The following is a 72089-nucleotide window of genomic DNA, read 5'->3' as shown; positions in this document are numbered from 1 at the left end:
TCAATGTGATATAAAACCGTTAGCCAGAAATATGTATGTACAAGGATATTTCTGGCGAACGGTTTTATATCACATTGAAGACTAAATACCAAATTTCAGCCATTTTGGTGGAATATTGAAGACACAACTTTCAAAATACGAAAAATCGGGAGGTACGTTTCCATGGGGGCTATATGAAGGCGTAGACCTATACCGACAAATTTAAAGGGGAAGTTTGAGTACCCCCAACGAAGTCTAAATCGAAAATCGGGAGGTACCGTTCTATGGGGGGTATATGAAGGTGTGGACCGATACCGACAAAATTCTGGCGGAAAGTTTTATACCCCTAAAGAAGACTACGTACCAAATTTCATCCATTTTGGTAGGATAATGAAGCTAAAACCTTAAAAATACCGAAAATCGGGAGGTACCGTTCTATGGGGGCTATATCAAAACGTGGACCGATTTATCCCATTTTCAATACCAACCATCCTGCAAGTAATAAAAATTTCTGTACCAAATTGTGACTCTCTATATATAAAATTGCGAGCTGTATCTTGATTTCAACAGACAGACAGACGGACAGATGGACATGGTCAAATCGACATAGAATTTTATGCTGATTATAGGGTCTCCGACGAATATTTCGATGTGTTACAAACGGAATGACAAATTTAATTATACCCACCATATGGTGGAGTGTATAAAAAAGTAGTTTGGCGAAGGTGGTACAACCCAAATTTTGATTTAATTATAATGACGAATATCACTGTTTTGGCTCGTGGCCTTGCAAATGCTAAGTCTGACTATGAAAGAAAAAAAGCTCATATTTACAATGATGCAAAGTGGGTTGATAATACTTCCCTTTTTTAATTTTTGTAATCACGCTAAAGGTCGCAATTTTGATCCGATCGTCACGAAATTTTGGGGGTTGATTAGTATTCTGGAGGGCAAACACCTATTTAGTCATGGTCGGATCATATTCAGGCGTCGGAATAGGCAAAAACGAATGTAGAGAAAAATTCAAAGTTTTGTTCTTATACAAATATCTCCGCTTCTAGTACGGGTATTCCAAAAACAAAGCTTGTCAATGGAAGAAAAAAAATTCACCTTTACAAAGATGCAAAGCGTAGGTGATAAAACAATGGATACATATATCGCAGTTGTCCGTAAAGTAGTAATAATCAGCTTTAGGGCCATACAGCAAATTTCTCATTTTGTTTAATTTGTTGGATGGGCTTATTGAACTGTTTATCGATACAGAGTCGGCGGACGTAGGGGATGAATGATACCAAGCAACGGTCTTGACCGGCTTTAACATGGCAAAGCCCAGGATTTATCTTGGTCCCTCTTTCATCTCAAGTGGACACTGACCTCCCCGTGGTGTCACCTGGGGAACTGCCTTTAACACCTGTTAAAGGTAGTGAGCTAACATGTGCCGCGCGTTCACCCATAAGAACGTTAAAAACTTGGGTTTGGCCCGACGCCCAAAAAAAACCCTCCCCTAGAAAAAACATCCTACTATGAAAAAACGAAAGAAAAGAAAAACAAACCCCTCTAAAGTTGACGAACCCCGCAAACGTTTTAAGGACCATGATCTGCGAATCTGCACCTGGAATGTTCGCACTCTTTATAGAGAAGGTGCAGTCTTCGCATTGGCAGACGTACTTGAAAAGTACAAGGCCGATATTACTGCCATACAGGAAATACGATGGATGGGGAAAGGCGTCACAACAACACCTAAAGGTGACGCACTGTGTTATAGCTGCCATGACGTAAAGCATGAGTTTTGTTGCGGATTCGTAGTTAGTCGGAGACTAAAACATCTGGTATCCAGCTTCACCCCAGTGAATGAAAGACTTGCTGCAATTCAAATAAAAGCTAAATTCTTCAACATCAGCTTTATTTGTGCTCATGCTCCCACTGAAGAAAAGGACGAACAGACCAAAGATATATTTTACGAGCGCTTAGAAAAAACATATTACCGTTGCCCTGCCCATGACATTAAAATCATTCTAGGCGATTTTAATGCCAAAATTGGAAAGGAGAATATCTTTGGCCCAACAGTCGGGAAATTCAGTCTCCACAGTGAAACATCTGACAATGGTATGAGGCTGATAGACTTTGCAGCTGCAAAAACATGGTAGTTAGCAGTACCAGATTTAATCATCTCGATATTCATAAGGGCACCTGGCTGTCTCCAGATCAAAGAACAAGTAATCAAATTGATCATGTTGTAATAGATGGAAGACATTCATCCAGCGTGTTGGATGTACGATCGTTCCGAGGCGCAAACATTGATTCGGACCACTACCTTGTTGCAGCAAAGGTACGTACCCGTCTAAACGTTGCAAATAACGCACGAACAGACTCAACGCGGAAGTTGGACATCGATAGGCTGCAAACACAACAGATAGCCACAGCATATTCCACTCAACTAGCCCAATTGCTTAACGCGAGCACTCCTTGTCCCGATAACATAACAACACAATGGCAACATATTGCCCACTCCATGCAAACAGCCGCAAAATCCATACTTGGATTCCAGAGACCTCTACAAAGGAATTCATGGTATGACCAGGAGTGTCGTGCTGCTACCGAAGAGAAAAATGCGGCATATAGAGCTACTTTACAATCAGTAGCAACGCGTACCGCGCGAGAGAGATATCGGGAGAAAAGGAGAGAAGAGAAACGGCATTTCCGCAAGAAAAAGAGAAAAATGGAAAAGCAGGACTGTGAAATAATCGAGATGTACAGGAGACAGAATGAAGTCCGAAAATTCTACCAAAGAGTGAAACATCAAACAGATGGCTTTGGTACAGGCACATCGTCCTGTAGAGACCAGCAAGGTAATCTGGTAACAGATACATATAGCGTGCTCAGGATATGGAAGGAACATTTCTCCAATCTGCTGGTATCCAATAGTAGCGAAGACGATGATACCACAGATCCAATCCCAGAAGATGGTATAGAATGTATACCGCCCGGCCAAGATGAGGTAAAAACAGCAATCAACCGGCTGAAGAATAATAAAGCAGCAGGAGCCGATGGCTTACCAGCCGAGCTGTTTAAAACCGGAGGCGACGCGCTGATAAGGTGTATGCATCAGCTAGTTAGCACCATCTGGCAGGAAGAACGCGTACCCGACGATTGGAACCTGAGCATCCTATGTCCCGTCCACAAGAAAGGAGATAAGACTGTATGCTCAAACTATAGGGGCATAAGTCTTCTCCCTATTGCCTATAAGATAGTGTCAGGGATATTGTGCGAACGACTAAAGCCAATGGTCAACGAAATAGTTGGACCATACCAATGTGGCTTTAGACCTGGCAAGTCCACCATTGACCAGATATTTACCCTGCGGCAAATCCTAGAGAAGACCCAAGAGATGCAGATCGACATATTTCACCTTTTTGTCGATTATAAAGCAGCATTCGACAGTCCCCTCCGATCAAAGGTATTCCACGCAATGTCTGAATTTGGTATACCCGCAAAGCTCATCCGGCTTTGTAAGATGACTTTAACTGATACTAGGTCCTCAGTTAAAATTGGAAACAACATCTCCGAAGAATTTTGTACCAAAAGAGGTTTCAGACAAGGAGACAGGCTTTCGTGTGACCTATTCAACATTTTGCTGGAAAAGGTAATACGAGACGCAAATGTCAAAAGAAATGGCACAAATTACACCAATAGCCACATGTTACTTGCCTATGCTGATGACATAGACATCATGGGACGATCAGGAAAGGAAGTAACTGATACCTTTAGGAAGGTCGAAGCAGAATCTGCGAAAGTGGGTCTGGCGGTAAACGGCGAAAAGACCAAATTGATGGTGTCGACGCGCAAAGCGTCCATAGAGCTCGGACCAACTGTGGAAGTTGGTACCTACAATTTTGAGGTAGTTAAAGACTTCGTCTACCTCGGCACTGCCATAAACACAACAAACAACATCAGTTGTGAAATAAGAAGAAGAATTGTATTGGCCAACAGATGCTACTATGGTCTAAGTAAGCAATTTAAAAACAAAGCCACATCTCGTCAAACAAAAATAACACTATACAAAACGCTGATACTACCCGTGCTAATGTATGGCTCCGAAGCATGGGTACTTGCGCAAGCAGATAAGGCAGTGCTTGGTGTGTTTGAGAGGAAAATTCTTCGTAAGATCTACTGGCCGATTTGCGTTGACGGTGAATATCGACGTCGTATGAACCACGAGCTATATAAGCTATACAAAGACATGAATATATTTAAACGTATCGAGATGCAACGATTGCGTTGGCTAGGCCATATCATGAGAATGAGCGATGATGAACCCGCTAAAAAGGCGTATGAATACATGCCACATGGCGGTGTGGCAGAATCGGCAGGCCTAAGCTTCGATGGAGCAAACAAGTGGATGAAGAAATGGAAAGGCACGGTATTCCAAAAAGTCAAGCGAAAAACAGAGAGGAATGGAGATCTTTTCTTAGTTCGGTCTATGGAACAAATGTTCTGTAATGGGCCAACTAAGTAAGTAAGTAAGTATTCAAACAATTGAATTACAACAAAATATGGACTCAAGCTGAAATAAACACAAAGATGTAAAATTCTGCAGTCCAACAATAAAAAACGCCAACAACAATAATAGGCATCAGCACGGCCTTGTTGACCAATGCGTAATGCAAAAACAACTTTCTTGTTGTTTTTACCCCCGCTTATTGAAGCAACATTCCTATGTTCGTATTCTTTGCGAAGCAAAGACGACATAAAAACAGTGGTGGATATGAAATTCTTTAGTTCGACTCAAATTGTAGGGTAAACAGCTTTAGGGCCATACAGCAAATTTCTCATTTTATTTATTTGATGGCTTTATTTGCTAGATGGCTTTATTGACCTGTTTATCGATACAGAGTCGGCGAAAAAGGGAACTGATGAAGTTGTTTGGTGACAACTGAAACTATAGTATTCCCTACCCTTCGCCCGCAACTAATCAATTTCATATCCACTTTAAAATATTTTGTTGTTATTCAAACAATTGAATTACAACAAAATATGGACTCAAGCTGAAATAAACACAAAGATGTAAAATTCTGCAGTCCAACAATAAAAAACGCCAACAATAAATTATTTTATTTATCTATCTCGTTTTTGCGTATTTCATTTAACTGTACTAAGGATATTATGTAACTCCCCCACCTAACAATCACCTTCTTGTTTTTTATTTTTTGCATAAAACTTAAGCTTAATCCAAGTGTAGTATTTATACTTAATTAAAATAATTTTTTATTTAACTAATTTTCTTTCGAGCTGAGCTGTTATTATCTAAGAGGTACATTGCAAAATTGGGAGTCTAACGACGTCCCACATATCCAACCATTATGTCCGATCATCAGGCATATTGGGATGTTGTTTTTGTGGCAGGCGAAGGCTAAGCTTGGTAACTAATATATGTATATATACACAATTCATTCGATAAATGCAAATGCTATATTATAAATAGGTAACAATTTGTAGAAATTGATGAAATAAAAGGAGTCGTTAGGTCAGTATAGAATAGTATAAATCAAGGGATCTTTCTGGGTCCTTTATTGTTTACGGAAAATTGATAATGTACGCGGATGCTATTGCTCTGCTCTACCCATATAACCATGAAATTGTTCTAAAGTCTCAAATAAAACATGACGCTGAACTCATTTTGGAATATTGCGGACTAAAATAGCTTGTAATAATCTCTAGTAAAAACAAAATAATTAGATTAGAAAAAATGATATGCCATTCAGTATTATAATTGGAAATACACGAAAAGGTCCATCGGAAAAGGTCGTAAGTCCATCTCAATAAATTTTTCAGATGGATGAAAAAACATTCCAACGCATTAAAGATACATTTTTAGTAATTCGCCCCATTAAAGCAACGTTTTTAATATTGTAAAGAAATAGTTTTGAATAAAATTTAAATGACAAAAAAACTTTTCCTATAGTCCAATATGATAATCCCACTTTCAAATATTCACAAATGCTATGGTAAGTTTTATTCATACGTCATTTGTGTTTGCACTTCTGTATCGGAAGATTTTTGATCATCAATTCATGTCTACGAAGGTTTTGAAAAGTTGATTGTGGCTTAGAACCCTAAGACGCCGGCAATCTTGACACTCTGATGTCCGGGACCCAGGTTCGAATCCCAGCCTTGATCATAATGAAATTATTTTTGGGATTCGAACCTAGGTCCCCGACAATTACGTATTTATAGTAAAATTTGACGGAGAATATTCTTGTCTTTAACGCCATCCACCTAGAATGATGATTTCTGGGACAACTTGGCATAAACATAGATGAAGTACAGCATTAACTCTAAAATGTGTTTTTGATTTTTACAGATAATTCTAGGGTCTATAGTGAAACTTTTTGGCGAACATTTTGTAGAATGTTCGGATCCGATTCGATCACATTTTAAAGGGGATTTAAAACGTCTTTGGAAAAAGTAACCAGATGACGTAGGAATAAAACTTACCATAGTATTTGTGAGCATTGGAAAATGGTATTACCAGTTAGACTATAGGAAAAGTTTGCTCAACTCGAAAGAGAATTAATTAAATTAAATCACTATAAACGACCTTCGCCCTAATAAGGCAAAAATAAAAACAACTTTTATTTATTAGTGAGAAAAATTGACGTCTTTCAAGGTGTAAGACAGATAAAAATATTAAATCTATATTTCTCCACATCGAGATTTAAAGCAGTGGAAAATTACAATATTCCCACCCAAGGTTACTTTTCTCTTTAACAAATAAAATTGTAATTTGTATGAAAATATTAATTATACATTTTTTGGATCTCACAAGTTATTTCATGCCTTGATAGAACAGCATTTAATTTGTCGATCTTTACTCATCAAACTCTTTTTGGTAAACATTTTACACTGTGCCTCAAATAAACTTTTTATAGATAAATAAACCACAAATGTGTTTTTGTACCGAACACATGTCCTTTGAACGACGCACGTACCGTACACGTATCTGTACAGGAAGACATGAGACCACAAACCAGGGTCTGGCCATTAAAAATATGTATACGCCATAAATAAGACGAAGAAACAAAATTGTCTTCAAGAAGCACTGTAAGTGAAATGGACGAGCATCTGGAAAATCCTCAAACAATAATCCGGTTACGCATAACACATGGTGGCGTAATTGTTCGACCTTGATTAAAAACGTTTTTATGACAAAGGGTTGTATGTGTCTCAGTACGTGAAAAGACTTTCATAACATGTGAAACGATACGTTTGCGATATACCTTTGACAAATAAATGGAAACAAATAGAAAACATTACAATATTGCATTTTACATATTCATTTGTTTCGTCGTTGATTTGTTTAATAAATGTTGGGTTTAATACAATATATTCAGGTGAAAAATGTTTAGTCAACACAAATAACAAATAACAAAATATTCTCATTAAAGTTTAGGAAGGCAGGGTAGTGTGGTTAGAACCTGTTAGCGCTCTAAACTGTTTATAATTACGTCTTCTCAGTACGTTACGTAGAAGGTGGACGATAACAATCAACGATCTGAAGGACTTTAACGTGCCATATTTCCAGACTTACCCTGTTTCTTTACGCTTGAGATGACAATCCATCGGGAAGTAATATATGGAAAATAACATTTCCCTTGATGCAAACTAAAATAACATAGGCGTTAGATAACGGAACTACATCCTAAATGGGTGATTTTATTTTGTACTTTCTGAACATAGAACCACATTTTCTTTTATTATTTGAAAACTAGCAGACCCCGGTCCACGTTGCTGGCCCGTCGCACAGTGGTTCAGAAACGTTTTTTCCTGGTCAAAATTCTGTAAGTTTTTAACGGATAGAGATATTTTCATAATTCTTTTTTTTTAGATAGATAAGACAATCAGCTATCAGACGAATTATAAGCGGTAAAATTCGGTCTGGTAGATGCAGAGAAATTCAAGGTCAAAGTTAAACTTTTGAGTTTTCCAACTATTTTTCATCAAAATATGAGTGTTTTTGTGGTTGTTATATCTTCCTATGTATTAAAGATGGTCAAACACCAACAAATAAACAATAAAATTACCAAAAATTAAAAAAAATATTCGAAAAAAAAAATGTTGAAAAATTTTTTTTCAAAAATTTGTATAAAAAATTTTTACAAAAAATTTAATTTTTTTCAAAAATTAAAAAAAATATTGCTTGGGTTTTCATAAAACTTATACAACTCGTATATAAACTCATATACTCAAAAAAATGTTAATTTGTGTCAAAAAGCTGTAATTCATATGGAAACAGTATAGAAAAACACACATTTTTACCCATGTAATTTCAATAAATTGAAAAAAGTGTTAAACGGACTGAACGAAACGGGTACAAAAGTATATATGTGCTGAAAGAGGAGACTCTTGGGCATCTTTCTGTGAAAGCGGAACTTTGTTCCATGTTGTTCCACAAAAGTTCTAGTCCATTAAATTTGGAATTTCATAAAATTTAGTACCTGAGGAAAAATAAAATAGCTCATGTTGTGTAAATGCTACGGTAATTTACTAAAACGATTTTTAACGGCCACAATTTTACCTATCTTATAAAAAAAAACAATGAACGCAATGACTGTTATAGTTTCCGAGAAATAGCTACGTCTTTCTCGAGAAATTTGCAAAACTTACGTATTTCCCAAAAATGGGGAAAATGTTCGTCTTTAGGGGCACACCACGCCCACACCTTCCAATATTTTGAACTAATTTTTTGGTTTCCTTAGTTTCAATATTTTTACTTTCAAATCCCATATAGAAATTAAATATCTTTGATAAAACAAAATTTTGATTTTTGGCCAGGAAAATCGATACTTGAACCATTGTGCGTCGTAATGAGTTTTAATGACAACTTTTTATCGACTTTATGCTTGGCAATTCATAAACAGGTATTTTCTACCCCACATCTTCGGTCCATTGTCAATCCGAAGAGGATTCATTATCGTCCATGTCTCTGTCTTTATCCTAAAGTTATCTAATTATAAAAGCTAAAAAAATGGTTAAGTCGAATTCTCCCGCTTATTGAGACTTATATGTTTTAGTTCTTCATGGCTGAAGTACCGCTGAACCTCACCATTTAAGGAAATTTGTGCATATATAGTTTTTCTTGATCGGGGCACAGTGCGAAATTTGGGAAGTTTAGTGGAACTTTAAGGGATTTTCAAAGTACATGAAATTAATTTTACTTTTATTGAATTAGTTAGCTAAGTACTTCACTGCAAATGTTCCATACTCAGTTTGCCGATTTACTCCACGAAACGACTAAAAATGCACTTAAAGTTGCACTTTTGTTTAATATTTTTTTTTGATAAGAAATGTATTTTTGATTCATTAAAAAGATGGAGTGGCGCGGACAAATGGTAAGTCAGTGTGCCATGATTTATTTTTCTTAATATTTTACAAAACAATTTTGATCTTTTACACTTTAAAAATGCAAAAAACCCTTATTGTTTTCGCGCAATTTTAGTCGGAAAGAAGTGATTTTTTGAAGTTTTCAAAATTATAATTTTTTATTTTCCGTGGACATTTCAAAAGTCAGTTCCATACAATCACGTGTTAAGATACATATAATCTGAAAGATTGGATTCTCCTCTGTTCGCAAAGCTATAAAACTGCTGCGGTATCGCGCGGTCTTTGGAGATATTCAAGATTTTCTAAAAAGACTTCGGGAATTTCATTCAGTTGCATTTTCCAAAAGTGGAAGGTAAACGCGACAATGAACGCCATTGTTGACTGTATTTTGAATAAATGGACTCACTAATTCTAACAATGATAATCTCTGTAAAATTAAGAAACCTCTCGCAATTTTTCATAGTTTTGACCTCTAAATGTTGATGATTTACATATAGTGCAACATTTTTAGATGCTGCGTAGTCCGGTCAAAATATACATGCGTATAAGGGGGAAATAGCAAAAATTCCCACAAAGCTGAATTTTGGTGGAGAGCTAGGGTTAGCCATTAGAAGCAACGTCCTAAAAGTCCCCATCGATCCCATGTGTGCAAAACAAGTTATTCGGGGTCAAAGGTCATTTTTGGAGGCATTATTCAGATTTTTAATTTTTCTCAAAAACGGTAAGACTTAGCAAAAGCCGGCTAAAGTAAAAGTTGTAGATTCAATAATTGTCTACAAAAGTGGTCTTTATGATTCTTAAAAAAGACTTACCATTTTCGAGATATCGCGATCTAAAGTCAAATAAAGAATTAGCCGCGTAAGTACATTATGAGGCGAACCGGTTAAAGTAACGACACTATGTGTTAGATACTTCCGTAAGCTTTCAAACGATATCCACTTTGCAGTTATCGGTTCAGTAGAACCGGGTCTAACCCGGTTTTTAAATTTGGCCTTTCGGGTCGAATAACCGGCGAACCGGATCCGCAACCGTTGAAAATAATACATTTCCGTAATCAGCGCAACAAACCCTACCTTCGGACAAAACTTGAAAAAAAATCTAAGAGTTTTCGTTGGGGTCGTTCCCGTTGGGCTTTCGATTATACATGTGGGTTAAATGTGGTTTATGCGAAAAAATGACTCTAACATTGAATAACTCTACTAAACACGCTCCGATTTTTTTTGGATCTTTTTTTAGAAGATAACTATAATTTCGCTCTTCAAGAAAATATATATTTTTTGGGGGACAGAACCCGATTACTTCGCTTATTTTAGCTGGTTCGTCTGAATATGTGCATATTTCCCTTATAAGTGCATAAAAATCATGTGTTTTTTAGAACAGCTATATCTCAAGAATGGTACCTTCTAAGAAAAAAATTGTAATTGTATTATAAAAGTCAAGATAATTTTTCTGTCTACAATATTTACTTTAGTCACTTTTTGATTAGATCAACCGTTTTCAAAAAATAAATCCGAAAACCTAAAAAACCCTTAAAATTTGATCTTTGACCCCGAATAATTTTTTTTGCACACATGGGATCGATGGGGACTTTTAGGACGTTGCTTCCAATGGCAAACCCTAGCTCTCCACCAAAATTCAGCTCTGTGGGAATTTTTGCTATTTCAATGTCTATTTTGACCGGACTAGCGGTGCAAATACCAAAATATGTTAAACATTTTAATGCAGTGCAGACCTGCACTGTGGGGCTTCACCCAGAAGTGGACCTATGTTGACAGCTTTTGTGTGAGGAGGTTTTTTATTCGCTAACATCTTAAAATTTACATTTGCATCAAAATCGGTTGCAATTTTTGTCTTTAACCTTTAAAATACCCAATATGAGGGAACCCGGCATGTCGGCTATTCCAAAACGCGAACCTATATTGAAAATATTTTGTACATAAGTTTTCTATCCGCTGAAAACTCAATATACCAATTCGCATCAAAATCGATTGAAAAATGAATGTAAAACGTAAAAACGGCAGCCACCGTTACAAGAGCGCTACAGGAAACCGCGGGTCTATGTGGCCCAATTTGAGCCCAACACTGTCCATTAATATAAGAAACATTTGTGCAAAATTTTAGGAAAATACACCTTTTCCTTTAAAAGTTTTGCACTGTGCGGGGGCGCAACCACCGTTGTCTCGAAAATTAATTTGCAACCCGATGCACTCATAAGTTTAGCAAATATAGCGAATACAAAACAATAGGCCCCGAAATTCGTTTACAAATATATATCATTTTGGACCACGGCACATTCGTGAACATTTTCTGAAAATTGCATGAAATAAGGTTCAGCAGTTTTGGGAAAATAATGTTTTGAAAAGAGTGGGCGCGGTCATCAGTTTTCAAGATATAACATATTAAGAGAAGTGGGCGTGTCCGGTATTTTGGCTCCAAATATGTACCTAGCTGAACCCTGCTGAAACCGATAAAAGAAAGGCATGGGGAAGGTACCCCACCTCTTCCGAAATTCATAAAATATACATAACAACGGCAAACATTGAGCTTTTGCTGCAAATTTGGAAATCGGTTTAGTAGTATTGGAGTTATGACATATTAAAAAAACGGGTGTGGTCAGGTCTTTAGGCCCTAAAGAAGTACCTAGATTGTAGATTTATCCGTAAATTTTTAAACCGATACATGCACAATTTTTGCAAATATAACGTTTTTTTAAAAATATCGCATAGGGGAGGTAACTCGCCCCCTCTGGAATTCAATAAAATATGTAGCCTGTTTTCGGGGGCAATCTCTGTACATTCCCTGACAATTTCAGTAGTGTTTGCAGAAATGATTTAATTGGATAAGTGGGCGTGGTAAACTATTTTCCATAAAAAAGTTGGGTTATGACAGCATTTTTTTTATTCATAAAGGTAATGCGTTTTTAAATATGCCCCTTCAAAATTCAAGAAAATATGCACACTATTTTCACCGGGGGCCATCCATGTACATTCCTTGAAATATTCAGGAAAATCGGTTCAATAGTTTTGTAGATATAGCACATTTTGTAAAGTGGGTGTGGTCAAGTCTTTGGGTCCTAAAAAGTGGTTAAGGTCGGAGACACAAACACAATTGTCTCGCAAATTAACTTCCAAGTAGATACATTCGTAATTATTGTAAATAGAAAATTTTTAAAAAATGGGGTATTGGGGAAGTACCCCGCCCCTTCCGAAATTCAACTGAATTTTTAGCCTATTTTAACGGGGGCCGTCCCTGTACATTCCCCGGCAATTTCAGGAAAATCGAATCAGTAGTTTTTTTAGAAAATATTAAAATTGGAAATTGAAAAAGTGGGCGTAAAAGTGGGTGTGGTAAAATGTTCTTTACATAAAAACCCAAGTCGGGTTATGGCGCACATTTTACAGAAAAAATTATCGAAATCGGTAAAGACGTTCTCAACTGATGCCATTACCAATATAGCGTTCTTAAAGAAATAGGGTATAGGGGAAGTACCCCGCCCCTTCCGAAATTCAACTAAAATTGTAGCCTATTTTAACCGGGGGCCTTCCATGTACATTCCCTGGCAATTTCAGGAAAATCGGTTCAGTAGTTTTTGTAGAGATGATAAAAATTGAAAAAAGTGGGCGCAAAGAGTGCGTGGTCAAATTTTCTTTGCATAAAAACCCAAGTCGGGTTATGACGCACATTTTACAGAAAGAATTATCGAAATGGGTGCAGCCGTTCTTAACTAATGCCATTACCAACGAACGAAATTTGATTTTTATTTATATAGATTTTCAAGGGATGCAAAATCGCTTTCCTATTTTTCCCTAAATTCCCACTATTTGCTCTATTTTCTCATAATATTTGCTCATTATTCCTCTCTTGTTTCGTAAATGCTCTCAACTTTGTTTTTTTAATGGTCTCATCGTCTCACCATCGCATTGACACTGTTTCAACAAACCACATCACAATAACCTGCCTGAAATACAGCTAATCGTAGGTTTTCCTCCCCACCATCATCTCACCAGCACATTAAGTCTATATCAACAAACCACACCAAACACAACGGGACTGAAGTACATCTAAACGGTTTACGCTAAACTACCACCGTCGTAACAACTAACAAACCAAACAAGTACAGTGCGTTTGTTGTCGAAAAAAAAACAAAGTGATTGGTTATACGATGTAGTTCGCATCTACAATTTTTTAAAATCTTTAATATAATTTCTAAAATCTCAACCTAGTGCTGATATCCTCAACATGTATGTACATATCGCTCATTTACTCAAAGAGTGGCATAACTCAAAAAATGCATTTTCGGAATTAGCAATTTCTATTTTTTCTACGACTTCTACTTTATCTTGTGTCAAATTTTCATGCTGATATTTCTAAAACTCGACGAGTTACAGCTGATTTACTACGAGTATCGCATAATTCAACACAAAAGTTTTTGGAGTTTATGAAGCAATACGTAAAACACTTTAAATCATGCTTGATCTTGCAGAAAAATTTAATACTGATATCTGGCTAGGTGTTTGCAAAATATGGTCCACGAAGTTATTTTGTTTTTTGTGTAATAATCTTTTTAAGTTGGGAAGTCAAATTTCAATCGCCAACTTAAACGAAACTCGATTTTTTGAAATGTGTCACTCTTTGAGTTAATGAGCGATATGGTTCATATTGCTCTGCTATGCTCACAAGACGACAACAACTACAGTGAACATAATTAGAAGAAACGTTAAATTACAATAATACAAAAAATTGTATCTGGTTTGGTGGTCGCAAAAAAAAAATTTCAGCCTCTCAGAAGAAACCAGTATTTTTTGCTTCATGAGAGGCGTTCATTAAATGCAGAAATTTGAACCTTGGGAAGACTTTATGAACACTATTCCCAAATGCAGTAGTTTTTTTCTGTGTAACTTTTCCTCTTTTAAATGCAATGTGTTTTTACTATGATGGATATTTGTCCATTCATTGTATCGCTTCCATGACAAACGCTTAGCATAGTCTGTGGAAGTTATGAGTTTGGGTCTAAACCCTAACACGCCGTGGCAACACTTTTTTCATATGTTTCTCAAGGACGTTTCAGAGTCTGAACCCACGTCCTACGTGCAAGAGTGCAGGGTTAGTGGTGTAGAGTATCGCATGGTTGGCCTCGTCCAATTCTTGCCCTTTCTTGCGTGTTTATAATGTCGATAATAACAATGATTTTTTAGTAAGATATCGATTAAAATAAATTAGTCTTCATGAGTAGCCGATAGAAAGAGGTTTTTAAAACCATTTAATTGTCAAAACTCCAATACAGATGCCTGTTAAACAATTAACAAATAGTTTATAATTAATAATAATCTTTTGATGTAGACAAATATTACGCTTAAATTACTAGACAAGCTGTCATTTTTTTGCAATACAATTCTATCAATGTGTACCAAACGTATTTATCATAAGAAGTTGTAAACTTCATTTAATCGTCGTTTGTTACGACACAAAATAGGGTTATGTTTTGTCATCTAAAGACAACTGAAAATGTTTGTTCAACATCAAAACGATGTTTATGCTTAACTGTAAGAAATAATCTCATAATAGAAATACACACTCACTTTTCTCCTTTCAAAAATTCATTAATTTGATAAAGTGTTGAATATTAGTATCACAGCAACAGAAATGTTCTTAAATGAAGACAAAATTAAGCGGTGTATAAATTAAGCCAACACACATAACATAATAAATAGAGCCTAGAGTGTTATTATCATAATAGCAAGTGCGTGTGTGTATGTTACTTGGCTATATTTCTCTGTGTAAGTGAGACATAAACAAACAAAGTTAAATGCCTAACCTCAATCTGTGCAGGCAAGTGTGTATTCTCCTAAGCTTTGCCAAGGCCATCAGCTCTCCCTTGGTGGTATCCTATCGCACATGAACGTATAGGATACGTATATGCCTGTATGCACATAAATACGAACACTTTGCGTAAAGAACCTGGAGATTGAGTTAACAATTCAAGGCAATGTTCACACACTTGGAGGTCAACAATGGAGTTTTTCAGACTCTTCTTTCTGCAGTTGTCAACTAAACACGAACATCTGGTTTTGTAAAGAATACAATTTTCCCTGAATTTAGCTATCAACAATGGTATTGTCCTTTGTGAGAGAGAATGAATTTATCCATGTAAAAGATATTTGCAATAAAAATAATTAGACCACCCCCAACTAATTAGATATTACAACAACAGTTATTACAGTACTGGCATATATTTTAATACATATGAAATATGACATATTCACCTACACTGAAGCACTGTGAAAGCCATCAATTGCAGACACATTCACGTAAAACGTTCAAGTGTGTTAATCATTATTTAAATGTTCAAATAAGAGGCAAACATCGCATTTTACTCCTTTGGCACGTGACGTGACGCGACTTGTACTACCTCCCACAGATACATTATAACCTATGTATATCAGTTTGTGAGTTTTGTTCTTTTTCTTGAGCTTCCTCTCAAATGTACATGACAGTTTTAATGCAAACACACCACCTCAAAACGATAAGGTTTTCTAATCGCAATACTGAAGATGCGAGTCGTAGCCTTTTTGGGAACATTTATTTTAGGTTGATATGGCCTTTTGTTACCATGTCTTGAAAACTGAGAATAATAAGTCTCTTCACATATTGCTTAAGTGGAAACATAAATCTTGGAAATTGTACAAGGAACAATTTTGCACATGTTACAAACGTCGCTCTTTAAAGAGTTTTCATTGTCTCTTGTGCATGGCTTAACTTTTTCACTTTTTAGGCATAATCATTGTAAAGACCATGACATTTTGACAAGTACTTTGAAGCCGAAACCGCGGCAACGCTCTAAGTCAAGGTAACCGTCAAATGTTTTGTTATTTCATTGGAATGTCGAGGAACGTCACTGAATTGAGCATGTCTTAACTCGTTCATCAAAGGACAGAGCCAAAAATATTAAAAATTTGTACGGTTTTTTACATGATTTTTTTTTTACAAATTATGAAGATTAACGTAACCTCTACTGGATACAGTTGGTAATGTTACGATTAATGTACATTAATATAATTATTATTCTACAAACATCCCAGGAGGGTCATATCTCACGGTGTGCCTTAACCAAATTTAAATGGTAGGTGCTTACACCTGGGAAGTTTTTGCGGATTCTGAAACTACAATGCTCATAGATGAGAAATATCAAGAAACAAAAAAATCGCCGGAGGGAATTTCAAATAAATCGCGGTTTAATTTCACATTTTTAGAGGTTCTTTAGGTTTTTCACGATTTTGCTTGGAAACCGCGTGTCCTATGTAAATGGGCCTAAAGAAAATATTGTAGCTGTGAAAATTCTCCACAAGATTGTCCTTTCTGACATTTTCGTAGGTTTTACCGTTTTGGAGATATAGAAGTTCAAATTGAGACAATGCACTGACTGTATCGCCCCTTTATAAAACAATATCATGAAGAGTGCGCCTTAACTAACTTTTAATGAAAAACGCTTACACAGGGGACGTTTTTGTGAATTCTGACACAGCAATGTTCATAGATGAGAATAATCCCAAAACTAGAAAAAAAATGCTGTAGGTATTTTTAAATAAATCGCGATCAAAATTCACGTTTTTACGTGTTTTTTATGTTTTCACGATTTTGCTTGGAAACCGCAAGTCCTATCGGAATGGGACTAAAGAAAATTTTGTAGCTGTGAAAATTCTCTACAATATTGGCTAATTTTTTTCTTAGTTTGTACCATTTTTGAGATATATACGTTTATGTTGGGAAATTGTAGTCATAACATTGTTTTATAAGGAGACTTGTCTCAATTTGAATTGCCCCAAGTTGAACTTCTATATCTCAAAAACTGTAAAACATACGAAAATATCATAAAGGTCAATCTTGTTGAGAATTCTCACAGCTACAATATTTTCTTTAGGCCCATTTACATAGGACACGCGGTTTCCAAGCAAAATCGTGAAAATCTAAAGAACCCCTAAAAATGTGAACTTAAATCGCGATTTATTTCAAAATCCTCCGACGATTTTTTTGTTTCTTGATATTTCTCATCTATGAGCATTGTAGTTTCAGAATCTGCAAAAACTTCCCAGGTGTAAGCACCTTCCATTTAAAATTAGTTAAGGCGCACTGTGATCTATGAGTGTACACCGATTCATATTTGTTTCAGATTCCGAACTTGTAAAGCAGTTTTACATGGCTAAGATAATCTGGAAATGTCGGAAACATTAATTACGCTGAGGGATACAATAATATAAAATATTATAAAAAAATAATTTTAAAAAATTAAGTTTTAGTGTTTTATTTAGAAATGCACTTAAAACTAGAAAATAATTTGTCGCTTATCCCCAATAAGTATATTCTTCCACATGATGGAATCTCTCAAATAAAACGCTTGCATTTAAATTGAAAATGGTGGCAAAATGAAACGGCAAGCGTTTTATTTGAGAGATTCCATCATGTGGAAGAATACACTTATTGAGGCTAACCGACAAATAATTTTCTAGTTTTAAGTACATTTCTAAAAAAACACTGAAACTTATTTTTTTAATTATTTGTTTATTTTTAACCTTTTAGTAAATACGCTTTTTTTGACCACTGAGAACAAAATTATAGTCAATTTATCCCGAAAATTTAGATAAAAACTTTAAAATGTCTGAAATCGTGTGGTACCGTTATATAAAGTCTATACCAAAACCTGAACTTGTGTCCATAATTTTTGGTGGGGAAGTTTCTGTACCATTGAGAACTCCAAATGCCAAGTCACAGCCAATTCTGCCTCAAATGAAGATACAATCCTTAAAACACTTGAAATCGGGCCGTACCGCTATATGCGGGCTATACCAAAACTTGGACCAATGTCCACAATTTTTGGACAAATGCCAAAGTACAGCCTATTCGGGTTAAAAATTAAGATAAAATCCTTAAAACACTTGAAATCAGGTGGTACCCCGATATGGGGGCTATACCAAAACCTGCACCTATGTCCATCATTTTTAGTAAGGAAGTTTTTGTACCAAGGGGGGGTCCCATTGCCAAGTTACAACCAATTTGGGCCAAAAATTAAGATAAAATCGTCATAATACTTGAAATCAGGTGGTACCGCTATGAGGGGGGCTATACCAAAACCTGGACCTATCTTCACAATTTTTGGTGGGGAAATGTCTGCATCATTGGGAATCCCAAATGCCGAATGATAGTTAATTCAGGCAAAAATGAAGATAAAATCCTCAAAATACCTGAAATCGGGTGGCACCGCTATATGGGGGCTATAGGAAAAATTGGCCCATATTCATGTATTGTCATCCAAATCTAAAAAGTAAGAAAAGTTTCAGTTCGATTGGTCAGCTGCAACTGTGTAAAAATGAGTTACCAGATTTGAAAAGCAAGTTAAATAAAACACTGTAAAAATGGATCAATATTGGTTTTGATTTCATATTCATGTATTGTCATCCAAAATTAAAAAAAAAATGTGCAAAGTTTGAGTTCGATTGGTCAACTACAACTGTGTCAAAAATGCAAGTTAAATAAAACACCGTTAAACACTGTAAAATGGACCAATATTGGTTTTAATTTCATATTCATGTATTGTCATCCAAATCTGAAAAGTGTGCAAAGTTTCAGTTAGATTGGTCAACTGCAACTGTGTCAAAAATGAGTTACCAGATGTGAAAAGCAAGATAAAAGAAACAATGTAACACGTTAAATAAAAAAGTGTAAAAACACTGTAAGAATGGACCAATATAGGTTTTGATTTGATATTCATGTATTGTCATCCAAATCTGAAAAGTGTGCAAAGTTTTAGTTCGATTGATCAACTGTATCAAAAGTGAGTTACCAGATTTGAACTAAACGGACACCAAAGCAAGTTAAATAAAACACTGTAAAACTAAAAAACTTTTTCATAGTGTTGTTAATATGATTTTTTTGTATAAAATCAGACATGTGCATGTGTATTGTAATCTTATAGACCTTGCTTCGACCATTATCCTTGTAACGGTGCTTCTCTAATTCGCGTATTCTGGAATTTTTATTCCGATCTCGTGTCGAGAGGTATGATTCCTGAGCTTAACCGCCTATTTTTAAATTGCACTATGTTCACTAATTCAAACGGAATTTATTGTCATTGCTGCCGTGAATGGTTCCAGAAATATCGAACCTAAAATGTTGGTATTGTTGGTATTTCATTACTCCTTATATTACTGTAAGGGCTTTTCCCACCAAGTTGTACCACATGATAATTATTACTATTATATATTAGCATTTCTATTATTAAATAAGAAATAGAAAATAATTCGGACTCAGTATATGTGCCAGTAATATTCCAAATTTTAATAATTTCGGAGTTAACATTACCTGAGCCATAAGTTCATAACCACGCGTAATTTTAAAAATTTGTATAATCTATGTCCCTTTGAAATCATCGCGTAATATACAGTGGGAACTGCTGAAAGCCCTGCTCACCTGTTTTAATTCAAAAGGGCATCGAAAACAATTTTATCCCTTGCTCTCAATGGGTTAAGTGTAAAAAATAAACCGACATCAAAAACATTCTTTGTTATTTAACAAAAGGTATTTTTTCCCCTCAAAAACCCTCCATCGAAATAATATGTACAAAGGTATGTGTAAGTGGCCTTGAACATTACACAACTTACAAACTGGCAGAACAATGAAAGATTGTCGAAAAAGAATTTTAAATAACATCCGCACAATATAAATTTAAAGTGGCTGCAAGGAAGTACAGGAAAATGAAAATTTTATTACAATTCAATATAAATAAAAGTAAATTATGCATGAATTTAAAAAAAAAAATTATCAACAATAATTTGTAAAAATAACTTTGACAAATTCTTGTCAAAGTGATCATAATAAGATTGTATTACCAAAAGATAGCAACATACATACATTGATAACTCTGACCTATTAACCATGTGCATTACGTGATATTCCAATTAGAAAATCAATATCATTGCCAAATTTCAATGCTTAAATATTGAGGAAAAAAGTGTAGTCTATTCCAAATGTTAAAGTAAACAAATCGTATGATATATTTCATTTCGATAGACTTATAGTTATTCAAGGACACCCCAAGTACACCTACCTCGTATAATTCAATACCATTAATTTGTGCATGATGATGAAAATGATTTTTTATCACATGAAATTGGAATGATTTATTAATTGGCACTCATTTCATTGAGTTTCAGATTTAGAACAGCTTAATACTTAATATTCGAAATATGCTAATCTGTTATTGAAATGATTTATTCAATTGGAACTGTTAATGTCATTGAAATATAAGTGTATTTGGTTAATTAATTAATGAACCTGTTTATTTATACTTTTAGTAATAGTAATTGCATTTCATTGCCAACCAATTAGATTGAAATTCCATATGTACATACATACAGTTAGTCAACTTAATTATTGCAAACGATGCATTTTTAAAAATTTAGATGTTAAATTTGGAATTACTATAAGAAATTCGTCCAATAACGTTGGTTTTTTTTGTACATATAAATAGAAATCAGTGGGAAATAACGAAAACAACTGGCAAAAAGCACAGATACCTGTTTTTTGTGTCAACTGAATAATGGCAGAATGAATGAACGAACGTACAATAATATCGTTCAATTCCCCACGATTTTTATACCCTCAGCATTTATTCTAACGAGGGTATATACACTTTCATACGGCAAAATGTGCCTCATCGAAATAATGGTGTTAGACCCCAAGTATGTTTGGACGAAACAGTTTCAGACATTTTGGAGTCGATTGAGCAATGTCCGTCCGTCTGTCTGGCTGGCTGGCTGGAGCGCACGATAACTCTCGAACGGATCTGCCGATTCGGTTCAAATTTTGGCCTTCGTAATATTTTGCCCAAACTTAGTTTAAGTTCGAAGATGGGCTATATCGGTCCACTCCTTCAGGTACCACCCCCACAAAAGTTCAAAAATGTTCAGAAAAATTGTTCGTACGGTAACTCTTGAAGGGAGTGGCCGAATTGGTTAATACTTTACACATCCTAGTATATCTACCAGATATAGATCAGGATCAATTATCGACTATATTTGTCCAATCCATCTGGTACCTCCCACACAAAATTTCGGATAAGTTCACTTTAAGACCTAATATCGAATCACTTTGATTTTTGTTGAAGCACCTTGCGTTCGCTGCCTCAATTACGATGGTAAAAGTTTTTTTAAGGGCAAGTCCATACTTCTTCAGCAAACAGCCCGAAGTGTGTAAAAAACCCCTATGCCACCATATGTTGTGGCTGGAGATCCACTTCCATAATGGTCAATATCGATCCATTCCTTTTAGTATCTCCTCCGCAAAACGTTTGATTTTTAATCCTAATCGACATTTTTGTCGGTTCAAACGCCCAACATTTTTAAAACCCCGTAAATACATCTTTTTGGGAAAAAATTGTTTCAATATACACAGGCTGAGGGTATATCTCTGTCGGCGAAGCCGACTGATACTTTTTTACTTGTTACAATTAACATTTTGTATGACTTTTATTGTGTAGGGTGATGTAATCTCTTGATGCGTCATAATGTGTTGTCATTAGTAAAGGGTTTTTTTTTAAGCTAGATAGAACTTTAAATTGTAAAAAGTAACACAAAAAATTAAATTTTGATGAAACTTTTTTTTATTTGTTTCAGTATACTCTGACAAATCATCATGAATAGACTCACGCTTGAACAACGCTACGAAATTATCCAAATTTACTTTGAAAATCAGTCGTCGATTCGCGCAACTTATAGACGACTTCGTCATTTGTATGGCGTACATAATCGTCCATCTGAACAAACCATTCGTCGAACTGTGGATAGATTTCGTACCACAAATTGCCGCATATGAAGTGAGACCAATCCACAAGAGACCCTACAGACTCCATTACATCCAGAAATATGCACCGTATGGTGCGGTTTTCACGCTGGTGGCATCATCGGACCTTATTTCTTCAAAAATGAGGCCGGAGCTCGCCTTACGGTCAATGGAGATCGTTACCGCACCATGATCAAGGATTTTTTGTTTGAAAATATGGATGACATTGATCCGGAGGAGATGTGGTTTCAACAGGATGGCGCTACGTGCCATACGGCGAACGCAACCATCGACTTATTGAAACCAAAATTTGGCGATAAGTTGATTTCGAGAAGTGGACCTGTCAATTGGCCTCCAAGGTCGTGCGATTTGACACCTCTCGATTATTTCCTTTGGGGCTACGTGAAGTCCCTGGTTTATGCTGATAAACCAGCAACAATTGATGCCTTGGAGGCCAGCATTGTTCGTGTTATTCGTGACATATGGCCAGCAGTGCTCGAAAAAGTGGCCAAAAATTGGACGTCCAGAATGCACTTCGTCAAAAACAGCCGCGGTGCCCATATGCCCGAAATCATTTTCAAATGTTAATGTCACGTATTGATCTTTCGAATAAAAAAAATTTTGATTACAATTTAATTATTTGTGTTATTTTTTGCAATTTCAAGTTCTATCGGGCTTAAAAAACACCCTTTAGCAACAAAAACGGTATATTCGGAAAACCCCGATGACCGGTAAACGCTTTTCTTAAAATTGTATGCATTTGGCCCAATTACACTTACTTATTTAGCTGACCCATTACATAACATTTGTTCCCTAAGCCGAACTAAGACAAGTTTATGCCTGCCAATTCTACGTTTACAGCCATGCTGCAAGTTTTTATATGCATTTTTATGCTGGTTCGTCATCGCTCATTCTTATGATATGGCCTAGCCAACGCAATCGTTGCATCTCGATAAGTTTATCATTACCAGGGCTGTTCTTCTTTGCAAAGACAATATACTCGGCGATCCCACTGAGTTGTCTTTGCATTTGCTTTTCTCCCTCACTTACACTCGCATGAACAAAAACAAACAAACAACATCATTTGGTTGTTGCTTTTTTCACACATACATTCTGACCGGCTCTGATCTATACTGATGTCGTTGTATAGCAGATACAGCTCGTGGTTCATACGACGCCGAAATTCAACGTCAACGCAGATTGGTTCATAGACCTTTCAAAGAATTTTTCTCTCAAACACATCAAGCACTGCCTTGTCTGCTTGCGCATGTACCCAGGCTTCGGAACCATACATCAGTACGGGTAGTATTAGTGTTTTGTAAAGCGTTATTTTTGTTTGACGAGATGTAGCTTTGTTCTTAAACTGCTTACTTAAGCCAAGTAGCATCTGTTGGCCAATATAATTCTTCTTTTTATTTCACAACTGATGTTGTTCTGTTGTGTTTACGGCGGTGCCGTGGTAGACGAAGTCTTTTACTACCTCAATATTATAGGAACCAACGTCAACACTTGGTCCGATCTCTTAAGACGCATTGCGCATCGACACCATCAAGTTGGTCTTCTAGCCGTTTACCGTCAGACCCACATTAGCAGATTTTCTTTCGACTTTTGCAAAGGTATCAGTTGCTTTCTTTACCGATCACCCATGATGTCAATGTCATCGGCATAAGCAAGTAACATATGGCTGTTTGTGCAACTTATTTTGACCTTCGCATCCCGTATAACCTTTTCCAGCAAAATGTTGATAAGTCACACTAGATACCGTCTGCTTGTTTGAAACCTCTTTTGCTACTTAACTCTTCGGAGAGGTTCTTTCCTATTTTAAATCAGGACCGAGTACCAGTTAATGTCATTCTACAAAGCCGAATGAGCTTTGCAGAGATATCAAATTCAGACATGGCTTGGAATACTTTTGAACGTAGGGGGCTGTCGAAGGCTGCTTTACAATCGACAAAAAGGTGGTAGGTGTCAATCTGCATCTCTAGGGTCTTCTCCAGAATTTGCCGCAGGGAAAATATCTGGTCAATGGTTGATTTGCCAGGTCTAACGCCGCATTCGTATGGCCCAATTATTTCGTTGACCATAGGCTTTAGTCGTTCGCACAGTATGCCTGACACTATCTTGTAGGCAATATGGAGAAAACGTATGTCCTTATAGTTAGATCATACAGTCTTATCTCCTTTCTTGTGGACAAGGCACAGGATGCTCAGGTTCCAATCGTCAGGTACTCGTTCTCGACAAACGGTCTTTGACACAACCATCGCTTTTGCCTTGGATTTCAGTTAGCATATTGCTTGATTTATTGTCACACTCAAGTTATTAAAGGTTAACAACTGTTTTGTCCCTAACACGATTATAGGGATGCTAATACAGACATTATCTCCGAACAGTATAATTGCATCGCTCTTAATAATGTTGTTTATGACATTTCCAATGAGTATTCCACAAACCATTTATACATATTACAAGCAAAAATTAATTGTCCATGGTAAATTTGGAATCTTATTTTCCGTTTATTGCTGTTGAACTGTTTAAATACATCCGTTAACAATAAGCTTTTGATATTGGCTTCATTGCTTCCATTTTATTCGCATACCTACAAGATGAACATACCCCCAACCGTCATTTGACAACAATGAGGCACATGTGGGAGAATGGTTTGGTAATGCGAATAATTGCCTGTGAACTGGTAGAATAATTTGCAATTCAATGTTGCAATTAATAGCATTTGGGTTTTATATCCGTAACGACTCTTTCCCCAATTTCAACATATTTTAACAGGCGCTATACTGTGAGTAGAGTATTGGTCATAAGTTACGTTATGACGCTTTACAGAGTTTTTGTGGGTAGCTTCAAATTAAAGCTTTTGTTATGTACACAAACTAGGCACACAAATAAGCAATTATTATGTCGTTCCATTTACTCAAGATTACAATGGAGACACATAAAAGCAAATGCATGTTTCATAGCGCAATGTTATTGTGTAAACTCAGGCATATAACCACGTATAAAAGGCCACTTGGCTGTTGCCAGTTTAGTGAATAACAAATCTGTATTCTAATAAGCAAAACGCAGTGGCTACAAACAGAAAAGTGATATTGCAGGAGCAATCATATTCTAAGAACAACATAGTGTATATTAAAAATCTGAAAATATATATTTTTGTTTCAACCATATGATTGCTCCTACAATATCTCTTCTCTGCGTGTACCGATCGCTGCGGCCTAACCCGCACACGGCACGCAACTTCCTGCTATATAAAAGCTCCTCGGGTCCACGTTGTTTAGATTCTACGTGTAAACCTTCGTAATCTATAAATCTAATTTATCAAATATGGGAAACCTCGCTGCGGAACTGCTTCATTATGCAAAAGTCTTATTGAAAAATGCCCTCTAATTAAAACAGATTATAATTTAATTGTTGACATATTAGGACGAAGGTCATTTATTTGTGAGAGTTTTATTTAATTGAATTAATTCAGCTATAATTTTATTTATTTTGAATTTTCAGTAGAATCCCAAATAGAATTGAAACCTCATAATATAAGTTCACCTTTTGACATAACCTTCATGCAACGGGATCTCCAGATTTAAGATAGAAAATCTCAAAAAAATAACCTCATTATTTTATAAAAATACTTTCAAATTGTTATTGGAATTATAGGGACTTTACTGTATTACTCGAGTTATTATTCCAAGCGCTAAAATCAATGTTCATGTCATTTTTGCAAATTTAGAAATTGTCCATGTAATTGGTATTCCAGGTCCAAAATACCCGCTAATGATAGAGGCCACAATTACCATTGTATTGTATACCACTACGTTGGAAAAATCTCTGATATTTCGCGTTATCAAACGAACCTTCACACAAAGTCTAATCAAATTCGGACCAGCCGGTTCACATGTGCTTAATTTCGAACATATATTCTAAGAAATATATATATATATATATATATATATATATATATATATATATATATATATATATATATATATATATATATATATATACTAGCAGACCCTGATCCGCGTTTTTGGCCCGCCGTTTTCTAACCCATTTCTTCGGGTCCATTGTCAAACCGAGTAATTCATTTAGGATTTTAAATTCATCAACCGGTCTTTTCTGTAACCTTTCCATTGGGGCTTCGTGTCCCAATTAAGAACATTTTATAGGGGCCACAACCACTGTTGTCTTGCAACTTAATTTGCAGACTGATACATTCATAAGATTTGCAAATATAGAGATTTTAAATAATAGGGTCCCTCAGCAACAACTAAACATTTCCTGCAAATTTCTTGAAAACCTGTTCAGTAGTTCCCAAAGGAGTGCCTAGATTTTAAGATGCTAGCACCACTTCTTCGCAAATTAATTTTCAATACATTGGGCATTCCCCACCCCCTCCGGAAATCTCAAAATATATTTTCAACATGGGATAACTTTGAACATTTTCAGGAAATTTCATGCAAATCTGTTTTGTAGATATAACATATTTTAAAAGGGCCGTGTTTAATGTCCATACGTAGACATTAAACCATAATATTATTCATTAGTTTGTAAAAATTTAATCAAAACATAATCTTGTATGGTTGTGTTACAAGAACGACATTATGCCTTAACAGTAGGCTGAAACACAGTGGAGAGACCCATATGCAATTATTCTTGAAGTTTGCAAGCATTTCAAGGTTAATGCAAACATACGTTTATTGACCTCTCTTCTTGTTTTCTACTTTTTCTTATTTTGTCGAATTCGTTTTTATAGTAACCAACAACAACATTCATTGCTACTCTCTTACTCCGAATATCTAACGGACCTCATTATTGTTGTTTTGTAAATTTATTCTTACTCTTTTTCTATTCCCAAACAATAACAATAATGCGTCGACATATGTATGCACATACATATTACGATCAGCGTAGGCAGCAGACGTACAGAGTTGTTGTTGCTAGTAATTTCTGCACAGACATCTGATGACATATTCACTGCACTGAAAGTTCAGTCAAAAAATAAACATCAAATCGTTCGCACCCATAGAAAAGAAGAACAACAAATACAAAAGGAAAACGTCGACTTCGAACACAATTAACAAAAATTGGAACAAGACTTTAAGAACATAGAAAAACAATCAACGTGAAATGCACAAAACTAATAATTGAAATTTTAATAAAACAAATTGAATTTAAACAAAAATATAAAATAGTTTGAATTGTAAACATTAAAACTAAAATATCTAAAACAAATATCAGATGTCTTATATTATAAGAAGAATAAATAAACTGAAATGTGAACATATAACAAAACCAAAATCTTTTATTAAACGAAAGGGAAAACAAATGGTAATCTCGGCAAACTAAAAAACCCACCCCAGCCCTAAACATTTGGTCCTCACGAGCCGAATCGTGTTATAAAAAAATTATAAAAAAAGTCATAACAACTAAAAAGTGCAGTATCACAAAAAATCGTTCCAGCGACGTTAAGAAAGACTTTCAACAGAAAGATTTTTTAAAACAACAACATATCCATAAAGAATCTTAGTGCATAACGCGAAAAGGGTTATTTGTGCATAAATTTACCTTCATAAAAGACATAATTTCGTCTTTAAACTGTCTTACTTCTCTTTCTAGACTTTAGAAGTATTGGAAAAAAATCAAAGTACATCGACAACAACAATTACCTAAAGATGCTTCCTACCTCCAATCATATCAACTATGTGACTTTGATCTTTGGCATGTTCTATAACTAGAACTCAAACCGTTTTTATCCGTACTTCTGACACTCTCTCCGTATTGTCTTGTTTGCTTTACCTACGAATTTTAGAAATTGTTGTCATTTGATTGCTAACCCTGTACATCTTTCGATTTTACATCACTTGTATGTCCGTTTAAAGGCATTTACAGCTTGACAAACTTAGAAAACCATCTGTTGTTTTAGTTTCGGGTAAATTCGTAATTTTCTTCAACATGGATGTCACGGAGAAGCGAGGAAATGCACCCAACGACCTCTCAATCCCTACCTGTGAATCACAACAACTACATGTACAGCAAGTTCCGAAAAAAGGAGAATGAAAGACCTACAAAACGAAAGTAAATAAAAACAGGGAAGCAGTAAGTACAGATCACGCAAGCAAAATTTTCCTTGAGTTACTTCACGTTTTATTAGGTGTTGTTACATCAGTTCTAGTGAATCATCTAAGACACAATTATCCAATAAACTTCTACGTTTGGGATTTTAAATTTGACATTTTGATAGTTTTTCTGACATCAATTCTTCAAAATATGGATTTTTTTAAGAAATTTCAAAATTCATATGATGACCTAGTCGACTTTGAAGAATTCGAAAAGAATGGCAAATCAGAAGACAGTTTTCAGGAGCTACGAGTTCTTCAAGCTCATCTTGAGTACGTCTGGTCCCAGGTTAAACTTTACTATGAAGAATGCCAAAATCATGAAGTTGGGAAAAACGAAATCTCATTTGACTCAAAAATGTTAAGAGAAACTTTTAAGACGTCTTTTAAGGTTTACCAATCTTGTTATGTTTCCATTAATACCAAAATTGATGCGACCTTCACTTTTCGAAACAACATCACTATCAAAAGAAATCCAAGGCCTCTAAGCATTCCTATTAAAATACAGTCCACAGCTCATACTGATAATAAACAAAGAATATCAGCAGATACTTTGTTAATTACACCTTCTATAGAATCGAATACTTCGAAGTCATTACATCTCCATAAAACTTCAGATAAAACTTTAATATCGACATCCCCTACAAAACTCAGGCATTTTTCTTCTCCAGCCCATGAAGATAGGCCTCAAAAGATATCGCGAGAAACCTTGACATCCGCAACTTCAAAAGCGAATATACCACAGAAAATATCGGAAGAATCATTAGTATCCAAACCTTTAAAGGCGAATAGACCTCAAAACATATCGACATTGGTCATGCAAACTTCATGTGACTTCAAGTCAAATCATCCAGAATATCTAGCTTCTTTCGATGAGAATAGACCTCAATCTAGATCGGAAGAGACTTTTCCACTAACTTCTCTAGTGCAAGTTAGGTCCAATAGTCGGAAATGCAAGTCCCGAGCAATCTCTAATTCTGGAATGAACGGTTTTTCTGACGATCTTGAAACCCGACTTAAATTTCCAACGAGAAACACTGAAAACCATACCTCAGACCTAAATCCAGCAGTGATGGAAACAACAACCCAAGCTTGCGCTTTCACACGTAGCTCGCGACTGCAGTCTGAACTCAAAATATTCATCAAATTGCTATTACTTATTATTTCGATGACGAACCATAATGCCTACTTCTCAGGATTAAAGTCAGCTGTGAACGAAACCAAAACAAAAGTTTGTGATTTCACACACTCGCGATCCAACCCTGACTTCAAATTAGACTTTTGCGCTCTTTCTACAAATACTTTATTTAATTTGCCTTGCTTTGAAATAGAGACATCTCACTATACAAAATATGTTCAACCAGGAAATACATTTAATTATCTAACCACTTCAAATCAAGACATTTTACAAATTCGGAAGGAAGAACAAATCAAACATGAACTCAACAAACAAAGCACAACTTTTCATTATAGAGAGGTGTTAAAATCAATATCAACCCTTGCAACAACAGATGACATCACAATAAAGATCGAACTCAACAATCCCAAAACTAAACAACTAGCTGTAGGCTCTCCAAGTCATTATGGAAAATCAAATGAAATAACAAATGCCAGTTTGGAACACCCACGAAAACCAGTTTACGTAATTAGATTAGAGGTTTTACGCGTAAAACCCATATTCAGGAACCATAAACCCTATCTTGAAACCCAATTTTGGAAATCGCGACTTCAGTCAATTATCTGTTGTCAGCATCAACAGCATCGTTTGCCCAGAATATATTTCCACCATAATAATATACATTTTAAAACATATTCACTAACATTTTTCGTATATTTCCTAGAAAACAACTGGATTGATACTTTCGCTCAATTTATTCGCCTCCAATCTGAAGAACACTTTCAACAATCATACGTAATTTATCTCTGGCGCAGATTAACATGGTCATTAAAGGTCAAAATCACCATCTGCAGAACATATCACAATCTGCAACAACACATTTTCCAGAGTAATAACTTCAAACAGCGTCCACAACGATGTCCTGACCTAACATAAACCAGCGATTAGCAATGAAAGCAGAATTCAATAAAAATTACGTAGAACTTTCGTCATACGCCAAAATCCATCTACCAATATTATTATTTCAACATTGCGTCGACCTTTTACTAATTTCGATTATTTGCAGATTTGGAATCTTCGTGCTTTTCATCTCTGAATTTTCAATATGATGAACCTCCACAGCAGACCATCCTGAAATAACTTACATAAAACATCGACAGTAAAATATCATCGCCAACATCAACATTTCCATCACCATCAACAGGGTTAAACAGTCAACTCAAACATCACCGGAATTCTTACAAACTATTATCATCAAAAGGTTCATGGGCATCAACGAGGAACAAATCGTAAACCAGACCTTTATAACCGTCATCATTGCGAAGTCAACTTATCATCCGCAAAGTAGTTAAGGGTCACACAACAAATTTCTTGGACAACATGAGACTTATATTCATCTTCATATAATGCATCGACCATGACCATCTCATCAAATTTCCAAAAGGAGTTCACATGCAAAATTAAATATCAGCTCATCACGGAGGGGCCGGTATGTTTAATGTCCATACGTAGACATTAAACCATAATATTATTCATTAGTTTGTAAAAATTTAATCAAAACATAATCTTGTATGGTTGTGTTACAAGAACGACATTATGCCTTAACAGTAGGCTGAAACACAGTGGAGAGACCCATATGCAATTATTCTTGAAGTTTGCAAGCATTTCAAGGTTAATGCAAACATACGTTTATTGACCTCTCTTCTTGTTTTCTACTTTTTCTTATTTTGTCGAATTCGTTTTTATAGTAACCAACAACAACATTCATTGCTACTCTCTTACTCCGAATATCTAACGGACCTCATTATTGTTGTTTTGTAAATTTATTCTTACTCTTTTTCTATTCCCAAACAATAACAATAATGCGTCGACATATGTATGCACATACATATTACGATCAGCGTAGGCAGCAGACGTACAGAGTTGTTGTTGCTAGTAATTTCTGCACAGACATCTGATGACATATTCACTGCACTGAAAGTTCAGTCAAAAAATAAACATCAAATCGTTCGCACCCATAGAAAAGAAGAACAACAAATACAAAAGGAAAACGTCGACTTCGAACACAATTAACAAAAATTGGAACAAGACTTTAAGAACATAGAAAAACAATCAACGTGAAATGCACAAAACTAATAATTGAAATTTTAATAAAACAAATTGAATTTAAACAAAAATATAAAATAGTTTGAATTGTAAACATTAAAACTAAAATATCTAAAACAAATATCAGATGTCTTATATTATAAGAAGAATAAATAAACTGAAATGTGAACATATAACAAAACCAAAATCTTTTATTAAACGAAAGGGAAAACAAATGGTAATCTCGGCAAACTAAAAAACCCACCCCAGCCCTAAACAGGCCGTGTCTCTGGGCCCCAAATAAGTATGTATGGTCGAAGACACAACCGCCATTGTCTCGAAAATTTTCAAACCGATACGTTCGTAATGTTTGCAAATAAAAATAAGGCAAAGGGGAGCTCCCTCGCATCCTCCGAACTTCAACAAAATATGTAGATTATTTTCACCAGGGACCATCATGGTATATTCTCTGAAAATTACGAGAACAGAAAGAAATTTAGCCTTTAAAAGTCTACATTGGAAAAATATAAACATTTAAAAAAAAAACGGAAGAAATCGTTTAAAATTGGTCGACTTTTTGATTCACGTACGAACTTCATTTTGATATGTGTGCGAGGGGAAGTGGAAAGGTTTCTGGACTGGGCAACACGTAGTGTAGCCAGAGGTCATTTGACATTTTTTTTTTGGAAAATTTGACAGTTTTTTGCATAAGCGTACTCAGGGCAGTTTGACATACGATCACTTGTTGTGTTGTTTACAGTGCACAGTGGATCCACTTGTATGGAGAAAGTGGCCAGAAATATTTAGAGTGTAAAAATCTGGTGGGCTAAAACCTTAGGTCAAACTTAATTATGTGATCGAACTGGCATTACAAAATACACTTAGAAAATATGTAGCTAATTAGAATTCCACAACACGCTAAATCACTATTTTTTAGAGTTGTGCCAAAGGAACTATATGGAACTATATAGTTCACTTCGCAGTTCCAATGGCCAAATTATTTCTATGAGCAAACTGCGTATACTTAATAACGCACGTTATATTTAATGATGTTACTTATACGTTTAGAAACTAGTACAAGGAACTAGAAACTAGATTACCCAACTCTACTATTTTTTAATGAAAATAAAGCTATTACCTCATTCTTCAAAATCCACTTTAATATTTTGCTATATGTGTTAGTTTCGCGATATTTTGAATATATTTACTGGAACTTAAAATATAGTTTGTACTCAAAACAAAAAATATTACTCAATTGTTCCGACATTGAAGCTATTCTTGAGAGGAACGCGTTCGAATGAAACAAAAACTAATATATTTTTAAAAAGGTCAATGTCATAGCTTTCAGATTTGCCAGATGTTGTACCAAAATTTTGACATTGTGTCGAAGAAATTAAATCTTTTTATGTCTATAAAGGACCATCTTATAGCATTGGAAGAACTGATTTAATGAGCTCAGTCGTGGGCGACATTCGCTAAAAACGAAAGTCATGAGGGTCGTCCAAAAACGGCCGTTGTGCCGGAAAAAATTAAGCCGTGCTTAAACGGTTAATGCAAGATCGTCATGTTATATATCGTGAAATGTAGGCATCCTTGGGTATTTCTTCCACCAACTAACATTTGATATTGCATGAACACCGGTCGCAAAAATGGGATTTTCTCGTTGAATCCAGAACAATTTGACAATCGCTCAAAAAAAGGATCTTGTCTATTGGTGCAAAGAAATTTTAAATACGATCGCGGTGCTTCAAACGACGATTATAAGTTCGTCACAGACGATGAATCTTGGATCTATGCTTAGGAGCCCGAAACAAAACAGGAATCGACCGTTTCGGTCTTAGACATGCAGCTTGGGAAATGTAGGATGGTTGGTACACTACAATTTATTTGCCAAGAAAAAATTCTTCATATCTGCAAATTTGCAATAATGTTTGTATAAATAGAAGTTATCAAACATAGCCTTTATCTTCTAGTCATTCACATCCGATATGCCTGATGAAACGGTCGTAGCATATTGGTTTGGTGAAACGATCGTAGTAAACCATCGTAGCATATTGGTTTGGTGTGTGGGACTTCACTAGAATTCACTTTTTCAATATAAACTCCGTAGGTCATCTAGTTCGAATAATTCTATAATTTAAAAAACATTCATAAATAATGTTCTTCATCCTAATAAGACAACAATGGACGATGTTTTTAATTCACTGTTTTTCGCAAAATGTTTATGACTTCAGGAAATATTGGTGTTAGAACAACTTTTTAGTATACTGATAAGCATATGTCAACGACATACCGATTTTTGACATAAAGAATTTGACTAGAATCGACTAAGAACCATTATTAATTAATATCCTCTATGTCTACATTTTATTATTTATGCCTTATTAATACAATGTGGTCATAGTCCATTATTGTAATATATCTCCAATAACATATTACAGTTTAATGGAATAAAACTATTATTAAACATTTTCAAAACAATGCGAAACACATGTTGTTACCTCTTTATTAAACGATCCAGGAGCGAATGCTGCTGATATTATTAAAATTATCGTATTAAAAATTTATAGATAAACAAAAGACACAGAAGAAAGTGTTCTCTTAGTGGTGCCAAATTAGAAAAGGATCCTGAAAGTGACGAAGAACAGAAGTAGCTTTTCTAGCTCAGGACTAAGTGGAAATAGTTAATTTTCGTATTTTAAACGTTTCACTTTCACCTAATTAATAAACTTTTATTTATTTCTCATCGGTTCTTTTCTAAAACAACAACAATAATTTCTCTTTCGCATAATTGTCACATTTGGAAGACTTTCCATTCCATATCGTCTTATTCGAAAGATATTTTAAGAATGCATAGAGACTCCAATATTTAAAACATGAACGAATACCCACACAAATAGTTGGAAGCAATCATGTCTGGTGTTATGCACAAGCGAGCTAATTCCCATCGTTCACAGCACTTTATCTGGAATTAAAAAGGGATGTTGCATTTTGCAAGCAGAATGTAATTTGCCTGCACGTGGTGGGTGTGTTAAAGGCTACATAACAAAAAATTGAAACTTTCCTTATTGTCACTCTTAAAAGATTTAATGTTCATGCAAATGTGACAGTAAAATATTATTCCTCCTTATTCCTCCTTTCCTGCATTCGCGACAGTCAAGCAGCCAGAGGCTAACAAATTCATAGCTACATTCTATTATGTGCCAAATGGTATTTTTTTGGTCAGCCCTTAAAACTGTCTTTCGGAAACGACTATTGTTCATTAAAGAACTTTATATTTTTCGAGGCAAGATTTCTATTTGGCAGAGGATGTTGCTACGATGGTTACGGCAATAGGGACAGGAGAATCCAAGGAATGAAAAATATTGTTTTTATACCGTTGGTTCGGCATTTATTCAGTCACAGTTTGTTAAGTGTCCTTTCGCTGGTAGCGAACTGGTGTTTAGCTAAGAGTTCACTTGGTGGGTTAGTTGAGCTTTGTTCTTATTGTTGGCTGCGGTTTTTCATCATTTATTTGTAGTATTTTATGTTTCACATTTCAATTTTAAAGATAATAATTTTATTTGCTCCAACCAAAATATATTTAAATTTGCTATAACATTTGTTATCTACATAAATTGTGTCATAAATGCATTAGGGTCTTAAATATAAATAAACCTCATAGTTATTACATGTTGCGGTTTTAAGAGTATGTCACTTTGTTTCATCCGATTTCATAGCAATGCCTTATCTGTTGTGGGTTCGTGCTCAATGATAAAGAATAATGCAATTAACCTAAAATAAAATCGCTGTGCAAAAGTTCTCTGTAATATGTTCGTGGAATATATGAATCTATGTTTCTAAATAAGTCGAATTAATTTAGACCTTGTAGGTATAAAGTAGCCGCTATTTGCTATGGACTTAATATATAACAATGTTTATCGAATGAAATGCATACTTCATTTTTCTCTGTTCAACCTAACTTAAATTTTAACATTTGTTGTCTTTATAAAATCGATTCACATGCCGGAAATTAAAACTCAACAACAAATGTGAGACAAGAAAGAAAACAACAATTTTCAGTTATCAGTGACGTTTGAATTGTACAAAATATACTTGAAGTAAATTATTGCTAGAGAAGTCTGAGGTTTCCGGAAACTGCAAAATTCAATCAAATCGTTCGAGTTGACAGGAAACTAACAGTGGCCTTCGTGTCCAAGATCCTGTTCTGTCTAGGTTAGGTTCAATGACCTTTTATAAAATTTTCATTGCGTTTTTCTTATGAAGTCTGTATCGCTTTTCTTGTTTGTGACAAAAACATGTCGCCGTGTTTAATCCCCGCATTTGAAATAATTAATTGCTTGCAGTAATTATTGAGCATAATGGTAACCGTTGGTGTCATATAACATAATGCTTTTATTTGTTTTTGAGGAGTATTGTCCTGTATCTGTTAGATTGTTTTTACCACTGCCATTGGCCAAAATTAAAAAAAATTAAAGTCTAATTTTTTGTAATTTTTTTAAAAAAAATTTTTTATGCATTACATATCACTGTACTCTTTGACAATAGCATCAAAAATAGAAAATTTAACAGGTTGGATTTCGAGGTGAATTCAGTGCAAAAGTTGGATAAAAGTAAAATATTAATTTCAAACTTTACTTAATTCGAATATTGAAAAAACAATGTATTAACTTTTGTGGACTTTTGTGATGCCATTTCATCATTATAATTAAATTGTATGCAAAGTTTTAGTTACTTAAAGGGGGACTCTAAGTAAAGTTTGTATTTTTAAAATATCATCTGCATCTTTTCACACCTTCCTGCCTACCTACCTGCCAGGGTGTTTTTGTATTATTTTTTTCAAATTTGCAGTTGATACATTTCAACTTTTTAAATATATACTCGTAGTAGAGACATTGTGCTGAAATGTTGACATTGACATTATGTTGAAATGTGGTCCTCAATGTAAAATTTCGAAAATTCAGCCATTTTGATTGATTATTACTGCTAGACCACATGGAAGCATGGACCCAATTCAAAAATTGCTTCCAAGAAGGTTTTCTGATACTAGGGGAGTCCCGATAGCCAAATAAGAACCGTTTATACAGAGTTCGTATGTTCCAGAAAGTTGTTTATTATACCCTACACCACTATGTGGAGAGGGTATTATAAGTTGGTTTTGGCCAAAAAGTTTGTAACGCATTGAAATAATGGTCGCAGACCCATACTTATATATACCAAAATGAATGTCTCGACGAGCTGAGTCGATCTGGCTATGTGTGTCCGTCCGTCAGTCCGTCCGTCTGTCCGTCTGTCCATCTAAACCTTGTAATCACGCTACAGGTCGCAATTTTGATCGGATCGTCACGAAATTTTGCACGTTGATAGGGGTCCCGGAGGGGAAGAAGCCTATTGATTTTGGTGATGGTCGGATAATATTAAGAGGTCGGAAAGGGCAAAAAACTTAGGTGGATAAAATGACAACGTTTTTTTCCAAAGCGAATATCTCAGCTTCTGTATGGGGTATACAAAAAGCACAACACGACAATGAAAGTAGAAAATATCACCTTTCTAATGATGTAAAGCAGGTGCTCGTAGGTGATCAAACAACGAAGATATTACAATAGTAGCAAATAAAACCCCAATTTTCATTTTTGCGATTTTAATTATATTGACGAATATCACAGCTTTGGTTGGGGACTTTCCAAAAGCAAAGTCTGACTCTGAAAGTAGAAGATCCCGTCTTTACAATGATGTAAACTAGGTCGGCGTAGGTAACCAAATAACGGAGATATCGCAATAGTCGGTAATACATCCCATTTTTCTATTTTTTTGGAAATCACGCTACAGGTCGCAATTTTGATCGGATCGTCACGAAAATTTGAGGGTTAATGGGGGTCTCATAGATGAAGAAGCCTATTGATTTTGGTGATGGTCGGATAATTATTAGGGGTCGGACTGGGCAAACACTTATTTGGAGAAAAGTCAACATTTTATTTTAAAGCCAATATCTCTGTTTTTTTAAGAGGTACATCAAAAGCAAGACCTGGCAAGGAAAGTAGAAAATATCACCTTTACAACGATGTAAAGTAGGTTGTCGTAGGTGGTCAAATAGCAGAGATATGGCAATAGTCGATAATGCATCCCATTTTCCGATTTTTTGTAATCACGATACAGGTCGCAATTTTGATCGGATCGTCACGAAATTTTGAGGGTTAATGGGGGTCCCAAAGAGAAAGAAGCCTATTGATTTTGAAGATGATCGGATAATATTCAGGGGTCTGAATGGGCAAACACTTATTTGGGGAAAGGTCAACGTTTTATATCAAAGCCAATATCTCTGTTTCTTTAAGAGGTATATCTAAAGCAAAACCTGGCAAGGAAATTAGAAAATATCACCTTTACAAGGATGTAAAGCAGGTTGTCGTAGGTAGTCAAATAGCAGAGATATGGCAATAGTAGATAATGCATCCCATTTTCCGATTTTTTTATAATCACGCTACAGGTCGCAATTTTGATCGGATCGTCACGAATGAGAGTTGATGCGGGTCCCACAGAGGAAGAAGAGGAAGAGGAAAATATCTCGTTTATATTGATGCAAAGTATGTTGGCGTAAGTGAGCAAACCGAGATATTGCAAAATTCAGTAATATACAAAATATTTCCATTTTTTGTAATCACGCTACAAGTAGGAATTTTGATCGGATAGTGACGAAATTTTTGGCGGTAGATGGGGCCCCACAGAGGAAGAAGCCTATTGATTTTGGTGATAGTCGGATAATATGTAGGGGTCGGAATGGGGAAAAACTCATTTGGAGACAAATTCAAAGATTTATTCTTTGTGAATGTATCGGCTTCTAGTAGGGGTATTCCAAAGGCAAAGCCTGTCAATGGAAGAAGAAAATATTACCTTTACTTTGGTGTAAAGCAGGTTGGCGAAGGTGGTCAAAGAAGGGAGATACCACAATAGTCGGTAATGCATCCAATTCTTCCATTTTTTGCAATCAAGCTACAGGTCGTAATTTTAATCGGATGGTCACGAAATTTTGGTTGATTATGGGGGTCCCAGAGGGAAAGAGACATAATATTTTTGGTGGTAGTCGAATTATATTCCCTAAAAGAAATGTTTACCAGTGAAAAGTTTATGCACAGGGGTAGTGGTGTAGGGTATCACATGGTCGGCCCCGTCCCGACTATAGCCTTTGCTCACTTGTTGAGATCTAAGTTACATTTTTGTAGTTGGTTACTTGCAACAAATTTGATCGGTTTGTTATCTGTATACCAAAATCGAAGAAAAACTTATTACGGAAATTTGAAATGAAGATAAATGGATTTTATGTATTTACAATTATTCTTTAAGACGAGAGCTACAACTTTGCTTTCACGAGTGAATCCACATTCTTAGCGGTTTAGAATATATGAGCCTGACGAAATGAACATTTTTGACATCAAGGCCTCAGGTTTTTGGGCGTCCATAACCGCGAATTTCGAAGTGATTGGAAAAAACGCCGGAACACGTGTCTTCTTATTTTTGGTCTTCGATCACGCTGCGGTGCCAGAAAACGATCCGACTAAAAATATGACACACAGTGATATCAAATATGGAGTACATTTCTTGCGGAATTCCGCGTTCCTTTATCATCTGAAATAAAATGTCAAAAAAACTAATTCAGATTTTACTGGCAGTTCCCCCCTGGGCCCCCCACTGCGTACGTTCCTATCGACCACATATCAACCATTGCGATACGTTTCACCTAGCAAAAATACTCATTACAAAACCCCTTACTAACCCATTATTTTAACGCAAAAATAACAGTTATTTTTTGAATAAGACAATACCAATGTGTACAATTTTTTTTTATTTTTATTAGATTTTTTTTCTATTTTGGACCGATACAAACGAAGTTCTGAGTATTTCTTTAAATATAGTTTCTACAGAATTCGCCCGTTAGTCAAAAAAAATTGAAAATGTACAGAAATGTCTTGCTGATGAGCAGCATAAAATTAGAAAATAAAGGAAATCAAAAACCACTTTTTGAAAAAGTGTCCGATTTCACTCAGAAATATACGATTTTATTTGACATTTATTTGCTATCCAAATGTTCCCTATTTTGCGACTTGGTAACCCTATCTATGAATGCTCAGCACATATATTATCGTAAGTTTTATACCTACCTCAATAAGTCGTTAATTGATTTTTCTAGTGACTTTTTTATAATAGAAAACAAGTGATAACGATTTTAAGTTCTGCCGGGACGAACTTTTTATACGCTCCACCATAAATTATATTGGAATCTGATTTTAGCCATTTTATTTGGATTATGTGTGTAAAACTGTAAAATTACCGAAAATCAGGCGGTACCTGTATGAAGGAGCTTTAGTAAAACGTTGACCTATACGACAATTCTATACAGAAATATAACATAGCACCAACGGAGAAAAAATAATGTGTGTAAGTAGAATTTGGCTAAAACTTTAAAAACGGCGAAAAACGGGAGGTAGAGTTTTATCGGAGCTATACCACCTATTGACAAAAATCGGAAAATTCAAATGTGAAATTACATGTAGTTCGGTCGAAAAATGTAACCAACATCTTCAAAATACCTATATTTCCGTTCTCATAGGATATTAGCTTATGTTACACATTTTGAATCTTTGAGTAAAATTTTAAACTGTTTTAAAATTTTCAAGAAATATGTAAAGTATTTGAAGGAAGTATTACAGAGAATTATTTTACTGCATTGTTAAACTTATTGTCCATATTTGACATATTTGAAAATATAAAAATAATGGACAAGTTAGACTTTTTGAAAAATTTTCTGCATAATTGCTGTTAAGATTTAAGGCGTTTTTAAGATTTTAATCGTAATTTTAGGCTGATTGTAAGTGTTACTGATTACAGAATAATACGTTTATTTGTATTTGTTGAACGTTATTTTACGTTATATTACGTCCAATACTTTGGTTTTGAAACGACATCTAGAAAAAAACATTCTTGCGATCTTTTCTTTTTGAAATTTTTTTATAAGAGCTATTCAACAATAAAATCGTTGCTTAATTTTTATGGCTTTAAATTTTTGTATATTTTCTATAACACGTTTTTGTAATGAACTATTTTGAAATCATAACAATTATAAATTCTTTATTATGCTTGAAATTTGCAACAACAAAAAAACTATATCAACCCTTTTTTATGATATAATTTCTGTTCCACCACAGTGTCGTCCGTTGAGATTATTTGAAACTGATCTCTTGCTACAAATTAGTAAATGTCTATGGGACAAAAAAAATTCTGTCGTATTTTTCGACCTTTCGAATGTTAATAAAATCAAGATTATTGAGCTTGATGTCAATGTTTACATTTTATTTATTGCATATTATTTCCAATATTTCGAAATTACAATAAACTTCATCTTAATGGATTTCTCTGTCGATTACTCTTTGAATAAAACCAGAAGAAAACGTCATAGAAACCCACAACAATTATATTTTGGGAAATGCTTTTAATGGATGTACATTTCTAGGAACATATCGTTTTCCTTCTTCGGCAAAGGACTTTGTGACGTTCAAACGAAAGCAATAAACTGGTCGGAAACAGATTCTTCTTCGTTAAAATCTCAACAATTTTAATCCTTTAACCCAAAAACTATGTATTATACGTTTTTCAGAATTTTATAGCCATTTTCGGACCTATGAACTTGCCAATCAAATATGGATTTGTATCATTGATCACAAGTGTTGCGGAGGAGGTATCTGAAGAAATGGATCGGACCGACATGGTTCATTTTGGAAGTAGATCTTTTTTTGTCTGTCATTCCTTTTAAAAGATATTTTAGTTCGACACAGTATAGTTTTGAGATTTTGGATCAGTATGTCAGGAAATATGGACTTGCAAAGTTTGGGCCAAATCTGTTTAAATAAAATTCTTGAAATTTGTGGGGAAATACCAGAAGGAGTAGAACGAAAAGCACCATCTTCGAACTTTATATAAGGCTCGCAGAAATATTGCGATATACAAAGTTTGAACCAATGCAGTATTCGGTTCGAAAGTTGTCGTGTGCATCAGCCACTACACATGGTGGCCGTAGTTGTAGTAATAGGGGTCCGAGAACACTTGTTGCAAAAAAGCAAAGTGTTTCCAGAGAGGTCTTTTTATATATTAATTTATTTATTTCATATTTTTACTTATAACTAAATTAGCATAAAGGAAGTGAAGCCATGACTACTGAGGTCATAAGCTTACACTGGTATAATAACTAATTATCCAGAGAGGTCTTAAACTGCACATCTCTAAAAATTTTTGAAATCCTTGAACCATTATTTCGATGAGACACATTTTGGCTAAAGTCTGAGAGTATAAAAAATGTAGATTGGGAAAAATTGTGTTTTTGCTAAAAGAATGCATACATGTATAGACCTTGGATTGGGCGCAAGACTTTCATTTTAAAAGAATTCAATATTGGTTGTCAGAGTTTTCCTTGTTGGTGATCAATTTATTAGAAGATCATTCACATACCCACCATTGGGTGCTAGAATTTCATGATGGATAGACGCACTATTGCTCAGCATTAGTTCTCTATCAAGAAAACCCCTATCGACCTTCAGAAAGTCTTTGTGATAAGATCTACGATTGGGCAACAAAATATATTCAATTGCATTCTTTATGACAATAACAACGATTGGACGCCTGAATTTCCGAAAATTAAATATTGACCATTTTCTGACACCGCAGCGTGATCTCGGCGTTTTTTTATTTATATAACTCCTAAACTCTACCAGTAAATATAAAAAATACTAGTGGATAACGCCATGATATCCAAACGTTCACTCTGCATATACCAATTCTCTACTAATACAATTTTCTTTCCATAAATTACTTAATAAAATCGGAGTGGAAAATTGAAGCCGTGATTTTAAAATTTTGTGAAATAGGAAACAAAGGAAAGGACCTCAACATTCCAATGTACAAAAATTAAATGTAAAGATAATTCCAAGGTTTTCCGATTGTATTCTTTTTCTTTTGGTCTTACCAAAGTGATATCACTGAATCACATAACATTGACTGTAGTTGTGAGTTATTTTATAAATGATACGCCTAAAAATTTTTTGAGTCACGTTTTATTAACCATATTCTGTAGCTCTTGTCTTAAAGAACAAAAATTGTGAACACATATAACCCATCAAACTTCATCTGCAAGGCCAAAATCGCCATGGTAAAATTTCTTTTAAAATTTTCCTTAATTTTTGTTATACAGCTATCAAACCGATCAAATTTGAAGCAAACAACCAAGTACAAAAATGTACCTCATATCTCAATAAACATCTTTCTAGAATATACGAACCCTGAAGGAACAGGTCTTAATGGTCAAAATAGCAAAACAATTGCGATTTTTATCCTCTTTTCTCGGCTTCTGCTCCACAGATATTAAACCGTTCAAAATTCAATAAAATAATCAACCACAATCGTGTAGCAGAGGCTTTAACAAACAACTTTCTGGAATATGCGAAATGTCTATGAAGTGTTCTTAATGGTAAAAATAACAAAAATCTTTTGAAAATATCCAATTTTTATACTTTTTATACTTTTTTCTAGAACAAATGAAGATTCTAGGAATGATTCTTCAAGGTCAAAATTCGATTATTTTAGATCATTCTTTCCTGTTCAGGTCCGTAAATAACAAACCTTTCAAATTTCCTTGAGTTTTTAACAGTTTGTTATTTCCAAACCTGAGCAATGTTAAAAAAATTTTTCGTGAATTTCAGCCCTAAGAATCATTCCTAGAATCTTCATATGTTCTGAAAAGTTGTTTATTGAAATCTTAGGTACATTTTTGTGATTGACGGTATCCTTAATTTTTGGGCGGTTGCGTATGTTGGGACCAGATTCGGAGAAAAAAGTATAAAAATTGGATATTTTCAAAAGATTTTTGCTATTTTTACCATTAAGAACCTTTCATAGACATTTCGCATATTTCAGAAATTTGTTTATTGATGTCTTCGCTACGCTATTGTGGTTGATTGTTTTCTTGAATTTTGAACGGTTTAATATCTATGGAGCAGAATCCTAAAAAGAGGATAAAAATCGCAATTGTTTTGCTATTTTGACCATTAAGATCCGTTTCTACAGAGTTCGTATATTCTAGAAAGGTGTTTATTGAGATCTGTAGTGGGATTCTGTAACTCATTTTTGCTGTTATCGATAATTGTCGGTAAAATTAAAATGCTTATAATTTTGATAATTAACGATATTTTTCGGTAAGTTAACGATGAATAAAAAGTAGTCGCTAGCCTCTATCGACACAAACAGTGATGCCAACTTTTCTTTATGTTTTTAGTCATAATTTTGCGATTTAATTTTAACGATTTTTGTCGGTAACAGCAAAAATGAGTTACAGAATCCCACTACTGAGGTACTTTCTTGTAGTTGGTTGTTTGCTTCAAATTTGATCGTTTTGAAAGCTGTGTTACAAAACTTGAGAAAAATTCTGTATCCGTTACAAACCTTTGAGATACGGTAGCACCGCCATCGATTTGCACTTCATTGGTACCTTTCTGTTGTACCCTTGCATTAGGATCACCTTTGGAAATTTCGATGTCATATTCTCTGCTAGTTACAGCCCATTCCGTTTGGCTACTAACTTCTCCGTCATACAATAGTTTTTCGTCGACAACACTTTCTTGTAGCTGTTGTAATTCAGCGTCCACTTTGGCAATCTCAGAAGCGTGGCGTCTTCTTTCATTGTCGAGCAATTTTTCCAAATCACAATTTCGGCCATTCAATGCAGCATGTGTAGATTCCAACTTACTAATGCGAATATACAGGCTTTCAATATTTTGATGAGAGACATCTAATTCTTCGATAGCACGTGAAGCTGCAACGGACTCACGATTGGCTTCTGCTTGGAGATCCTGAATCTTTTGCTCGTACAGCATTTTCATTTTACGCATGTTTCCTTCGTGTTGTTCACGCAACTCTTGCAACGACTGTTGTAATATGGTCTCATATTGTTTAGAGAGACCAGTGCGTAATTCATTAATTTCTTCTGAGTGAAATTTTTCCTTGAAGGTCAGTTCGTTACGCAGATGTTGTATGTTGCCTTCCAACTCAATACGTGCCTGTGCATCCTCTTTAATTTGTTTGCGTAGAAGCTCCAATTCTGCATGCACCTCACAGAGTTCAACACCGGCTTCCTTCGTATAAGCAGTCGCAGCATCGTATTTGGCGTTAAGATCAGCAGCTCGTGACTCGTAAATACGAGCCTTCTTCTCAGCAATTTGCCGGTCCTTGGTTGTTTGCTCCAATCTGGCCTTCAACTGCTCATTTTTCTCACGCAGTTGGTTGACTTCACTTTCGAACTTTAGCGAAACATCAGCGCGGACGTTTTCGTTTTTCCTTTCCGTAGTTTCCCCTACACTACCTGTAAATTTTACTATTTTCTTAATTTCAGGAATAGTCACATTTTAAACTTTCCTAATTGAATTACTATCTACCTGTCTAGTATTTATCTTGGGAACCCATTTCCCATTGATCTCTTCATAATCTTTTACCTTCACCTCTTTAGGTGCTACTCTAGAAAATTTCCCAAATCTTACCATGCGGTAACAAATTTGTAAAAAATTGGAATTCTCTACGAGATTATCCTCTTTAGGAAACTCATTCAAATATTGCATCAGTACTGATGACGCAATATCATATCTGTCTTTGACATCTTCTACACTTAGAAACTCATTCCTTATCTCAGTCTCCAGCGCATTTAATGAATATTCAAACTCTCTAATTAAACCTCCTTTTAATGTTTTTGAATGGCGCAGTATGTTTCTTTTTTCATACTGTTCCAATGGACTTAAGCTGTCCATCTCAGCTATATATTTATATCTAGAAAGAATTCGCAACTCCGACGATTCCCTATTTGATTCTAAGCCCAAATCTGTTCTAATCTGACGATCTAAATAGTCGAACTTTTTTATTGCATATCGCACACCTGAGGCGAATATGCTATGCATTTCATATGGAAATTTTCCCATATGCCGGAGCTCCCTATCATTGTCTAAAAAATCCTTTCTGGCTTCCGTGAAAGAACTAACAATGACTTCACACTTTTCCCTAGTTTCTCTTGCTACACTTGTTTGAGCAATTTTGCTCATTTTTAAGTATAGCGACACAATATATTCGCCCAACATCTTTTGATGCTGAATGAATTCTCCAAAATTCATTTTGACGAAAAAATATTGTGCGCCTTTAAGAAAACAAATTCAATTTTTTTTGTTTCTTTAAATAAACATGTTACCAACCTAACGTAGTCACTTTTTTTTAAGTTTCACTACGTGTCACTAACACTATACTAAATAGACGGATACACTATCACATTTCACTATGATCCTAGCCTATCCTAGCGGATAAATACAACGCAGTAACTTTTTTTCTACGCGCTTATCCCGCTATTATCTATCTACGCGAACTATTACGTGTCTTTTTTTTAAACACGAAACGATCACGTCGGGGTCACCAAATGATGAGACGACTCCTAGTCTCATCACAAATGCACCCAAGAAACTAAAGGAAAAATAACCTAAGAGAATGAAAACACCCGCGTTAGCGATGTTGTTCGTTTCGTTGCTTTAGAGAGACTCATTCTTTATTTACACTCTACCTTAAAACTAAATCTTATAATCTAACAATAACACACATACACATACATTCCGTTTGGATGCACATTAGAAATGCACGCTGCATCTATAAATACATTATGACGCCGTGCACACACACGTTGCGCCGATAATGGAAAATACATATTTTATTATCGACCCTTCGCTATCTTTACTATTTTGGGTACGACATTTGTTCCATTATTTATGGCCGACAGTTGATTATTTTTAGACATAGATTCTTAGACGACATGCTTACAAAGAAATCTACCTGACTCTATTTACACAGAAAAGAGTCTTCTACAAAATTCACCAATGAGCATGGCGATTTTGACCTTGCAGGTGAAGCTTGATGTATTATATGTGTTCACAATTTTTGTTCTTTAAGACAAGAGCTACAAATTTGCCTCCGAGATAAATTCAAATTTCCTAACGGTCTGGAAGATATAGTCCTGACAAAATGACCCTTTCTACATCAAAGCCTCAAACCTTTGGAGGCCTATAAGCGCGAAAGTTGATGAGATAGCGAAAAACGGCGAGACACGTGTCTTCTCATTTTTGGTGTTCTATCACACTGCGGTGTCAGAATATGGTTAATAATTTTCGTTTTGCACAGTGTTATCAATATATCTATTGTTTTGCACATATGTATATTAAATCTAATATATTGTCAAAAAAGTTCTAAAAACAAGAGCCATTTTAATTAAAAATAGTAATGAAAATTATTTCATCAGTAATATAAGTCTGAAATCAGGTTTAAATCATTACTAAATAAGAAATTTTCGCTAACATGAACATGGATTTTGGTAAGGTTTTGCTCTACATTTATTTAAATTTAAAACAAGGGTTTTGCTGCATCACAGTTTTATTATGTAACACCATGCGGCGTATGATATACGAAGGTAAACATATATTATTTATACGCCTCAGACATTTTAGTATTAATGCATCAATGTAAAATTGAACTATTTCATGATGAAGTCAAGGCGAATTTAATAAGGTTATCCAAAAGGCGAATTCAGGCCGTAGTCTTCATTTGCCGTCAATTTTTTTTTTGGGCGAAATATCCGCAAAAGGCCGAAGAAAACGGTAAAATATTGTTCACTAATTGGGGCCACCGTGGTGCAATGGTTAGCACGTCCGCCTTGCACTCAGAAGGTCTGCGGTTCGAATCCCAGGCCAAGCAACATCAAAATTTTCAACGGTGGCAAAACTCCCCCTCAGTAATGCTGGCGACATTTCCTGAGTATTTAAGCCTTGAAAAACTTCTCCACAAGTGGTGTCGTAAGACACGCCGTTCGGACTCGGCAATAAAAAGTAGGTCCCATATCATTGAGCCAATATGAATCGGCGTGCACTCATTGATATGAGAGAAGTCTCCCTTGTCCCATCTGGGATGTTTGTGGAACAATTATTATTATTATATAAGCTTAAATATAGATGTTGTACACAGATATTCATTATAAAAGAGAAATATTTGTTATTTATTTTTGATTAAAAATAGGTTTTGACAGCAAATGAAGACATCAGTTGGTATTATTGTATCACCTTATTTCTTGCATCATGGATGAAGTAATGCTTTAACATCTACTTCTCAATAGAGTAAAGATTGAGTCATGACATATATAGTCTGCTCTTCATTGTTTGTAAACATACGACTTGATCTAATTTATTATACATAGATACATACATACATACATACGTACATACATACATATATAAACAAATTGAATGTTTTTTACAAATGGGCTTTTATAGGGAATTTCTTAATTTACATTTTACGATAGAAAATTCGGTTTTATTGATCAAAAATAGTCATGTTAAAAATGCTTCTTTACTAGCTGCCATAGAGACATGCAAAATACGTGATAAAGATGCAAAATAGACTGGAACGTTGCTGTCCCTTGTCCTTGTAAACTTGCACTCATGATTCAACTACTTTTTGGCTACATGTCTGACTGACTCTCTTTTCTAATGCGCAATATACTAACATTTATCTCAGTTTGCTGCAAGCATTTCAAGGTACAATTTAAGAGAACTCAAACTGAGAAAACTACATCAGGAATCTTAGATTTTTTGTGTAGAAAGCATATCAGTTACTGTAGACAATTGTATACTTGATTTATCGCACTGCTTAAATTAATATTGTCATTGCAAATTCGCACTTGCATACACTTTTCCAACTTTACATATGGGACACTTGTACATCGGAAACTAAACATTAATGAGTGCTGACTACAAAAACCAGCGGACAAACACTCTTTTTCACTTTCATTGCAAATTTAAACGTTTCAAACGGAAGTTCTCAGTGTTGTGTGTAAATGTAAATAACGTGTTACCCGGCAGTAATTGAAATGCAAAAGTTTAGCAAAAAGTAGAACTCCCAACATTCACATATAAATGGACGTGAAGTGAAAGTACATAAATGTACATATGAAATTGCATGTTAAGATAAATGAGTAGAGTTTGTGGCGCATGTAAAACAGAGATGTTTTAGATATTCAAGTCCATCATTAACCGACCAAATCTTTACCTGTGAAATAAATAATTTGGATTAAAGTGACACCATTTTAACCGATAGTGTAGTGCTGTTAAATAACTGAATTTTCCGACAGTCGAATCGGCTAAAATATATATGATCGGGTCTCTGGCTATATATGTTTTATACGCTCCCGTATTTACCTGACCTACCCAGAATTGTACCAAAGCCAATTCAAATTTAAAGTTAACAAAAACATATTATTCCTTTTATACAATTCTTACACCCACGCATGTTTACACCAATATCGATATGTAAGCACTGCTGTTTTAGTGAGCAAAAAACTTCAGTGTAATAATGTTGTTTTAATTATACATATTCCTTATATAAGGGAGTGGTTTTCTGTGTTAAAACATCAAGACAAATCATTGTATTCCGCCCTCACATAAACCTAAATTTAGCAGTTTAATTTATTTTTAGTGCCATTTAACATTGGTGTCAAGTGTATTGTTCAGATAAATTACTGTCCGTCAAGTGAGTGAAGCTCGCTAGACCTCAACAGCAAATACAATCATACACTTTGTTTTTTTATAATTGTGTGTTTCGCTTTCCGTTAATGTTGATGTTAAAAATAAATCCAAATATAAATTAACAACATGCAGTTTATTCTAGACACCATCATTGTCACTTAATGCCGCTTGGATATTCTTGAAAATGAAATTCTTTATTCTGTTGGCATCTCAGCATATATTGACGGTATTTATTGACCATAACTTTACTCGTCAAGATAAAGTGATGACACAGTTTATAACCTTTCACAAGCAGCAACTCATAGGATGTAGTATATCTGTTTGTTGCCCATCTGAACCAGCTGTTAATGGTTTAATGAAAATACATAAAATATCCTCATCCACACTATGGAGGGATGTTAATTTTTTCATTTATAAAGCATTGAAATGGCAATTTGAGACCTCGCAAAGTTTTATATTCTTTATCAGGGTACAATTTTATGTCGACTTAAATATATCAGTCTGCCCGTATATCTGTTGTAATCCAGTTACAACTCACATGAAAAACGTGGGATATTTTGGTATAGTCCTTTCAATTTAATGTCCCTACCGAATAAAATATATTTTAAAATTTGCAGAAATATCTTTCCCATCTTTCCAACAAATATTCTCGAAATAGCCCAACTATTTGGTGTGAGCTCATATAGCGGATTTCGGTTATTTTGAAGTTTGATATGCTCGGAATGGGTATCACGACTATCTGGTGGAAGGTATACAAAGTTAGGTACGGTAAAAATAACACCTTTGGACTTGTTATTTGTCATGTATATATATTTTATGAACTGCATCATTCTCTTGTTGTTCTCTCAAACGCCTCTTCTACCCAGCAAACATTTCAAAGCCTAATGATCCGAATAATCCATTATAAACGTATATAAACAAGCTACTTTCTGCATTACCAGTGAGTAGAAAAATAATGAGTTATTTGTTAAAAAATGTTGCAAGGCAAAACTACTTACTGTACTCCTTACTAAATACTGAGTACGGTGGCACAAAACGTGTGTATCCGTCTACGAATTTGAAGGTTGTGTGTTCATCGCCCACTGGCGGCACGTGAGTTTTTTATTGACAAAATAACGAATAGTTAGTGGTGCACATTTAAGCGTTTAAACTACCCTTAATGTACGTACGCGTGATACAGGGTGTAATGTGTATGTCTACAAATTAGAAGATCGCATGATCAATTCCAGCAGAGAGCAAAATAAAACAATTAAAAAATATCGAGTTTGTTAAAACTGAAAACAAATTCACCTAAATTTGTTTTAACAGAACATATGGGAATTTTTTTGTGTTTTTCGTTGTTTTATCAGCTATCTAATAAAAAATAGAAAACAATTTTGGACAACCCACCATGATGTAATTTTCGCCATTTAAATTTTAATATCAATTTTTAACAATGATTGCACTCTTCGTTTTTCTTGAAATATTTCTGTATTAAACAACGATTAGTTACAAAATTATAAAGTCCTATTTGGACTTATTACTATTTTTTCTATTTTTTTTTTACATTTTTCAATATAATTTTTCATTGTACCAGAGTGAAACATTTGTTATTAAAAAAAAAATATTTCATTTTTATCACTTGTTTTGTAGTTTTATTTTAAATTTACATTAAACATCATAAAAACTTCGTAATTTTTTTCATTTTTCTGAAAACATTTCAGAAATTATTGTACCAGCCGGACAATAAAATAACTTAGTCCCGGTCCACACTAGCGTGAATTTCATTAAAAAATTTCATGAAAATAGGTGTTCTTAAATCGAATTACCCACTACAGCAATTTTATTATTTTACTCTACTATGGACGTCGATCTAGAGACGCATAATTTCATATCAAAATTTCAGTGAAATTACTGTAGTGTGGCCCGGGACTTAATATATGAAAAAATTACTACCGCTCCTGAATTATATGAATGGGCATCCGAGCCGAATAATCCACCAAATATAAAAGTGATATATTCTCTAGAAGACGATTATGAGGAGGACTTGAATTTTTGATATTATCTATTATTAGAATTATTGCGGGCACAAAAAATACATTCTGTAATACCCACTAATGTTGCTACCCTTCTTGCTAAACCTTTCTTAAAATGGTTAAAAGAATAAGTTATTAAGATTTTTAAGATAAATTCCTAAATGAAATAACACAACAAATGTTAATAAATGGAAATTTTTAATTTTAACACATTTCGACAAATTGACAAATTAAAAAAAAAAAAGTAAGCAAAGACTATAGTCGGACGGGGCCGACCATGTGATATCCCACACCACAACCCCTGGAAATTAGCTTTCAGCAAATCAAAATTCATTTATGGAACAAATAAACTTATTGTAAGAAATAATTTTCCACATAGTGGTGTAGGGTATAATTAGAAAAAATACAAATTATTCGAATTCCACTACTAAAAAGGACTAAAAATATTTGTAATTCATCGTAGCTTAACACAAAAATTTTCAAGAAAATCGAAGAGAGCAATCATCGAAAATTACATGCAAGCACACTGTCCAATTTTTTTCTCGTTTTTTATTACTATAAATTTAATAAAACGATTGCAGTTTAATTTTGTCACCATTTTTAATTTAAGTGCAAGCATTTTATTTGAAAGATAAAAACATGAAGAATATACTACTTGATGCAAAGCGAAAATTATTTTCTAGCTTTTAGTGCATATATAAAAAACACTGTAGCTTAATTTTTTAATTATTTTTAACTTTTTAGTAAATACCATTATTTGAATACTGAGAGCACCATTACCGAATTACAGCCAATGTTAGCCGAAAATGTAGATACAAACTATAAAATGCCTGAAATCGGGTAGTACCGTTATATGGGGGCTATACCAAGTTACAGTCAACTCGGGGTAGAATGAAGATATAATCCTAAAAATACTTGAAGCCGTGGTACCCTTATATGGAGGCTATAGGAAAAAATGGACTGCACATTGGTTTTGGTTTAATAGGCATGTATTATCATCCAATTGTGAAAATGTGCAAAGTTTTACTTCGATTGGTCAATTACCACTTTGGAAAATGAGTTACTAAATTTGAACCAAACAGACACCAAAGCAAGTTAAATAAAACACTGTACTAATTATGTACATGTCACTGACAAATTGCTTACAATGTACGCACACATGTCCATCAACATGGAGACGAGCAAACATATTCATGAAATATGCATTATTCCTGGTAGTTGTTTGAATTTGTTGACATTAATTGTCCTGTCAATTTTCAATTTATGATATCATCATCAACAAGAACTTGAGTGGTGTCGGTGGTTATATCCACATTGAAACTCTACAAAATAAATTATGACATAACTCGTTATATTGGTGGTTTTCAAGTAAAATGGTAAATCTGTGACTGACGTAGTTTACAAATAAAATTTCAGTTCGCCATCCCAAACGTATCGAATAATTAATAAGATATGTTCCTACTCTACTGGCAATGTACGAAGTAGATTTATGAGCTCGATTCATCGTCTACAAATATGTGAAAACCAATTGGCTTGAAAAAATAGTATCAGAATTCTTTCAATAACATGAATTGCAAATTTAGCAAAATCCTCAATAGTTTTTAATTTTAAAGAAATTGTCTGAGAAAACTTTTTGTCAGTCACTAGCCTAAAAATATAATTGGAATTTTAGACGAAAGTCATAAACTGTCTTAATCGTTATATGGGGACTATAAATTGTCGTATTGTTGAACGCACAGGCCTCTGAGCACCTGTAACAACGGTAACTTCCATTTTATAATATTACTTATTTAATAGATGGCCCAATGTTTCATTAAGACGACATTACCAACGTTTTCGATATCACTGGATATTTAGTTATTCTATCATCAGAGAGAAGTCTCCCCTGTCCCGCCTGGGATGTTTGTGGAACAATTATATATCATAAGGGATTAAGGACAAACAATGCGTAACATATTCTATTTCATATTTTGTATGTTCTATCTTAAAGTTTACTTATGATAAATGTTTAAATTTTGTCTTATTACATGAAATTCAACTCTTACTTTTATATTCCTGATGGTGAAATTCATTCCGGAAAGTGAATATAAAAATGCTGGCAATGAAAAATAACGTTCACGTTAAGTTGATGTTAGGTCATAACTCAACATCAGTGTAAGAACAGGGAATTTAAAGAAACGCCTTTCATTTCTGGTCAGAAGTTGCTATCCTGCGATGTGTTAAGCAGGGTTCTTATATGTAAAATTCCAACACTATTCATTCATTGATTTTCAGGATCCTTTTCAATACGTTTGAATATCAGTTTAGAGAAATTTCAATTTTAACACGACTTTTGTGATTATATGATGGCTATAGATTTCGTGTTATCGACCTGCAATCATTTCCATTTCCCCTCTGTATATTCGTTGTACTTGTTTCCAAATACTACATTTTGTGGAAAAGTAATGAAGTGCAATGCATTTATTTTCCAAATATCAAATTACTATCGCACACACTAAGTTTGTGCTGATGTATGTGTTTGGGTCCATTTGTGTGTCGATATCCATTTCACTAACACATGGTCTTGCTTTTAAGAAATAATAATGTATTGTGAAAATGAAAAGCAAAGGCGCATTTATAGCCATTTTTTCTTGGGAATACACATTTATTTAGAGGTATCACTTTTCAAGATGTCTCTTCAAAAATACTGTCAATCAATGGGCGAAGCCATAGGCACAAAAATCGCAGCATATTGATTGGATGTGCGGAATTTCGCTAGATACTCCTTTTTCAATATAGTTTACTAGCTGAACCCGGTGCGCTTTGCACCCCGACTACGATAAAATATAATGGAATACCAAAGTTATTTTAACGTTTTTAATATTTTAACGAATAAATATAGGAGATATGAAGGCGTTATATACCTATTCAGGGTTGTTATAGAGCTACTTTGGTATTTTTCTATGTTTCAAGAGGTAACACTCCTCCGAAAGCCTTTCCGCCCATAAGTATTTCGGTCAAAAAAATAATTTTTTGTTTAAAAAAATATTTTTTCACATTCATTATGTAGTAGAAAATATTGTAAAAATTTATAGGAATACTTCCTTCATTTTGCTTAAATCTCCCAACAAAATAGACGGATTTTGCTTTATTGGCATTCATATTAAAGCTTTCCCATTAGGGAAGCTAATTGGGTTGATGGGGATATGTGTCAAAGCTTCTGAAATGGAAATAGAGGTCAAATAACCCATTTTTATTTATATGCATTTTTATAGTTTATAGAATATAGTTTTCAAAATTTAATTTGGTGGCTAAGATGTAGCATCAGCTGCATCTCAGCATTAAAATACCTATAAAATATCGCTAATTTGCGCAAAGTGCATACAATTTTTGTCCGCATCCGATTTCAATGTCCACCATGAAAATCTACATCGATATATATCTATTTCAAGGCGATCAATTAAGAACCGTGGATGTAGCATCACACACTATTTTTTGGGATAAAATTAATTTAGCTCCCTTATCAGTGAAGTTTTCAAATCTTTGTTTCCGCTAAAACGAAGATGCTGTATTAGTTGTTGTATTGCAGTGGAAACGAACCGCAGAAAACGCGATAAAATACGCCATATTTCCAAAAACAATTTTAGGTGATTTTTCTACTTTGGACTTTATTGTAACTCGCGTTTTAGTAGATGAATTTTTACGGGGAATGATTTAATAGATCCGGAACGTAAAAAAACTTAAATGTGCAATCAAGTACGAGGAAATCGAATGACAATTGTAAAAAATAGGCCCGAAAAATATGTTTTTTACAAAAATGTTCTCACAAAATTTCCGCATTTGGATGTAGATTTCTATGAAGCTGTGCAGACTACATTCACATTAGTCGTATCAAATAACTCAGAATCGCAAGTATTACAATCCTATATATGATTTTTTGAAAAACCTGTATGCGGAATAAAATTAGAAGAAAATTTCAAAAAACACTGTAAATTTGGCTTCAAAATGTCAGCACCATTTAATGGTAGAAGCAGTTCAAATTTTGAAAAGTGATACATTAGTAAGATGATCCTTATTTAGTTTGCTTCTACTTTTACTTTGACAGGAAAATCGGGAGAAGTGCGGTTTACTCACAAAACGAGAGAAAACAAATAAAGACAATGTGGCTTCAACCCATTTTTACCCATTTTTTAACATAAATATAGCCACAGCTTCCACGCAAATTATCTTTTGAGGCCAATATTTTTTGCCACGTCCAAAAACATTTCATTTTATCCAAAAATATTTAATTTGTATAATATAGAATCACACGTCGCGTATTCTAAAAGGGTAAACCTTGGCTTCAGCTATGTTAAATTTTCAAAAATATTGCTGATATATAGATTACCTACCAAATAAGACAAAAAAATAAAAATATATTTCAAAAAATGACACTTATTATTAAAAGATTTCGCGTAGTCAAGAACAAAAATATATGAATATATAAAATACTATTAATGATTTTTTTAGTCTAGAAGGCAAACATTTGTCTATTTTATACATAAACGCATAAACTAATTAATTTTAAATCTATCGATGTTTTCATTATTATGAATTGACATTGTTAAGCAGAATAACAGACATTACAACTTTTCAAAAAAATACTTAATATAAGCCGCTTTGTTTCCACAATGAATTATAACGCTATAATGAAATATTTTAAAGCCTTAATACCACGGACATACATACATACTCTTATTAAGGTGTCCAAAAAAAGTTAATGGTGTGTTGAAATACCTTCTCTCTACACTTGTTCCGCTAGATTCCAAACCCCTAAACTCTGGACTCGTAATACTTTTACATCTCGCTCAATTACTCAAAGAGCGACACATCTCAAAAAAGCCAGTTTCGAAAAAACGCGTTTTTAATTGTTGATTAAATTTAGACTTCCCAACTTAAAAAGATTTTTACAAAAAATCTAAAGTAACTACTTGGACCATATTTTGCAAACAGCTAACCAGGTATCAGCGCTAAATTTCTCTGCAAGATCCAGCATGATTTGAAATGTTTTAGTGCTTCATAAACTTAAACTTTTGTGTTGATATATGCGAAACTCGTAGTAAATGAGCTGTAACTGGTAGAGTTTTAGTGATATTATCATGAAAATTGGACACAAGATAAAGTAGATGTCGTTGAAAAAAAGGAATTGCTAACTCACAAAAATGCATTTTTTGAGTTACTCTTTGAGTAAATGAGCGATATGCTAATTGAACGAAAAATTCATAGCAAGAATCCGGCTGTCCCGGCTGAGGAGGGCCAACAAACAGAAAATGTTGTCGAGGTCTTAGCGTTCTAAGTCACTGCCAATCTGTCAAAACTTCCTCGATTGTATATGTGTAAGTATTGAAAAAAGATTCTATGAAGACCAGAAACACTAGGCTGACTTGATAGTAAAAAGGCTAAATACTTCACAACTGCAAATTTGCAATAATTTAAGTATATATACAAGTTCTCAAAATCAGCCTTTGCCTTTGTCCACATCTAAATATGCCTGATGAGCTGGATTAAACCACCAGCGAAACGATAGTAGCGTAATAGATGGATATGTGTGGACTTCGCTAGATATCACTTTTTCAATACAAAACTCCTTAGATCACGATATAGCTCAATTAATTCAATTAAATAAAAAATGCGACCTTTGTGGCAATTCCTATGTAACTGAAGAACTTTCCGCTGGCACCTATTGCCTTTAATCGATTGCAATAATTTTTCATATTCAGCATTTTGGTATTAAAGAAATGGAGAATATTTATTTTTGATAAAAATATTGCTTATATGGCACAACTTAATACACTTATGTATATTCAATAGCATTCGTTAACTTTAAATTTAACTGTATTTTTAGTTAAAGGAAGTGCAATGTCAGTCAAATATGAAATAAATTAGCTTTAAAAATATTTTGACAAAATTTAAAAATTAGACCAAAAATGTCACCTTTAGAGCCACTTAGTGGAAATTCATAGTAATTACTATGGCAACTTTGAGGCCCCAGTGGTACGTTTGAACATATTCCGACTTAGCTAAAACTTTGGCAATCATAAAATCTAACAAAACTATACACTTTAGGGTGGGGGTGCCTTTGAGTTAAAACCGGTCTAGTATACACTTATCAAAGGACTTATATACCATCAAATGGTCCTGGTTTTACCAATAGAGTTTTCCTCCCAAAATGATTTAGTTTCATAAGGATCAAACAACTAATCAGAATCAAATTTGTCTTTAATTTAATGACATTTTCTTTTTGTAGCCTTATAACCATCAAATTCTGGACAATGTTCATAAATATTCTTTATTGAATTTCACCATTCTATACATATGTATATAATAAAATATAATATACCCAGCAAAATGTTTGTAGCCAAAGAAGTAGTTAAATCATGAGTACAAGTGATTCCGGACTACATCTTTTTACGTGAAAGAAGTCATGATTTTTACAAGGGCATGGTGCAGTGAGGATACTGTCTAATTTACTTCTTAAGCACACATTTTGCATTAGTTCTTTGTAGTGAATAAATCACAACAACATATGATTCAAGTACTTCTTTGGCTACAAACAAAGATGTAGTTCGAAATCACTTTTATTATTATACCCTATACCACAATGTGGAAAATGGTATTATAAGTTTGTTTTGGTAAAAATTCATGTAACACCGCGAAATATTCGTCGGAGACCCCCAATGTGGTATACCAATCTTCATATCTCGACGAGATAAAGCGATTTTGAGATGTGTGTCCGTCCGTCCGTCCGTCTGTCCATTATAAATTGTAAACACGCTCCAGGCCGCAATTATGGACCGATCGTCACGAAATTTTGTATGAAGGTCGGGTTCAGATCAGAATAGATCCCTATTCTTATTAGTGATGATCGCGAAATATTTAGCGGGTGAAATGGACCAAAAACATAATATTTATCCAATTTTCTAGCGGCTCTGTAGGTCTCAATAATAGTCCGATCAACGCGTAATTTTAAATAAGGTAAGAGTATATCACAAAGGAGAAGCTTGCAATTTGAGATGGCGATCGGATAATATTTAGAGGGTTAAATGGACCAAAACTTTTGTGTGAAAATTGTGAAAATTTTTAATATACAGCTTATATCTTAATTCCTGGAAGTGACATTCCGGACAAGTGAGATATACTTGAAAGTGGAACGCTTGACCTTTCAATTGATGCCAATTATGTTGGTGTGCATGATCAGATAACAGAGTTACAGCCTAATATTTTCCGTTATTTGTTTGTAGTGTAATAATAAACTCGCTAGAAGTCGCATTTATTCATCAATAGTCACGAAATTTTGCACCGGGTAAGAGTATAGGTCGAAAAAGATGCCTACAATTTTGAATGATGATCTGATATTCTTTAGCGGGTCAAATGGACCATTACTTATGTATGAAAAAAATAAAATTTTATTTATGGTCGATATTTTAATTCCTTGAGGACATATATATTTCGCAAAGTAGCCTACATATGGGAAAAAACTACTGACCTTTCCTCTGATGTAAATTGCAATAAAGTGTTTGCTAGATAACGGGCCTACTGCCTAATATATAATGGGTTCTGTGTAGAGAACCACATTTTTATCCCATGCTACATATTGTCTATCCAAAAGTTTATGTAACACCATGAAATATTTGCCCTAGACCTCTTATTTGGTATGCCAAAATTCATATCTCGACGAGATAAAGCGATTTAGCGATGTGTGTCCGTCCATTAAAAATTGTAAACAAGCTTAAGGCCGCAATTATGGATCGATTGTAACGAATTTTTTAAGGAGGTTGGGTTCGGGCCAGAATAGAAATGATTAATTTTGCTGATGATCGTGAAATGTTCAGGGAATGAAATGGACCAAAAACAAAATTATAACCAATTTTGTAGCGGCTCTATAGGTCAAAATAATAACCCGCAAAATTTTAAACAAAGTTGGAGTTTATGATGAAGAAGAAGCGTACAAACTAACGTGAAGATCAGAGAATACTTAGCGGGTTAAATGGACTGAAACTTTTGTGTGAAATTGGTAAAAATTTGAATAACGTAGCGGTTAAACAACGGAGGTAGTAGTACTGCATAAGTGGGTTTCATTACATTTTAGTTTGTGCTACAAAAACGTCTTTGTCATGCTAGGTAACTTTTTGGTTTTGGTCATAAGTATTATACAATTCATCTCTGATATTTCATAATTAAATTTTCACAATCATTGAAAAGAAGTTCCGTGGAGAGCGATTGTCCAGGGATAGTGGTATAGGGTATCCCATGGTCGGCTCCGTCCGACTATAGACTTTTCTTACTTGTTTTTTGTATAATTACTTTTTATGGATGCAAACATATTGCTGTTATTATAATTAACAAGAAACAAATTAAGTTCTTTGTCTTTTTAAGTTTTTTTTTGCAAAATTTTGAAATTTCTAAAATGTGAAAAATTTATGAAATGGATTCAAATCGGACATTGTCAAAATGTGAAGAACGGACTGCATTTTTCATGACTCTGCGTGGACTGCTTCAAAAAAAGCTATTCAATCACTACTTCACAAGGAACAACTTCAAATAAATTTTGCTGGGTAATTATATAACTCGATATTTCTACCTTAGAATATTTTAAAAAGCCAAAATTGTGGTAGCAGGTTGTCTCCAACAAATATTGTTGTTTTTATTTGCGGATTTATTTGTTATTTCAGTGAAACGCGTACATGGCTTTTAATTTTGCCTAAATAACATCGCTGCCAAGTTTGTATTCAAACGTAGACTGTGTCCACGTGTGTTGCACAATAATATTTTTGTTTTCAAGTAATTAGAAATTTATTTGTTTACTTTTGAACAAATATTTGTTTTGAGTTTTCCATGTTGAAACTGAGTTTTTATTTTCATTTTCATTTATGCATGTGGTATTAAAGTGTGTTTGGTAAAAATAACAACAATAATATGGAAAAAATGTTTTCATTCGGCGTGACTATGCATGTTAGAAAAATATGCAGACATACAGTTAGTAGCTGGTCATTGGCCATGCATTGCGTTTGACGCAATAATGCTCTTGTTTTAACTTAAGCTTTAGTTAAGTACGAAAAATCGCCAACGTGGTTATGCACACAAATAAAATAATGTTTGTATTATTTTCAACATTTCATATTGTTAAAAAATTTTGATAGCTGCAGTAGTTGCAATATTATAAATACATTGGTGTTTAATTGTTATCAGTATTTAAGATTTGTCGCAAAAAATTTTTATGATTAATGTAACAATAATATAAATCTAAACAAATTCGCACACACCTCAAATGTTCACGGGGGATTTGCAATTTTGCAGCAATTTCAGGAAAAAAGGATAAATTTTTTTTCGCGCTACATCAACGATTTTTGATATGTAGGTTAAGAAAAAAATTCCCAGTACGAATCTGGTCGCGAGCCAATTTTTGGTTGTTGCGGACAAAAGTTATGGCGCTTTTATTTCGCTTTTTAAGAAAGAAAATATTATAAATACGCTAATTATTTTAATGAGCACAATTGTTACAAAAAAAGTTCTTTTGAAGTGACTTCAGCGAGTAGATTGCATAATATCTGTAAAATGTTACACAGAATTCGCGGAATGTACATAAAATTGATATATTATTGAATATAAGTCTACTTTTTTTCCATTTAGTGGTCATAAAATTACATAAAAAATTCTTGTGAATCCAAACTTCACGACAAATCAAATGAGACTACTATCATGCAGATTGGTGGCCAAAATAAGGACATATTTTGGTCAAAAAAATATTTTTTTGTTTAAACAAATATTTTTTCACATGCATTATGTAGTAGAAAATATTGTAAAAATTTATAGGAATACTTCCTTCATTTTGCTTAAATCTCCCAACAAAATAGACGGTTTTTGCTTTATTGACATTCATATTAAAGCTTTCCCATTAGGAAAGCTAATGGGGTAGATAGGGATATATGTCAAAGCTTCTGAAATTGAAATAAAGATCAAATAACCCATTTTTATTTATGTGCATTTTAAAATACGTGTAAATCGCGTAATTGTCAAAATCAGTTTGTCCGCATGTGATTTTCATGTACAGCAATACCATATCTTTTAATTTGAATATAGTTTTCAAAATTTAATTTGGTGGCTAAGATGTAGCATCAGCTGCATCTCAGCATTAAAATACCTATAAAATATCGCTAATTTGCGCAAAGTGCATACAATTTTTGTCCGCATCCGATTTCAATGTCCACCATGAAAATCTACATCGATATATATCTATTTCAAGGCGATCAATTAAGAACCGTGGATGTAGCATCACACACTATTTTTTGGGATAAAATGAATTTAGCTCCCTTATCAGTGAAGTTTTCAAATCTCTGTTTCCGCTAAAACGAAGATGCTGTATTAGTTGTTGTATTGCAGTGGAAACGAACCGCAGAAAACGCGATAAAATACGCCATATTTCCAAAAACAATTTTAGGTGATTTTTCTACTTTGGACTTTATTGTAACTCGCGTTTTAGTAGATGAATTTTTACGGGGAATGATTTAATAGATCCGGAACGTAAAAAAAACTTAAATGTGCAATCAAGTACGAGGAAATCGAATGACAATTGTAAAAAATAGGCCCGAAAAATATGTTTTTTACAAAAATGTTCGCACAAAATTTCCGCATTTGAATGTAGATTTCTATGAAGCTGTGCAGACTACATTCACAATATTCATATCAAATAACTCAGAATCGCAAGTACTACAATCCTATATATGGTTTTTTGAAAAACCTGCTTGCGGAATGAAATTAGAAGAAAATTTTAAAAAACACTGTAAATCTGGGGTGCCCGGACATAACTCCCACGGACATAACTCCCAAAATGATTTTGGGCGTTATGTCCGCTGTGCTTTGCGGACATAACTCCCAAAATTCGTTGGGAGTTATGTCCGTAAAGCAAAGCGGACATAACACCCAAAAAAATTGCGGCGCTTTTCGTTTTTCAGAAACTGGTTTAATATTTTTACAAAAACTTTTTATTTTCTTAAACTGTGAAAATATTTTTGTAAAAAATCGCGCGATTTTTTCAAAAATAGAAAGAAAGCATTTGAATATTTTTTACAAAAACTTTTTATCTTCTTAAACTGTGAAAATATTTTTTTAAAAATCGCGCGATTTTTTTTCAAAAATATTTTCGCCTGCGGCGCTTTTCGTTTTTCAGAAAGTATTTGAATATTTTTCCAAAAAAATCTATTTTCTTAAGTTGTGAAAATATTTTTGTAAAAAATCGCGCGATTTTTTCAAAAATATTTTCGCCTGCGGCGCTTTTTGTTTTTCAGAAAGTGTTTGAATATTTTTTACAAAAACTTTTTATTTTCTTAATTTGCGAAAATATTTTTGTAAAAAATCGCGCGATTTTTTCAAAAATAGAAAGAGAGCATATGAATATTTTTTACAAAAACTTTTTATCTTCTTAAACTGTGAAAATATTTTTGTAAAAAATCGCGCGATTTTTTCAAAAATATTTTCGCCTGCGGCGCTTTTGTTTTTCAGAAAGTATTTGAATATTTTTGCAAAAAAAATATTTTCTTAAGTTGTGAAAATATATTTGTTAAAAATCGCGCGCCTGCGGAGCTTTTCGTTTTTCAGAAAGTATTTAAATATTTAAAAAAAAAAAAAAAAAACTTTTTATCTTCTTAAATTGTAAAAATATTTTCGTAAAAACTGGCGCGATTTTTTAAAATTATTTACAGAAGGTATCTGCGAATTTTAACAAAAACTTTTTATTTTCTGTAGGCAGCATTTTTCGTTTATGTTGGAAGGCAAATTTTGAATATAGTTCGATTTGAGATTGCTACTACTTATTTTGTACTTAATTTTCTTAAAAATTTTAAATCAATTATAATTTTTTTTGGAATGAAAAATGCATTTGGACTTAAAGTTAATTTTTAATTTTTTTCTTTTACATTTGAAATAAAAATTGTATTTAAATAAAAATCACTTAAATTTTAAAAACGGACATAACTCCCATTGGGACTTATGTCCGCTAAGGGTGGACGGACATAGCTCCCAACAAATTTGGGAGTTATGTCCTCAAACCAAGTCGGACATAACTCCCAAAATCGTTTTGGGAGTTATGTCCGTTGGGAGTTATGTCACGGCACCAATCTGGCTTCAAAATGTCGGCATCATTTAATGGTAGAAGCAGTTCAAATTTTGAAAAGTAATACATTAGTGAGATGATCCTTATTTAGTTTGCTTCTGCTTTTACTTTGACAGGAAACTCGAGAGAAGTGTGGTTTACTCACAAATCGAGAGATAACAAAAAAATATATGGTGGCTTCAACCCATTTTCACCAATTTTTTAACATAAATATAGCCACAGCTTCCACGCAAATTATCTTTTAAGGCCAATATTTTTGCCTCGTCCAAAAACATTTCATGTTATCCAAAAGTATTTAATTTGTATAATATACAATCACGAGTCGCGTGTTCTAAAAGGGTAAACCTTGGCTTCAGCTATGTTAAATTTTCAAAAATATTGGTGATATATATATCTAAAAGGAATTGGTGTTAATTGCTACGTTTATAAGTCAAGAACCGCTGGAGTGATTTTGACAATTCAATTCTCAATTGTCTATGCGAAAAACTTGCAAAAATTATTTTGAAGAAAACCAATTTTTCCACACATTTCTATCGAGCTTTGGCATTTATAGTATATACCGACACTTTTTTGACAGTTTTTTAGCGAAACTTGTATAGGTACCAACTGTGTATGTCCTTTTTACGCCTCTGTTTTGCCATTATCGTGGTAATCATAATTGACATGTTTGAATAGAAATCGTCATGTTCAATGCCTAACAGATTGCGGAACAAAGTTCACCGGATCCACTAGTCTATATATATAAAAGGAAATTGTGTAAGTTACTACGCTTATAACTCAAGAACCGCTGAACTGATTTTGACAATTCGGAATGGTCTCATGGCAAAAAAGGATAAAACCTAAAAAAAAATCGAAATGCGAAAAACTTGAAAAAAATATTTTGAAGAAAGCCACACATATTTCTATCGTGCTTTGGTGTTTGGAGTATATTCTCACACTTTTTTAGACATTTTTTATCGCAGTAGCATGTACCGCCAGATTCATTGTATTCTTTTATACACAAAAATCACGTCAGTTTGCATCGAACATTTAAAAATATGTACATTTGTACTTTCAGCTGTTAATACATGGATATTATGCTTTAGTTAGCTTATTCAAAACTGCGTTGCACCGCGTGCTAACTGATGCCTTAAAATCTTTAGAGTGGATAAACGACCTACCGGAATAAATGCCAATTTGATTTGTGTGACAACTCTTTAATTGATGTTTTGAAGATTTAAATCTTACGTATCGAACGCACAATACAAGTATAATTCGGAAGATGAAATTCAATTGTGTCATAAAGTGTACCAGACGAATATTGAATGTAGTCATTTGACAACGGTAAGATCCTTCTGTTTAAATTGGGTATGTAGTCCTTGAAAAGCGTTAACTGGAAATACCCTAGGGTATTATCTTAGATCACGCTTCCTAGATGTTACCACATCGCTCATATCCAGTATCATATTAAAAATTTAAATCCCCAGGGATCGCGTTACTTTGACATAACAAATATTTACATTTCATTCCGAAAAGTTATCACATTTCAACAAAGAATGACGCCATCTCCGACATTCCAAAATTTATATCTACAATTTCTTGAAGGAGATATCACATTATGTGAAGAAAAATAGAGATTTTTTATAATCATCAATTGTGAAACAAATAATGCCGTGATGACATTACCTTTGTTCGACTGTGCTCCCGAATAGTTTTAATTTACACTACGATATGTTTCATTTACTAAAACAAGCAAAAAAGTATCAGTCGGCTTTGCCGACAGAGATATACTCCAGCCTGTGTATATTAAAACAATCTTTTCCCAAAAAAACGTATGTATTTAGGAGATTTTAAAAAATTTGGGCGTTTGAACCGACAAAAATGTTGATTAGGATTAAAGATCAAAAGTTTTGCAGAGGAATAGATCTCCAGCCACTACATATGGTGCCATAGGAGTTTTTACACCCTTCGGGCTGTTTGCTCAAGAAGTATGGACTTGCCCCTGAGAAAACTTTTACCATCGTAGTTGAGGCAGCGAATGCAAGTTGCTTCAACAAAAATCAAAGTGATTCGATATCAGGTCTTAAAGTGAACTTATCCGAAATTTTGTGTGGGAGGTACCGGATGGAGTGGACAAATATAGTCCATATTTGAAACTGATCTATATCTGGTAGATATATTAGGATGTGTAAAGTATGAACCAATTCGGCCACTCCCTTCAAGAGTTACCGTGCGAACAATTTGTCCGAACATTTTTTAACTTTTGTGGGGGATGTGCCTGAAGGAGTGGACCGATATGGCTTATCTTCGAACTTAAACTATGTTTGGACAAAATCTTACTAAGGCCAAATCTTGGATCGAATCGGCAGATCCGTTCGAGAGTTATCTTGCGCTCCAACCACCTCACACGGTGCCATAGTGTTGTTTTTGCAGTGAAAACAAGTTGCTAAAACAAAAATCAAAGCGATTCGAGAAATGGGCCTGAACTGAACTTTTCCTAAATTTTGTGTGGGAGGTACCCGAAGGAGTGGACCGATTGAATCCATATTGAAATCTTATCTAAGTCTGGTACACATTTCACGATAGGCAAAGTATGGACCAAATCGGTTACTCTATTCAAGAGTTATCGTGCGCACAAATTTTCGAACATTTTCGAACTTTTGTGGGAGAGGTACCGGAAGGATTGAACCGATATAGCCCATCTTCGAACTTAAACTAAGTTTGGGCAAAATATTACGAGAGCCAAAATATGAACCGAAACGGTTCATCCGTTCTAGAGTTATCGTTCCAGCCAGACAGACAGACGGACGGACATTGCTCAATCGACTCCAAATTGTCTGAAACATACTTGGGGTCTAAAACCATTATTTCGATGAGGCACAATTTGCCAGTATGAAAGTGTATAAACCCCCGTTAGCATAAATTCTAAATCACGTGATTGCTTAAGTCTGGAGCTTAACCTCACGTTACTCTCTAGTACAGAGATTAATGTTTATAAAACGAACTTACAGCCTTGCAAAATTTGCTAATATCTTCCAATATTATGATTTCATCCCGGCAAAGGAAATTTACAATTGACTTTTTAGGTTCCACCGTGGTGCAATGGTATGCGCACCCGCCTTGCACGCTGAAGGTCGTGGGTTCGATTCCCCGACCAGACAACATCAAACATTTGTCAACGGTGGCAAAATACCCCTCAGTAATGTTGGCCACATTTCCTGAGTATTTCAGCCTTGTAAAACTTCTCTTCAAGTGGTGTCTAAGACACGCCGTTCGGACTCGGCTATAAACAGTAGGTCCCTTTTTATTGAGCTAATATGAACCGGGGTGCACTCATTGATATGAGAGAAGTCTCCCCTGTACCATCTGGGACGTTTGTGGAACAATTATTATTATATTTTAGGTTCTTTGATATTCGAAATCACTATAAATAGCTCAAACCCAAAAACTGTTTTCGATTGACCACGGATATTCTACATCCTGATAATGATAAATGGCATGTTTGAATAAAAATCGTAATGTTCAATGCCTAACAAATTGCGAGACAAAGTTCGACATAGTTAAGCAGAATTACATGCATTACAAAAGCACTAATATAAGCCGCTTTGTTTCCACAATGAATTATAACGCTTTAATGGAGTTTTTCTAAAACCACGAAGTACATGCATACATATTTTAAAGCTTTAATAACATGGACATACATATACATATCGAAATACCTCCTCAGTACAATTTTTCCGCTAGATCCCAAAACTCTAAACTCTGGACTGGTAATACTTTTACGTAAATTGGATCTAAATATTATCTATGGGCATGATTTTGATTTTTGTGGGTCAAGTACCAACAGTAGCGAACAAAATGTATATTTTTGTTTGGTTGGGGTTGGATGCAGCAACATACATACACATATGAAGAGTGAGTGGTACTGACTTTTTAGGCTGGTTGTATATTTAATATTTTTAACATCAGCCTTCCATCACCATACATATCATCTTGTTATAATGATAAGAAAAATATATTATCATATAAAATGCTATTAGAACCTCTTTGGTGCAATGATAAGGTAACAAAAACATGTACATGTATCTCAAATGCCAACTCAAAATTACAATGATTGAGGCGTTTTACATATTTCTGCATACGTCTACATTTACTTATACGCATAGCTAAAATAAAATTGGTAAGTTGAGGATTGCAAATCGAAGAATAAATCACAACCAATCAGATGGATTGCAGTTCATTGTGTATTGTGGAAGACTTTTCTTTTTTTATCTTCTACTACGAAATCCATTGGAGTAAAAAGCATCTTTTTGTATAGAAAAACTTGCTCCTTTCTTTGTCATATTTTTTCTTCAAGATGACTCCGCTTTGTGTACACTCAGGTTGAACGTTTAGTTAAGAGAATTGATTGCTGGCATGTTGGTCGATATAAAACGAAAAGTTTTGAGAAAAAATCGATGAGCAACGTTAGATTTCTTAACAAAATTCATATACACATTGCCTGTCCGTGGCATGAATTGGTACATTCCTTGTGACAAGATTTTTATTCTTTCTTCAGGTAAATTTTTGATACTTTTTAATTTTTTAACACATACATTAAAATATATGAAAACCTTTATATTGCTGATGGCCTAAGCTGCTAATGCTATTCTTCCAATTTATCTTATATTAAATATAAGACAAATTTTACAAATAAAATAAAATAAAATAAATACATTTATGTTATGCAAGGAAACAAAAAAACAGAACGAAAATGTAATTTAAAACTATGTATCTTAATTTGTCTTAAATGTGAAATATGAAAAAGCGAAATCTATTTTAAAGTACATTAAAATTCCATAATTATGCGTGCGAATATTGAATTATAGCGTTTCAGCTTCACGAAATTAATTATTGACATTTTTCTTTCAAGTCTTTTATGTAGCAAAAGAAAGATTGAAAAACAACGCCACAAACCTCTTACATTAAATTGATATTAAATTAACCCAATGTTCACTGAAATGTAAAAACCGAACAATTACAGTTCGCGAAATATATTTCTTAGAATGGCTCTAAAAAAATTACAAACAAATTATTTTTTGTGACTTTGATTCAATTTAAAAGCTTAGTAAAATAGTTTTTTTTTTTTGGTTTAACATGTGTATCAAAATATACAACACAAAGAATTTAAACGAAAGCAGCAAAAATAATGGACGGGTTCTTGGGCCACTCTAATGTATACGTATATTCCTGTAGAAAATATCTGAAATCCGTTGATCAACAATTACACTTGAACTAATTTGTCCGTAAAGCTTCACATCCTGCTGTGACAGTTGTCGTTGGCACGGACAACACTGTCTTTCGCTTAAGGAATTCACACTGTTAGTACAAACGAGAATGTGATCAAATACAACGCTATATGATAGCAGCGTTTAAAAATTTTAAAAATTACAACTTTTCGAAAAACATTGGAAAAACATTTAAAAAGAAGAATACATGTGATAATATTCAAAATAGTTTTGCAATCGTTGAAGTTTACCATTTTATAAATCGCGAACTTTAAATATATTTCATGAAATATAAATATATATTTTTGTTAATTGATGTGTTTTAGCTACAATCTCATAATATGGACCATACAACATAATTTACGTGGAAGCTGTAGTAGTGATAATACAAAAAAAGTAAAAAAGTGTCAGTCGGCTTTGCCGACAGATATATACCCTCAGCCAATATGAAGCGAAACTTTCACCTCCGGACAGAATTTTGTGGCCCTTTTTGGACATTTGAACTTGCCGACAAAAATGTGTATTAGGAATTAACTGCACTAAGACACAAATGTTGAACTTTTGTAGGGCAGGTACCCTTAGGGAGGACCGATATGAACCATTTCAGAAGTTAAACTAAATTTTGATAAAATATTTGGAGATCCAAAGTTTGGACCAAATTGGTTGCCCCATTCAAGTGATATCGTCCTAGCATTTTAGTGACATTTTTTTTAAATATTGGGGAGAAGTTTTGGACAGGTATTGCCCATGAGACTAAGTTTGGATATAATATGACGAAGACCAAATCGGTTGAACAGTTCCACCGCCACATACATATGGTGACATAGGGGTTTTTTACACCTTTCGGGCTGTTTTCCCAAGAAATATTGACTTGCCCCTGAAAAAATATTGATAGTCCATATTCGAAACTGATCAATATCTAGTAGATATATTAGGATGCGCAAAGTATAGATTACGGTCACTCACTTAAAGAGTTATCGTACGCAAAATTTTTCCGAACATTTTTGAAGTTTTGTGGGGGAGGTACCTGAAGGAGTGGACCGATACAACCCATCTTCGAATTTAAACTATGTTTTGATAAAATATTACGAAGGCCAAATTTTGGACCGAACCGAGATCCGATCCGTTCGAGAGATATCTTGCGCTCAAACCACTACACAAAGTGTCATAGGGGCTTTTTGCACCGTTCCGACCATTTTCTCAGGAAGTATGGACTTACCCCTGATGAAACTCGTTCTGTCGTATGGGGGGAAGTGAATACAAATTGTTGCAACAAAAATCAAAGCGATTCGAGAGCTGGTCCTAAACTGAACTTATCCGAAATTTTGTGTGGGAGGTACCCGAAGGAGTTGGACGATTGGGTCCATATTGGAACCTCTTCTAAGTCTGGTAGAAATTTCACGATGTGCAAAGTGTGGACCAAATCGGTTACTCCCTTCAAGAGTTATCATGCCCACAAATTTTCCAAACATTTTGGATTTTTTTTTGGGAGGTACCGGAAGGAGTGGACCGATATAGCTCATCTTCGAACTTAAACTAAGTTTGGACAAAATATTACGAAAGCCAAAATTTGAATCGAATCGGTTCATCCGTTCGAGAGTTATCGTGCGCACCAGCCAGACAGACAGACGGACGGACCTTGCTAAATCAACTCCAAATTGTCTGATACACATTTCGTCCAAACATACTTGGGGTCTAAAACCATTATTTCGATGAGGCACATTTTGCCCGTATGTAAATGTATGGTAAATAACAAAAATGTTTTGCAATCGATGAATCCGAGTTTCACCCTTTCAGAAATCTCGAACTGTTAACATATTCTATATAGTATGATATACATTCTTTAAAATGGAGTTTTTCAGGAGGAATCCCATAAGGTCGACCATTAAAATTAATTTACGTGGAAGCTGTGTTGGCATCAATGTAGAAAAATGGGTAAAAATGGGTTGAAGCCAACAAGTTTTTTTATATTCCCATGCGATTTCTGGCTTAACCTTACATTTTATAGACCTATTCCCAAAGAATGAATCACAGAATTCTCCATGGGCAATAAGATAGCAGTGCATGATTTTTCGATATATCCACTGCATCCACCTAAAATTGATGCTGACATTTTGAAGCCGGAATTTTGGGGTTTTTTGAATTTTTTTAATAATCCGGACGCGCAAGATGATAATATTCCAAACTCATAACACGATTATAGAACTCGTGATTTTACGTCGTTTGGTGCATATCTCATGAGTGTGCTCCTTACAGCATTCTAGTAATTGGAGTCGAAAAGCCAAAATTTCATTCGTGAATTTTCTTACAAAACATGTTTTTTGCGTGTAAAATTTACAACTGTCATTCAATTTCCTTTGAAACCCGCGTGAATTTAGTTTTTTTACGCGACGGTTCTAATGAAGCCTTCCGCGATCGAATTATCTACTAAAACCGCGGATATAGATACCTTGAAAATCGGAAAATCAGCAAAAATATATTTTGACAAATCCGCGTAATAAACCGCGATTTCCTTTCAAATTTTTTACATAAATGGAATCCTTTACTCGCGATTATAACATTTGCGAAAACACGTGTCATAAAAAAACAGAGATACGCGAGTAATATGGGTATTTCGCCAAAAATTGTATGTGGAGGCACATCCGCGGTTTTTGAAGAATCTATTTGAAATAGGTGTATATTGGAGTATTTTTGACGGGCGCTGATGAAACCGGATGCGCATCAAAATCGTATGCACATTGCGCGACTTTTACCAACTTTAAGGTTTTTTGCAGTGCATGATGCAACTGGCGGCACACAATGGCCGCTGAGTGAAACATCGAAATATGCATAAATATTGAAAGAGATTGATTCGCTTTATCCAAAATCGGATGCGCATCAACCGACATTAACTAATTCGCGAATTACAGGCTTTTTAATTTTCATATCTTTTAAATGATAGTAATTTCAATATTACTCTTAATTTCCTATCCTTATAAGTTATCACAGTAAGCAGTTAAGCTTTCACGATGGTAAACCATATATTTTCATAAAATTTTAGAAGAATACTTTAACTTATGTATTAGATTTTAGCGAAATAGGTGGATAACTCTCAAATATTTTTTTTCTAATTTTTCGAAACAAACCAAAAAATATATTTGTAACAATATTTTCCAACAATGAGTTGTTTCTTTTTTGTTGTTGTTATAATATGCAATTTATAAAGCCAATGTTTATAACTTTGGTTTTACATTTTTTACGCGTTGTCTAGTTTCTTCTGATGTTCTCGCGAACATTTTTTTAATTTTTTTCAAATGGAATTGCAAAGGAATTTTGTTATTTGCCATATACCCTTTCTAGCCTAAAGGCTGAGGGTATAAAATGGGTAAAAACCTGTAGAAGTAAACACTTTTTTGTGTTCTTTCTTGATTTCTGGCCAAACCACGCCACATTCAGAACTGTGCTCATAGAAAGAATTAAAGAATACAACTTGGTCAACATGGTTCTAGTGTATGATTTTTCGATATAAACACTGCATCCCAAAAAATCGATGCTGACATGTCGAAGTTTTGAT

General features: G+C 34.3%; 1 protein-coding gene across 1 annotated transcript; it reads right to left on the bottom strand.

The window, feature by feature from the left end:
* Positions 1 to 43895: 43895 nt before the first annotated feature.
* LOC141392591 (lamin-C-like) lies at positions 43896 to 45089 on the bottom strand. Its single transcript, XM_073965522.1, has 2 exons — positions 44978 to 45089; positions 43896 to 44911 (listed from the first exon to the last, which is right to left on the bottom strand). The coding sequence occupies exons 1-2, from the start codon at positions 45087 to 45089 to the stop codon at positions 43896 to 43898; spliced, it is 1128 nt and encodes a 375-aa protein (XP_073821623.1).
* Between the last annotated feature and the right edge of the window lie 27000 nt (positions 45090 to 72089).

The sequence above is a fragment of the Musca autumnalis genome, unplaced genomic scaffold (genome assembly GCF_047663935.1).
Source record: "Musca autumnalis isolate F117 unplaced genomic scaffold, ASM4766393v1 scaffold_2, whole genome shotgun sequence".
Taxonomy (NCBI): Eukaryota; Metazoa; Arthropoda; class Insecta; order Diptera; family Muscidae; genus Musca; species Musca autumnalis.
Note: the sequence above shows the minus strand (reverse complement) of the source record. Positions and strands in the feature narration are given on the sequence as shown.

What these genes read in the sequence shown, in the direction of transcription:
- LOC141392591 (XM_073965522.1), bottom strand. Translation starts at nt 45,089, where the DNA reads ATGGTAAGATTTGGGAAATTTTCTAGAGTAGCACCTAAAGAGGTGAAG. An exon ending in AAATACTAGACAGGTAGATA is followed by an intron (nt 44,912 to 44,977) that starts GTAATTCAATTA and finishes TAAAATTTACAG; the next exon opens with GTAGTGTAGGGGAAACTACG.